This window comes from Apodemus sylvaticus, chromosome 19 (genome assembly GCF_947179515.1).
Source record: "Apodemus sylvaticus chromosome 19, mApoSyl1.1, whole genome shotgun sequence".
Taxonomy (NCBI): domain Eukaryota; kingdom Metazoa; phylum Chordata; class Mammalia; order Rodentia; family Muridae; genus Apodemus; species Apodemus sylvaticus.
This window is the reverse complement of record NC_067490.1, coordinates 60,678,490-60,750,578: the sequence shown is the minus strand read 5'-3', so window position 1 is coordinate 60,750,578 and position 72,089 is coordinate 60,678,490. Positions and strand designations below refer to the sequence as shown.

At 37.5% G+C, this 72,089-nt stretch overlaps 3 protein-coding genes and 2 pseudogenes across 3 annotated transcripts; 1 reads left to right on the top strand and 4 right to left on the bottom strand.

The window, feature by feature from the left end:
* Positions 1–11,276: 11,276 nt before the first annotated feature.
* On the bottom strand, positions 11,277–12,212 carry LOC127669870 (olfactory receptor 2B11-like). Its single transcript, XM_052164090.1, has one exon. The coding sequence runs from the start codon at positions 12,210–12,212 to the stop codon at positions 11,277–11,279; it is 936 nt and encodes a 311-aa protein (XP_052020050.1).
* A 4,755-nt stretch (positions 12,213–16,967) lies between these two features.
* Positions 16,968–17,727, top strand: LOC127669741 (60S ribosomal protein L7a-like; annotated as a pseudogene).
* A 12,827-nt stretch (positions 17,728–30,554) lies between these two features.
* On the bottom strand, positions 30,555–31,514 carry LOC127669876 (olfactory receptor 2B11-like). Its single transcript, XM_052164096.1, has one exon. The coding sequence runs from the start codon at positions 31,512–31,514 to the stop codon at positions 30,555–30,557; it is 960 nt and encodes a 319-aa protein (XP_052020056.1).
* A 30,369-nt stretch (positions 31,515–61,883) lies between these two features.
* On the bottom strand, positions 61,884–62,957 carry LOC127669585 (src kinase-associated phosphoprotein 2-like; annotated as a pseudogene).
* Positions 62,958–66,910: 3,953 nt separating this feature from the next.
* Positions 66,911–67,870, bottom strand: LOC127669844 (olfactory receptor 2B11-like). Its single transcript, XM_052164061.1, has one exon. It carries the CDS (start codon positions 67,868–67,870, stop codon positions 66,911–66,913), a length of 960 nt encoding a protein of 319 aa, XP_052020021.1.
* Positions 67,871–72,089: the final 4,219 nt, after the last annotated feature.

Sequence of the window (72,089 nt, the reverse complement as noted above, 5' to 3'; positions counted from 1 at the left end):
TATTAAATAAAGTTTAGGTAAACTATTTAAACAGCCCTGTTATCCCAAAGGAAATAGAAGAGGTAAATAGAAGCATCCCAAACTGTCCCTTCCCCCACAGCATTTAGCTGGACTTCTCGGCCCATCCTATTCAAGCTGCGACATTCCTGGCCGGCAGCCTCCACCCTTCCCCTGGTGTTATCTCTGGCCCTTGTTCTGTTGGGAACAATACAGCCGCTTTCACCTTAACAACCAAGGCTGCCTCAGAGCAGTCTCACCTGGAGACCAGCAGAAACCTGCATGACTGGAAGCAGGCAACCCGCTGAGAAGAAGAACCAAGGAATTCGCGGCCATTTGGGGGGCAGGGTGGTTTTCTAAAGACTATATATATTGGCTAAATAATAGTAAAGTCAGTCTCTATCTGCAACTGTCGTATTGACTCATTTCTCTTTCGTCCCCTTCCCATTTATCCCCAGAATTCTCTTCCAGGTATCCAGTTCACATGTGGCTGCGGGCTGCTACACCAAACAAACAAACAAACAAAATCCCTCAAGGCCAGATGGTTTTTAGTGCAACATTCCACCGTACTTTCAAAGAGGAGCTAATAGCAATACTTGTCAAACTATTCTACAAAGTACAAACAGAAGAAACACTGCTAAACTCATTCTCTGAGACCACAGTCACCCTGATACCTAAACCCCACAAAAACTCAACCAAAAAAGAATTTTAGACCAATCTACCTTATGAACACTGATGAAAAAATACTCACAAACAGAATCTAGAAGCACATCAAAGACACCATCTAACATGACCAAGTAGACTTCAGCCCAGTGATTCAGGGATGGTTCAATATATGAAAATCCATCAATATAACCCATCATGTAAAACACTGAAAGAAAAAAATCAAATTATCATCTCATTGGATGTTGAATAAACTTTTGATCAAGCCCAACATCCTTCATGTTAAAAGTCTTGGAGAGATCAGGGATACATAGTGTATACCTAAGCATAATAAAAGCAATATACAGCAAGCCAATAGTCAACATCAATTTATATGGAGAAAAACTTACAGTAATTCCACTAAAATCAGAGACAAGAAAAGGCTGTTCTCTCTCTCTCCCTCTCTCTCTCTCTCTCTGCCTCTCTCTCTCTCTCTCTCTCTCTCTCTCTCTCTCTCTCTCTCTCTCTCTCTCTCTCTTCATATAATATAGTACTTGAAGTTCTAGCTAGAGCAATAAAACAAGAAAAAAGATAAAAGGGTTACAAATTGAGAAGGAAGAAGTCAAAGTCTCACTATTTGAGGATATGATAGTATACATAAGTGACCACAAAAAATTCTACCAGAGAACTCGTACAGCTGATAAGTACCTTTAGCAAAGTGGCTGGATACAAAATTAACTAAAAAAGAATCAATGGCTCTCCTTCATATTATCAATAAATAGACTGAGGAAGAAATCAGGGAAAGAACACCTTAACAATAGCAACAAATAAAATAAAATATCTTGCTGTTACTCTAACCAAGCATGTCAAAGAACTTTGTGACAAGAACTTGAAGCCTATGAAGAAAGAGATTGAGGAAGATATGAGAATATAGAAAAGATTCATTTTATAGAAAATATAGACTATATAAAGATCTTTCATACTCATAGGTTGTTAGGATTAACATAGTGAGAAATGGCCATTTTACCAAAAGTAATCTACAGATTAAGTGGAATTTTCATCCAAATTCCAACATAATTCTGTACAGACCTTGAGAAAGCAATTCTCAACTTCATATGAAAAAACAAAAAATCCAGAATAGACAAAAAATATCATGAATTATTTAAGATCTTTTAGAGGTATCCAAATTCCTGTTCTCAAGGTGTACTACAGAGCAATAAAAACTGCACAGTACTGGTATAGGCACAGATAGACTGATCAATGGAATTGAATGAAAGACCCTGTAATATGCTAACACACTGTTGGACCCTTAAATTTTGACTAAGGGAAAACCATACAATGGAATAACGAAAGGATCTTCAACAAATGATACTGGTCTAATTGGATATCTGCATCTAGAAGAATGCAAAACTCAAGTCGTAGTAGATCAAAGATCTCAACATAAAACCAGATATTGATGAAATAATGACTCAGAGAATAGACTGACTAGGACTCAAGTGGGATCACAAAGATGAGGGAGCTCTGTATGGGACTGATCTAGGTCCTCTGCATATTTATTATGGTTGTGTTGCTCAGGATTCTTGTAGAATTCCTATTAGTGGGAATAGGATCTGTCCCTGACTTTTTTCTCTGACTTTGGAACCCTTTTCCTCTTACTGCCTTGCCTTGTCTAGCCTTGATGTAAGAATATGTGTTTGGTCCTATTGCAGGTTTTTATGCCACATTTGGGTGTTATCCTTGGAAGACCTTCTCTTTTCTGAGGGAAAGTGAGGGGGTGGTGAATCTGGGAGAAAGGAAAGGAAGAAGAGATGGAGTGAAAGCTGCAGTCATGATGAGAGAATAACCAGAAGTAGAAAAAAACAAACCCCCCAAAACCTCTGCAGACTCACATGAATATACACCCACATATCCGCCCTACCTCCCATACCAAAAAACCCAATTCTGATCAATTTTGAGGTTTTTTTTTTTTAAGTGGAGAGATAGTTAATCTCATTCTATTTCACTGACCTACACATCTAGTTTTGTGCCAATAGCATGTTTTTCTTTTTAACTTTTATTTATTTATTGGATTTTTTAAAATCTACATTTCAAATGTTATCCCTTTTTCCAGTCCCCTGCCTCAGAAACCCCTATCCCATTCCCTCTCCCCCTGCTTCTATGAGGGTGTTCCTCCACCCACACACCCACTCCCACCTCCCTGCCCTTGAATTCCTCCACACTGGGGCATCTATCTAGCCTTCATAAAAAACAAGGACCTCTCCTCCCATTGATGCATGACGAGGCCATCCTCAGCTACATATGCAGCTGGAGCCACAGGTCCCTCCATGTGTACTTCTTGGTTGGTGACTTAATCCCTCAGAGCTCTGGGGGGGTCTAGTTGGTTGATATTGTTCTTCCTATGAGGTTGCAAACTCTTTCAGCTCCTTCAGTTCTTCCTTTAACTCCTCCATTGGGGACCCTACTCTCGGTCGGTCCAATGGTTGTCTTCGAGCATCCACTGCTGTATTTGTAAGGCTCTGGCAGAGCCTCTCAGGAGACAGCTATATCAGGCTCCTTTCAGCAAGCACTTCTTGGCATCCAAAATAGTGTCTGGGTTTGGTGACTATATATGGGATGGATCCCCAGGTGGGGAAGTCTCTGAATAGCCTTTAGTCTCTGCTCTACTTTGTCTCCGTATTTGCTCCCATGAATATTTTGTTCACCTTTCTAAGAAGGGCTGAAGCACCTACACTCTGGTCTTCCGTCTTCTTGAACTTCATGTAATCTGTGAGTTTTATCTTGGGTATGCCAAGCTTTGGGGCTAATATCTACTTATCAATGACTGCATACTGTGTGTGTTCTTTTGTGATTGGGTTACCTCACTCAGGATATTTCCTAGGTCCATCCATTTGCCAAAGAATTTCATGAATTCATTGTTTTTAGTAGCTGAGTAGTACTCCATTTTGTAATGTACCACATTTTCTGTATCCATTGCTCTGCTATGAATTTGCTGAGTTTTCCAGTTAGCACCACTTTCATTGTGTCCCATAAGTTTGGGTATGATTTTCATTAAATTCCAGGAAGTCTTTAATTTCTTTCTTTACTTCTTCCCTGACCAAGTTATCATTGAATAGAGAGTTGTCCAGTTTCCACATGTATATCGGCTTTCTATTATTTGTGCTGTTGTTGAAGACCAGCCTTAGGCCATGGTGATCTAATAGGATGCATGGAATTATTTCAATCTTCTTGTATCGATTAAGAGCTGTTTTGTGTGTGACCAATTATATGGTCAATTTTGGAGAAAAAGGTATATTCTTTTGTTTTAGGGTGAAATGTTTTATAGATATCTGTTAAATCCATTTGGTTCATAACCTCTATTAGTTTTACTCTGTCTCTGTTTAGTTTTTGTTTCAATGATCTGTCCATTGGTGAGAGTGGGGTGTTGAAGTCTCACACTCTTATTGAGGGGCATTCAATGAGTGCTTTGAGCTTTAGTAAAGTTTCTTTTATGAATGGGTGCTCTTGCATTTTCTTTGACTGTTGTGTCAATGTTTTCTATGGTATCTTTTGCACCTGAGAGTCTTTTATCTCTTGTATTCTGTTGGTGATGCTTGCATCTATGATTCCTGATCTCTTTCCTAGGTTTTCTATCTTCAGGGTTGTCTTCCTTTGTGATTTCTTTGTTGTTTCTATTTCCATTTTTAGATCTAGGAAGGTTTTGTTCAATTCCTTCACCTGTTTGGTTGTGTTTTACTGTAATTCTTTAAGGGATTTTTGTGTTTCCTCTTTAAGGGCTTCTACCTGTTTACCTGTGTTCTCCTGTGTTTCTTTATGTGAGTTATTTATGTCCTTAAAATCGTCTATTATCATCATCATAAGAAGTGATTTTAAATTTGAATCTTGTTTTTCTGGTGTGATTGTGCATTCAGGACTTGCTATGGTGGGAGAACTGTGTTCCGATGATGCCAAGTAACCTTGGTTTCTGTTGCTTATGTTCTTATGTTTGCCTCTTGCCATCTGGTTATCTCTCTGACACTAGTTGTTTCAGAACTCCTCATAATCCAGTTCCCTCTGGGATCCTGTGATTCTGGGATCCTGTGATTCTGAGATTCTTGGTGTATCAGAGCTCCTAGGAGTCAAAATGCTTCTAGGATCCTGAAATTCTGTTGTGACCAAGCTCTTGAGATCCTGTGATCCTGGACATGTTAGAGAACCTGAGAGTTGAGTTCTTCAGGGTGTTGTGGGAATGGGTGCTGGGCTAATGCCCAAGGTGTGCTCAGGGTACAGGCTCAGACTGGAAGGAACCTGTGCCACTGTCTGGGTGGGGGTTCCTGTGTTGCTGGATCCTACAGGTCCCAGTTACTCCTGGTGTTGGGGCAGATGTTGTAGCCTCCTCACCTATGATCCTGGGCATGTTAGACAATCTGAGAATCAAGCTTCTTCTGGATGTTGTGGGACTGGATACAGAGCTAGCACCCAAGGTCTCCTCAGGGTACTGGCTCAGACTGGAAAAACTAATGACTTACTTTTAACTCATAAATTAATTCATCTTTCAATCCTCATTAGAGAAGCTTATATAGTGTGCTTCTTAGGGACTCACAAGTAGTCAATGTACAAAGAATAAGAGACTGCAGAATATTCAACCATATATAGGACATGTATATTGTATACTTCCTCCTAAGGATTAGGGAACATTGTAGAAAATGTTAGTGGAAATATTTTAAGAGCTAGAGGTGGTAGATAATGAAAAGAAAGCAGTGTATTCTGGATATAGAAGAAATATACATATAAGAACTCATAGTCATGACAGCATACACAAGACCTGAGTAAACCTAAGTCAGACAAAATCCCAGTATTGAGAGTGAAGACAGGAACAAAGTTTTATCCATAGCCAAGGAGCTACTGGTAATTGGTAAATGCTGGGAGAAGGGGAAAAAATCAGGCTTCTTTAAAACTATTGCTTCTGGAAATCCAACAATGTTCTAGTAAAAGAGTACACAGCAAGAATATATGGGCAGCACAAAATGGACTTAATGGATCTTAATGGATTTATTTTATTTTATTATTTTCAAAGAGGACATAAAGCTGGGTGGGAAAGGAAAGGGTTGGATCTGATAAGAGTTAGGGAATGGAAACAATAAAAGCACATTTTACAAAATCTCAAAGAACTAATATACAAAGTTTGTAAAATAATTTACCTTAACATTTGACAAGGTTTAGGGCTGAGAAAAATGACTCAAAGGTTAAGAGTCATTCACAAAACTGGCTGCTTTTGTGAATCTGTGTTCAATTGTCACTTCCTATATAGCAGCAAACATCTGTAACTCCAATTCCAGAGTATCTGCTACCCTCTTCTAGACTCAGTGAGAACTGAACACACATGGTATACCTGCAGGAAAACTACCCATACATATAACATGAATAAAGAAAATCTCAAAAAAAGATGAAAAATTTAACAATATTTGGACAAGTTGTTGCAAAATAAACTTTAAGATATAGCACACATACAGTCACATGTAGACACAAGTACAAAGAGTATAAACATAGAGATAAGAGAAACATTCAGTGATGTTGTCATCATGTTTTACTCATGAAGGTATCAAGTTTGGTATATGGATTTATTACATATATATTAATTCTAAGTTTTATAATTTTAAAATTATTTCTCACAAAATTTGTACAGAAAGCGTGTACACTTGTTCTGAACGATTTATGGAAATCATTCTGCCCTTTACTACTTGTATATGTTGTTGGTCCACTGTGTCTATGGGTTCCAGATCTGTGGATTCAGCTGGACTGAAAGTATCTTGAAATTATCACACCTGTAATGACTCTGCAGAGACTAATTCCATTTATTTTTTCATCAAAGTACAATATAACTATTATTTACTTTGTATTGTGTATTATAAGTTATTTGGAGGTTGTCTTCTTTGGGCTTAGTTGCTGTGAAGAGACACCATGGCCAAGGCAACTCTTACAAAGTAAAACATTTAATTGGGGCTGGCTTACAGTTTCAGAGGTTTAATCCATTATCATCATTGTGGGAAGCATGGCAGTAAGCAGGTGATGCTGGAGAAGGAGCTGAGAGTTATACATTTTAGTCCGAAGGCAGCAGAAGAAGACTGCTTCACTGGGCATTTCTTCACAGTGATACACTTCCTCCATCAAGGCTACACTTCCTAATAGCGCCATTCTCATGGGCCAAGCATTTAAACACATGAGTCTGTGGGGGACCCTTCCTTTTTTCTTTCTTTCGTTCTTTCGTTCTTTCTTTCTTTCTTTCTTTCTTTCTTTCTTTCTTTCTTTCTTTCTTTCCTTCCTTCCTTCCTTCCTTCCTCTCCCCTCCCTCCCTCCCTTCCTTCCTCCTTTTCTTTCTTTCTTTCTTTCTTTCTTTCTTTCTTTCTTTCTTTCTTTCTTTCTTTCTTTCTTTTTCTTTCTTTCTTTCTCTCTCTCTTTCTTTCTTTCTTTTTTCCTTCCTTCCTTCCTTTTTTATTAATCATTTCATTTGTTTACATCTCAAATAATATCCCACTTCCTGGTTACCCCTCCACAGCACCCCTATCCCACATCCACCCTCTTTCCCCTCCCCTTTTCCTCCATGAAGGTGCTCCCTCACTCACCCTCTTCCAACCCATCACTCCAGCATCTCTCTATGCTGGGGCATCAAACCTCCATAGGACCAATGACCTCCCCTACCATTGATGATAAGCAAGGCCATCCATCCTCTGCTACATATATATCTGGAGTCATGGATCCCTCCATGTATACTCCTTGGTTGGTGGTCTAGTTTTTCTTCCTCTGAGGTTGCAACTCCCATCAGCTCCTCCAGTTTTTCTGCTAGCTCCCCCATAGGGTCCCTGAGCTCAGTCTGATGGACCCAAGCATCTATATCTGCATTGTTCAGTTGCTGGCCTGACTTCCCAAGGAGCAGACACACTAGGTTCTTGCCAGCAAGTACCTCTTGACCACACCAATAGTGTAAGGTTTGGTGTCTGCAGATAGGATGGATCCCCAGGTAGGGCACTCCTATGGAGATCATTTCTATTCAAACTACTAGAGAAGTTATTTAAAGAATCTAGGGTACAGTGCCAACAAGAGTGGTGCCACTTTAATTTTAGGACTAAGAAGACAGAAGCTGATGGATCTCTGTGAGTTGGAGGTCAAACTGATGTATATATTGAGTTCCTAGCCAGATACTCTACACATGAAAACCTATATCAATCAATCAATAAATAGACAAATAAATAAATAAATAAATAAATAAATAAATAAATAAATAATTGAGGATGATAAATATGTTACATGTAATTAACATAATATTATGCTAATAATTAACATACATTAATAACCCACATGATTAAAACACACCTATATTACACGCAATTTCTTTGGAGCTTGCTATAACAAACTTGAATAGTCATAGGTTTATTACCTATGGGTTTTTTTCATGGGGAACAAATGTGCTAAGTTTCAGGACTTTATAGGGCTCTACAGACTATGTATTTATGCTTAAAGTAACAGCGACATAAAGACCTACTGAAAATAAAGATAACTCAAGAATTATAAACAAAAATGACAGCTTAAATACTGCTAGAATTTGTGAAGTTGGAAGACTTTTGAAACATTATGTTTGTGGTAGATGACTCCATGTTTCCTTTGATTTCTTTCTTCAGAGACTTGAAATTCTTTTCATACTGATCTTTCACTTGCTTGGTTAGAGTCATTCCAAGATATTTTATATTATTTGTGACTATTGTGAAGGGTGTTGTTTCCCTAATTTCTTTCTCAATCCATTTATCGTTTGAGTAGAGGACGACTGCAAATTTGTTTGAGTTAATTTTATATCCAGCCACTTTGCTGAAGTCATTTACCAGCTGTAGGAGTTCTCTGGTAGAATTTTTGGAGTCACTTAAGTATACTATTATATCATCCACAAATAGAGTGTTTGAACAAGAATGATATTCCAGTTTAAGTTAAGGCTAGGGGTTCAGCACTAGAGTACTTATGAAAGGTTTAATGACCTTAAGGCCCCAGATGGACTGAGAAGATCTGGACAGGAAATTTGACTTCCCTAATTATCTGTGGGATATTGAGTTCTGAATACTTCTAAGAGGATGAACATATGTTTTTGAATAGTATCTACCACTCTGAGGCTGCAGGAGAACTTAACTACACCCCCAAAAGTCTCCTGTTCAGTCCTGTAAAAACATGAAGCATTCAATGCCATGTGCACAGTTTCCACTTCACAGAGAGGTGGTGGTCCTTCAGTTTTTCTAATTAAAGAACAGTTATGTGTTTGGAGATGCCTGTCTGCTTTCTGTTCTTCCTAGTTGACTAGATCAATCTATTTCAAACTGCTGAGCCTGAAATATATTACAGGTGGTTTGAGAGGGTGAGAGACTGAGGGAGAGAGAGAAAAGGAGAAGAGAAAGAGAAGAATAGGTAGATGGAGGGAGGAAAGGAGAGAGAGATAGAGACAGAAAGTCAGAGAGAGCAATCAGAAAATTATTGCTTACTTTCATGATATTGGGCCACTATTGTACCAGTAGGGATGTATTGGCAAGCAGGAGTTTTGCAGATGGACAGGATTTAGAATTACTTCTTCTAGTACTATCAAAGTTACTCAGTAGGGATGAAGCTTCCAGGTCTATAGTAGTTTGATTTCCTCATTTTCTATGACTCAAGTATGTGATGTCTTCAGCAATAGGGTTTATCATCAAGACTAAACAAGAACAATGGCAAAAGTCTACAATATCTGAGAATTTATGGGAACTCACTTGCCAACAACTCCAATGGAGGTAATCTATTCCTGACACTGAGCTTTTTATTTGTTAGCTTGTGGTGTTTTACCAGGACATTGTTGCCCTCTTATAGGATAACTATATTTAAAACACACCTCCACCCCACCCCCCATCTACACCCCCCACATTCATATATGAAAATTATGTACATATTTTGAAATAAATATATAAAAAAGGACTGTTCTTCTGCCAGCAATTATCAGTTGCCAATAGCTCCTTAACTAGTGGTGGGACTTCAATGATTTCAAGAAATTCTTTGATGTTTGATTTTTTCCTCATTGTGCATTTATACTATTTACATTAAACTATTTTGTCCTGTGTGCAATTGAATTTACTTTGTAAAGTTTGATCAGAATTTACAGTAGGTTTCAAAACAACTTTCCTTGTTGTCGATCAATCACCAGTATTTTATGCTAAATATAGCAAGAATATAAATTTAAAACCACCTTAATAACATCTTTGAATATCATGTACTATGGAAACCTTATGATTTGAGACATGTAATGCAGTGCTATCTTTCATCATTTGAAAATTTCCACACTTATGGTAAAGTATACTCAACACATAGGAATTTTGGATGATTATATTAATATGTGTATATCATAAAATAATTTATTCAAGACAGTCATTATATCCATTATTACATAATTTTTCAGTGAGAACATTCAAGATCTACTCTCTTAGATGTTTTCTAAGTACTAATTTTAATAATTATTTTGTACAACAGGTTTTATATGCTTACATTTCCAATGAATTGAAATTTTGTAATATTTTAGTAAAATACCCTCATTTGCCTTTAGGTCTCCAACCCTGAGTCCTATCCTCACTGATTCTTCTGATTATTCCTTTGACCACAACTGTGTGGCTACCTAATATAAAAGTCACAAGAAAAGAGGGTTAAAGAGATGGCTTAGCAGTTAAAAGCACTCACAAGTCTTCCATAGGACCCAAGTTCAGTTCCCAGCACCCAAGTCTTTATGGTGAAAAAGTTGGCTACACCAGGTCCAAGAAATCTGACACTTCTTGCATTTTTGCTAGTGTTTAGTTCTTTATTGTATACCCTATTTACTTACCCATAAATTAATCTAATACCACATAGCTATATAACCCATCAACTTATTATAATGAAGTGTAACTGATTTCATGATAAAAATTAAACTCTCAGTGTTAGTCCTAGAACTGTTTTAGATAATTAAACTGTTAGCTCTGTAGATTTTGAACATCCTTACATGAAATTGCATATCTATTAAAAACTCCTATTATAGAAAAATTAAACAACTTCTATTTTAAACCAAAATCCAAATTACAAATTACTAACTCTTTGGGGGTCTTAAAACACATTCCATATAGCATCCACATAAATAAAGTCAATGCCTTATAAAATAGTTTATTAAAAGCTGTTACTGTACCACTAGCCTTCCCACAAGTAATTATGAAAACTTAAAGACAGTAAAGATTTATGTCACAAATGACAAGTTCAAAAGCCAGTGACAAATGTTTACTATGTGGATTTCATGCTAATTAGCTTAAAACAATGTAAGTGGATTATAAATTAAATTATTGTTTTATCATATAATAAAGTAACTATTTGTAGATGTATTAAAACCAATACAAATATTTTAACAATTTTTCTAAACAAAACATCCATATGTGTTGACCAAGATTAACCATTGCCTAGTATGGTTAATCAAGTAACAAGACAGGATTTGCAAGAACATGTTAAAAAAAAAGACAGCTGAGGTTTTTTGTTGTTGTTGTTGTTTTAAGACAGGGAATATAAAAAAAAAAAAAGACAGGGACTGAGTTATCAGAAAAGCTGATAATTTGTTAACTATTTTGTGTAATGCCCATAAGGTTTCACTTTGAAATAAAAATGTTTCTGAAAAGGTTACCTAATGCCCCCTTTACATCCTTATTCCTCAGAGTATAGATAAATGGGTTCAGTGTAGGAGTTACTACTCCATAGAAGAGAGCCATGAACTTGGGTTGGTCTTTTGTAATAGAAGAGGGAGGCTGAAGATACATGCTAATGCCTGGACCATAGAACAAGAGAACTACAATGAGATGAGAGGAACATGTCCCAAAGGCCTTTTTCCTTCCCTCTGAAGATTTGATTTTAAAGACAGCATGTCCAATACAAGCATAGGAAGCAAGAATTAAACACAGAGGAACAGCTAAAAGAAAAATACAAACCACAGAGAGAGCAAGCTCATTAGTCTCTTTTTCACCACAAGCAGTTTTTATCAGAACTGGAATCTCACACACCAAATGATCCATTTTATTGTGGCCGCATAGAGGCAATTGCAGTGTCACAGTGGCCTCTGTAACAGCATAGGAAATTCCAGTAAGCCACACAGTGGACACTAACAGGAGGCAGGTACGTCGATTCATTATGAGGGTGTAGTGCAGTGGTTTGCAGATGGCCACATATCGGTCAAAGGACATAAGAGCCAGGAGGACACACTCTGTACCCCCCATTGTGTGGAAGAAATAAAGCTGAACTACACACCTCATGTAGCTGATGGTCTTTGTGGAGCCCCCAAGGTTGGTTAGCATCTGAGGCACAATGCTTGTGGTGTAGCACATGTCCAGAAAGGAGAGGTTGCTGAGGAAGAAGTACATGGGGCTGTGGAGACAGGTGTCTAATATGGACACCAGAATGATGACAATGTTTCCAATCATGGCTGTGGGGTATGTTACCAGAAGAATAATAAAGAGAGGAAGTTCCAGCCAAGGACAGTCTCCAAAGCCAAGTAGAATAAACTCTTCTGGATGACTTTTATTAATCAACATCTTTCTTTGTAATCTGACTCTCCTATAGTACAGAAGTATCAAGAAAATTAGTATTATAGCAAAGCCTCATGATTCATTGGTCATGGCTATAGAAACCAGGGTTGGAATTCTGCATTTGGAATTTCATGAGAGATGCTTTGTAGATAACTTAGTCCATATAGAGTTTTGTGTCAAAGCAAGATGATCTGGGTATTTTCTTCAGTACCCAGGTGAAAACATTTCTATAATCCCAATTCTAGTTAAGAAAAGTCTGGTTATTATTTTTTTGAGCTTGCTGGCTTGTTATTATAGCTGAATTGATGAACTCCAGGTTTCGTGGGAGGCACAGCCTCCAAACATGAAGTAGAAATCAAATGTAGAAAAAAAATTTGACATGGACACTGGGTTTTATATGCATAATATACCCACAGCACAGAAACATGTATGCATATCCATTTATACACATACACACTCCTGGAAGCACACAAATAAAATAATCTGGCAAGTGGTGATTTAACTTCTATTTATGATACTAAACTTTAACGGGGCTTTCTAATTATCTGACAGTACATGTGAACATAAAGGTGAGTAACTAATTTTTTTAATTTGATATATTTTTTATTTGCATTTCAAATGATTTCCCCTTTTCTAGCCCCCCACTCCCCGAAAGTCCCATAAGCCCCCTTCCCTTCCCCTGTTCTCCCACCCACCCCTTCCCACTTCCCTGTTCTGGTTTTGCCCTATACTGCTTCACTGAGTCTTTCCAGAACAAGGGGCCACTCCTCCGTTCTTCTTGTACCTCATTTGATGTGTGGATTATATTTTGGGTACTCCAGTTTTCTAGGTTAATATCCACTTATTAGTGAGTGCATACCATGATTGATCTTTTGAGACTGGGTTACCTCACTTAGTATGGAGTAACTAATTTTAACAGCAGTGCTGAAGGCATTGCTGAAACATCATAGATACATTTTCAGGAATCAGTCAGAGAAATTGGTAGAAAGAGTTCTGAGTTCTGAACTCTGTCTGAAAGGTTGGTCTGTCCAGTCTTATCTTCTGAGGTGAATCATTAAATTGTCTATATGAGTAATAAGTACATTTGAGATCTAAACACATCCCTTTATATACTTGAGATTGAGCAATGTAGTTTAAACACCCTTTTCCTTCATGTTTGTACAGTTATAAACAGCCCATGTTTATAAGCCAAATGAGTTAAGCCTCAGTTACAATGTTGTTCATGTTTTGGTATTTATGAACTTTGTTGTATAACTATTAATGCATGTTTGGCATTTAATAATTTATGATAAATTATAATAAACTTATTCATAGCATTTCTTATCATGGAGGTATTTCTTTATCAATTGAGCTTAATGCTTTATTTAGTTCAAAAATTTGCTGTACTATCGGGAGCATATTGATTTTTTGTTATTTGTATTATTTTTGTGAATATATTTTTCAACATCAACAATCTTTTCTTTCAGCAGATGTCTTAATTTAGGTAGAATCACATTCAAATCTCAGTTATTTTGTATTTCCTAGATCTTCATAGGTAAAGTAAATGCTGATACAACAAAATTATGGAACAGAATAAAACAATGTTTGAAAACTAAAAATTGTTTATTTACACATTTTATTTATTTATGCTTCATAAAATTCATCTCTGAAAAAATGAATATTCAAATGTGATTTTCAGATAACAGTCTACTCAACAAGTTGGAGTTACTCCTCTTGCTATTTAGCATCTTTACAGCAGACTATTTTCTTATAGTTAAAGCAGATCTCAGTCTCTTTTTTTTCATTGAAAGTTTACAGCAACCTTGTGATGGTCTATAAGGACCCAAGCAGAATAAGATATGAATTATGTTATTTGATTACACATCAAATAACAGATCATCAGATGCATACATTATAAAATGGGGGGTGGAAGTCCTATATGTTAAGGTAATAATTCCAACAACTTTTATCATTAACGTAAATTTTAAAAATTAAATATAGGTACGGGTGTTTTGTCTGCATATATGCCTATGAATCACATATGTGTCTGGTGCCCACAGAGGCCAGAAGAAGGCAACAAGTCCATGGAACTGGAATTAATGTTGATTGCAAACCTCTGTGTGAATGCTGGTAATAGAATTTGGTTCCTCTACAAGGCAATATTCTTAACTACTGAGCCATCTATCCAGTCTCATGAACAACTTCTTAATGAGTTCTTTGTGATAAGCACTCTAACAAGCTTTCCCCACTCTGAAAAATCCTTTAGCACCTGTTCCCAAATAAGATAATCTTATTTCTGTATTTTAAGATTCTTTTAAGTGTTTGTTTTGTTATTTTCCTAATAGCTATGGATAATCTAGGTAGCAATAATTTATCAGTGCCTAATATATAGTAACAAAACAGCTGATTAAAAGTTAGTACTTCTGGAATCCACAGAAAGTACCTGAAATTGAGGGCATGATGCCCATTGAGGCAGCATAGTTTCTGAAATGACTTTATTAAGATAAGCACTCCTAATTTTTTGATGATAAGTTAGGTTAAATTCTTATTTCAGGAGAATATGTTGTAGAATAAATATGAATAAGAATATTGTATCTATTATTCTGATTATAACATAATTATTTCCAAAATCATAACTTATGGAGCTCACTGAATACTGTTTACTTAGCATTACTACAGTTTTCAAACATGAGTAATCCAATAGTTTTGTTTTTTAAATGAGCAATTTTAGACTTACTCTTTAAAATTTTTTCACAATTAATTTTATCTAACTCATATCAATTTGCACTCCACCTTCCCCTTTCCATATCTCCTGAGACAAATGTGACTTACCTTCCTATGTATTCATTATTATTCTCTGTCTTCAGTTTTTTGGACAATGTTAGTTATTTTTATGATATATCATGGCACACTTATTGAATTCAATGATTTAATATTATTTTTGCTTTTTTAATTTTTCTGTCATAAAATATATACTGACCATGTCATCCCTTTCTCCCTTCCTCCCAGTCCCACTAGACACCTCATGCTCCTATATTTCCTTTCAGAAAAGAACAAGCCTCCAAGTGATATCAGTTATCACAGCATAACAAAATGCAATAGGACTAGACACAGACTCTCATATCAAGGCTGGACAATGCAACCCAGTAGGGGGAAAAGGGTCCCACGAGCATGAAAAGAGTTAGGAACACTCAACTCTCATTATTAGAAGTCCAACAAAAAATGGATGGAGCTAGAAAACAATTATCCTACGCAAGCCAACACAGATGCAGAAAGATAAGCATGATATATACTCACTTATAAGTGGATATTAGCTGTTAAGTAAAGGACAGTCACTTTTGCAATCCAAAGATAAAGTGGTTTAAGCGGGGAAGCATATATTTCCATGGAAAGGAGAAAATAGATTAGATTTTGAGAGTGGATTGGAGGCAGGTGGGAATGGAAAAAAGGAGAGAGACTTGATTTTTTTACTTAATGATTTATCACAATTTCAACTCACAAAGGTATAGTCATCCAGAAGTGTTTAAAATCATTGCTGAATTTCAGACTAAGTTCCTATTGACCTGCTGTCCATATGTCAGTTCATATTTTCATATAAGTATATTATATTTACATTCAGTTTGAAAACATACATTGTTTTATTAATATTTATAGTACTTTTGGTTTCATTGGTTATAAGAATTGTACTTATTTTGAAAACATCCTTTATTAAAGAGTATTTTTATAATAGACATATATAAAGCATTGGATAAAACATTTGAGCAAGATTAGTCATATTTTAAGTCTTTAAAAGATGAAATGACTAAAGCAATAATACTTCACTCAGGTAATCAACATCTGAAGAATATAGTGCTTCTAAGTTTGGTTTCAGTGATAGACTGAGAAAAATGAGTTAAAAATTAAAGTCTAGTTGTTCTAGTGATTCTAGTATGAAATAGATACAGGCAGATCTTATGAATGGCTGTCTGAAACAATGCTGTTTTTCCTATGTACTAATTAAATACTGCAGCCCACACTTTGCAACCTTCCTAGGACTGCATGTCTGTCAATGTGTCTCATCACTTACCTTATTTTGATAAACCCCCGTTATTTGATTAAAGAGCAATTATAAAGTAAGATATTTGAAGTTTTTCTTTTCAAGAATACAGAGATATTCTAGTATGAAAAGATTTTCTTCAGAACTCTCAGGGTTTTGTTTAGACAAATGAGCCAAGTGGAGGAAAAACTCAAGTTAGGAAGACAATAGAAAATACGAAGACTTTTGAGTTATCATTTTCTTTGCTATTCCCTAGAGTCCTGTGCATTGTTTTCACAGACAACTCATTTATTCTTCTCCAGAGTGATTAGACAGAGAAAGTTCCCTGGGAAAGAGCTCTCCAAAGACATGCTTCTCATGTACAGTTATCTTCTGTGCTGAGGCTAGAAGACAAACTCTGCTGCATTTGAAAAAAAACAAAAAACAAAACCATTGATTACATTTCCTAACACACAGAACACCCACTAACATGTACACGATTAAAGATGACCTTGTTTGAATCAGTTATTCTGAGAAACTTAAGTGAGAATTTTTTATATTACTTTATTTATGGGAATCAAATAAAATTTAAGATTTTAGTTATCCCCAATATACTAATAAAGAGTAATTAAAACCATGAGAATAATAAAAATAACATGCAATTAATTCAGAACCCATTATAAATAATCTAGAATACTAAGAAAACTTCTAATTCTTTAGTATTTTATGACAATTAAAAGGCAATGATGAGCTCTCTACCAGCCAAGCAAGATGCCTAAAGGAAAGAAGGCCAAGGGGAAGAAGGTGGCCCTGGCCCCCACCATCGTCAAGAAACAGGAGGCCAAAAAGGGAGTCAATCCTTTGTTTGAGAAAATGCCCAAGAACTTTGGCATTGGATAGGACATCCAGTCCAAAAGAGATCTAACACGCTTCATCAACTGGTCCTGCTACATCAGGCTGAAGCGGCAAAGAGCCATCCTCTATAAGTGGCTCAAAGTACCTCCTACCATTAACCAGTTCACCCAGGCCCTGGACAGGCAAACAGCTACTCAGCTGCCTAAGCTTGCCCACAAGTACAGGCCAGAGACAAAGCAAGAGAAGAAGCAAAGGCTACTGGCCTGTGCTGAGAAGAAAGCTGCTGCCAAAGGGGACGTCCCAACTAAGAGATCACCTGTCCTCTGAGCAGGAGTCAATACAGTCACCACCTTGGTGAAGAACAAGAAGGCTCAGCTGGTGGTGATTGCCCATGATGTAGACCCCATTGAGTTGGTGGTTTTTCCTGCCTTCCCTGTGTTGAAAGATGGGGGTGCCCTATTGCATCATCAAGGGAAAGCCCAGGCTGGGGTGCCTGGTCCACAGGAAGACATGCACCACTGTCACCTTCACACAGGTTAACTTGGAAGCCAAGGGTGCTCTGGCTAAACTGGTGGAAACTGGGGAGGCAAAGTCCTGGGTCCTAAGTCTGTGGATCACATTTCCAAGCTAGAAAAGGCAAAGGCTAAAGAACTCACCACTAAATTGGGTTAAATGTATACTAAGTTTTCTGTACATAAGTATAATTACAAAATTATCTGTAAACAAAAAAAGACAATGATGGGGGTTAGGGTTAGGAGGAAGAAGAAAGCAATCACTGGACGGGGTGTGGAGGGGACCTGGGTGGTAGAAGGAGGGGAAGAGAGGAACATGATTAGGTATTGGGTGGGAGAGGGGGAGGGAGGACAGTACTGAAGCCCTGAGGGCCAGCAGAAAGAATGGTAATGGGTACCTCGGGAGATAAGAGATGGGGGGGGGGACTCCCCTAGAATATACCAGAGACCTGGGAGGAGAGACTCTCAGGACTCAAAGGAAGGGACCTTCAATGAAATGCCCTACAGTGGGGAGAGGGAACTTGTAGAGTCCACCTCCAGTAGAAAGACAAGGTATCAAGTGGATTGATGGAGTTGCCATCCCACAGTCAATAACTCTGACCCAGAATTGTTCTTGTCGGAAAGAACTACGGGTAAAAACTGAAGAAGAATCTGAGGGAAATGAGGTCCAGAAACAGGACCAAATTGGGATCCAGCTCAAGGGAAGATCAGAAGGCCAGACACTATTACTGATACTATGGTATGCTTACAAACAGGAGCCTAGCATGACTGCCCACCAAAAGGCTCAACAAGAAGCAGAAAGAGGAAATAGACAATTTTAACGTGTTTTTCTATATATTTCTTGAATTTTATCAGAAATATTTTCCATGTAAATCTTTAATTTTATCTGAAAATGTTTATAATTCCACTTTCAATCAGCTTAGAATTTTTTATGCCTACCATCTTATCTGTATAATTTTCCATGATAATCTCCAATTGTAACATGTTTTCCTATATGTTTCTTCAATTTTATCAGAAATATTTTCCATGTAAATATTCAACTTTATCAGAAAATATTTATCATTCCACTTTCCATCAACTTAGGAATACTTTTATGCTTACCATTATTATATCCTAGAACCCTGTTTGAAGATGAGGCTAGCTTTAAACTTCACCAAGATCCATTTGCCTCTACCTCCCAAATGCTAGGATTAAAAGCATGTGTCACCATGCCTGGCCACTTTCAAGATTTTTATGCTTTTTTGTAAATTGTATTTTCAAATGATTGACTATTTGTATTTCTTTTTTTTTTAATTTTCTATATTTTTGTTTACATTCCAAATACTTTCCCCTTTCCTGGTTCCCCCCTCCCCATATGTCCCATAAGCCCTCTTCTCTCCACCCATTCTCTAATCACCCCCTCCCTTTTCTCTGTCCTGGTACTCCCCTACAATGCTGGATCAAGCCTTTCCATGATCAGGGCCCTTTCCTTCCTTCTTCATGGGAATCATTTGATATGTTAATTGTGTCTTGAGTATTCAGAGCTTCTGGGCTAATTAATATACACTGATCAGTGATTGCATTCCATGTGTATTCTTTTGTGATTGGGTTACCTCACTTAGGATGATATTTTCCAGTTCCAACCATTTGCCTAAAAATTTCATGAATTCATTGTTTTTAATTGCTGAGTAGTATTCCACTGTGTAAATAAACCACATTTTCTGTATCCATTCCTCCATTGAGGGACATCTGGGTTCTTTCCAGCTTCTGGCTATTATAAATAAGGCTGCTATGAACATAATGGAGCATGTGTCTTTATTGCATGCCGGGGAATCCTCTGGGTATATGCCCAGGAGATGTATAGCAGGGTCCTCGGGAAGTGTCATGTCCAGTTTTCTGAGGAACCACCAGACTGATTTCCAAAGTGGTTGTACCAGCTTGCAATCCCACCAGCAGTGGAGGAGTGTTCCTCTTTCTCTGCATCCTCGCCAACACCTGCTATCTACTGAGTTTTTAACCTTAGCCATTCTGACTGGTGTGAGGTGAAATCTCAGGGTTGTTTTGATTTGCATTTCCCTAATGATTAATGATGTTGAACATTTCTTAAGGTGCTTCTTAGCCATTTGAAGTTCTTCTGGTGAAAATTTCTTTGTTTAGATCTGTACCCCATTTTTAATAGGGTTATTTGGTTCCCTGGGGTCTAGCTTCTTGAGTTCTTTGTATATATTGGATATTAGCACCCTGTCGGATGTAGGGTTGGTGAAGATCCTTTCCCAATTTGTTGGTTGACGTTTTGTCCTTTTGACAGTGTTCTTTGTCTTACAGAAACTTTGTAATTTTATGAGGTCCCATTTGTCAATTCTTGATCTTAGAGCATAAGCTATTGGTGTTCTGTTCAGGAACTTTGCCCCTGTGCCCATGTCCTCAAGTGTCTTCCCCAGTTTCTTTTCTATTCGTTTCAGTGTCAGGTTTTATGCGGAGATTATTGATTAACTTGGAGTTGAGCTTAGTACAAGGAGATAAGAATGGATCAATTCACAATCTTCTGCATGCTGACCTCCAATTGAACTAGCACCATTTGTTGAAAAGGCTATTTTTCCCCCACTGAATGTTTTCAGCTCCTTTGTTGAAGATCAAGTGACCATAGGTGTGTGGGTTCATTGTTGGGTCTTCAATCCTATTCCATTGATCCACTTGCCTGTCATTATACAAATACCATGCAGTTTTTAACACTATTACTCTGTAGTAATGTTTGAGGTCTGGGACACTCATTCCCCCAGAAGTTCTTTTACTGTTGAGAATAGTTTTAGCTAGTCTGTTTGTTTGTTTGTTTGTTTGTTTTTTTGGTTTTTTTGTTATTCCAGATCAATTTGAGAATTGCTCTTTCTAACTCTATGAAGAACTGAGTTGGGATTTTGATGGGGATTGCACTGAATCTGTAGATTGCTTTTGGCAAGATGGCCATTTTAACTATATTAATCTTGCCAATCCATGAGCATGGAAGAGTTTTCCATTATTTGAGGTCTTCTTCGATTTCTTTCTTTAGAGATCTGAAGTTCTTGTCATATAGATCTTTCGCTTGTTTGGTTAGAATCACACCAAGATACTTTATGTTGTTTGTGGCTATTGTGAAGGATGTCATTTCCCTAATTTCTTTCTCCGTCTGCTTATCCTTTGAGTATAGGAAGGTTACTCATTTGCTAGAGTTGATTTTCTAACCAGCCACTTTACTAAAGTTGTTTATCAGCTGTAGGATTTCTGTAGTGCAGTTTTTTGGGTCACTTAAGTAGACTGTTATTTGGAAAAAGTGATATTTTGACTTCTTCCTTTCCAATTTGTATCCCTTTGACCTCCTTATGTTGACTAATTTCTCTAGCCAGGACTTCAAGAACTATATTGAAACGATATGGTGAGAGGGGGCAGCTTTGTCCAGTCCCTGATTTTAGTGGGATTGTTTCAAGTTTCTCTCCATTTAGTTTGATGTTGGCTACTGGTTTGCTGTATATTGCTTTAACTATGTTTAGGTATGGGCCTTGAATTCCTGTTCTTTCCAAGACTTTTAGCATGAAAGGATGCTGAATTTTGTCAAATGCTTTTTCAGCATCTAATGAAATGACCATGTGGTTTTCTTCTTTGAGTTTATTTAGTGGATAGCATTGATGGATTTCTATATATTGAACCATCCCTGCATCCCTGGGATGAAGCCTACATGATCTTGGTGGATGATCATTTGATGTGTTCTTGTATTCGGTTGGTAAGAATTTTTTTGAGTATTTTTGCATCAATATTTATAAGGGAAATTGGCCTGAAGTTCTCTTTCTTTGTTGGATCTTTGTGTGGTTTTGGTATCAGTGTAATTGTGGCTTCTTAGAACGAGTTGGGTAGAGTTCCTTCTGTTTCTATTTTGTGGAATAGTTTGAAGAGTATTGGTGTTAAGTCTTCTTTGAAGGGCTGATAGAATTCTGCACTAAGGCCATCTGGTCATCTCCTTCTTTTGGTTGGAAGGCTTTCTATGACCCCTTGTATTTCTTTAGGGGTTATGGGACTGTTTAGATGATCTATTTGATGCTGATTTAATTTTGGTGTTTGGTATCTGTCTAGGAAATTGTCCATTTCCTCCAGATTCTCAAGTTGTGTTGAGTATATGCATTTGTAGTAGGATCTGATGATTTTTTTTAATTTCTTCAGTTTCTGTTGTTATATCTTACTTTTTCATTTCTAATTTTTAATTTGGATACTGTCTCTGTGCCCTTTGGTTAGTCTGGCTAAGGGTTTATCTATCTTGTTGATTTTTTTTCAAAGAACCAGCTCCTGGTTTTGTTGATTCTTTGTATAGTTCTCTTTGTTTCTACTTGATTGATTTCATCCCTGAGTTTGATGATTTCCTGTATTCTTCTCCTCCTGGGAGATTTACCTTCTTTTTGTTCCAGGGCTTTCAGTTGTGCTGTTAAGTTGCTAGTGTATTCTCTCTCCATTTTCTTTTTGGAGGCACTCAGTGCTATGAGTTTTCCTCTTAGCGCTGCTTTCATTGTTTCCCATAGATTTGGGTATGTTGTGTCTTCATTTTCATTAAATTCTAAAAAATTCTTTGATTTCTTTCTTTATTTCTTCCTTGACCAAGGCATCATTGAGTAGAGTATTGTTCAGTTTCCTTGTGTATGTGGGATTTCGGTCGTTTTTGTTGCTATTGAAGACCACTTTTACTCCGTAGTGATCTGATAGGAGGCATGGGTTTAGTTCGATCTTCTTATATTTGTTGAGGTCTGTCTTGTGACCAATTAGATGATCGATTTTGGAGAAGGTGCTATGAGGTGCTGAGAAAAAGGTATATTCTTTTGCTTTAGGATGAAATGTTCTATATATATCTGTTAAATCCAACTGGTCCAAAGCTTCAATTATTTTCACTGTGTTCCTATTTAGTTTCTGTTTTCCTGATTTGTCCATTGAGGAGAGTGGAGTGTTGAAGTCACCCACAATTATTGTGTTAGGTGCAATGTGAGCTTTGAGGTTTAGTAAAGTTTCTTTTACAAATGAGGGTGCCTTTGTATTTGGAGCATAGATGTTCAGAATTGAGAGTTCTTCTTGGTATATTTTTCCTTTAACCAGCAAGAAGTGTCATTTTGTGTCTCTTTTGATGACTTTAGGTTGAAAGTCAGTTTGATCTGATATTAGAGTGGCTACTCTGGCTTGTTTCCTGAGACCATTCGATTGTAAAATTGTCTTCCAGCCTTTTACTCTAAAGTAGTGATTGTCTTTGACACTGAGGTGTGTTTCCTGTATGCAGCAAAATTTAGGGTCCTATTTACATATCCAGTCCAATAATCTGTGTCTTTTTATTGGGAGAATTGAGTCCATTGATGTTAAGAGATATTAAAGAATAGTGATTATTACTTCCTGTCATTTTTGATGTTATTTTTTATATGTGATTGTTCAGGGTGTAGTTTCCTTCCTTGTATTGGTGTTTTCCTCCTATTATCCTTTGTAGGGCTGGGTTTGTGGAAAGATATTGTGTAAATTTGGTTTTGTCACAGAATATCTTGGTTTCTCCATCTATGGTGATTGAGAGTTTTGCTGGGTATAGTAGTTTTGGCTGGCATTTGTGTTCTCTTAGAGTCTGCATGAGAGCTGCCCAGGATCTTCTAGCTTTCATGGTCTCCGGTGAGAAGTCTGGTGTAATTCTGATAGGTCTTCCTGTATAAGTTACATGGCCTTTTTCTCTTACTGCCTTTAATATTTTTTGTTTAGTACATTTGGGGTTTTGATTATTATGTGATTGGAGGTATTTCTGTTCTGGTCCAATCTGTTTGTAGTTCGGTAGGCTTTTTGTATCTTCATGGACATCTCTCTCTTTAGGTTAGGGAAGTTTTCTTCCATAATTTTGTTGAAGATATTTGCTGGCCCTTTAAACTGTACATCTTCACTTTCATCTATGCCTATAATCCTTAGGTTTGGCCTGCTCATTGTGTCCTGGATTTCCTAGATATTTTGGATTACAAGCTTTTTGCATTTTGCAGTTTCTTTGACTGTTGAGTCCATGGTTTCTTTGGTATCTTCGGCATCTGAGATTCTTTCCTCTATCCCTTGTATTCTCTTGTTGATATTTGCATCTATGTCCCCTGATTTCTTCCCAAGGTTTTCTATCTCCAAAGTTGTCTCCCTTTGTGATTTCTTAGTTGTTTCTACTTCTGTTTTTAGATCCTGGATTGTTTTGCTCAGGTACTTCACTTGCTTGTTTGTGTTTTCCTGTAATTCTTCAAGAGATTTTTATGTTTTCTCTTTCTTGACTTCTGCCTGTTGACCCAAGTTCTCCTATATTTCTTTAAGTGATTTGTGCATTTCCTCCTTATTGGCTTCTATCTTTTGACCCATATTCTCCTGAATTTCTTTAAATGATTTTTGTGTTTCCCTTGTAAGGGCTTCTAACTTTTGATCTGTTTTCTCCTGGATTTCTTTAAGAGATTTATGTCCTTCATGTGTTCCTCTAACAGCATTATGACCAGTGATTTTAAATCCAAATCCTGTTTTTTTCTGATGTGTTGGGTGTCCAGGACTTGCTGTTCTTGGAGAATTGGGTTCAGATGCTGCCATATCGCCTTGATTTCTGTTGGTGATGTTTCTACGATTGACTTTTGTCCTCTGGTTCTCTCTGGTGTTAGTTGGTCCTGTTGTCAGTGGTTGGTTCTTGAACCTCCTGTGAGCCCATAAGGCTATTTCTGCACCACTGGCTGACTGGGTTTTCCCTGGCAGAGATTGCTGATGTGCTGCCCTGCTCTTGTGTGCTGTTGGAGCCCTGCTGTGTCTTGCCCGAAACAATGTTATACTTGGGTTGTCTCAGTGAACCTGGTGTTCCCTGTCTGCTCTGTCATGGAGCAAAGATGGAGGTGGGGAGTCTGTCCAAGTGCTGATCACCATGTAGGGCACAGAACCCATGACTGGCTGGCACAGAGACGAACCACTGATCTGCCCAGGTCCTGGGTACAGGCACACCCTTGGTGGTTTGTGTCTCCAGAGGTCTTAAACACAGGATATCTCAGTACCTGGTGCTGCCCCTCTGCTCCATCAGGGAGAGGAATTGATCCATTCTTATTATCTACTTGTACTAAGCTCAAGTCCAAGTGTATCATGGACCTCCACGTAAAACCAGACACACTGAAACTAATAGAAAAGAAACTGGGGAAAACCCTTGGGCACATGGGCACAGGGGAAATTTTCCTCAACAGAACACCAATAGGTTATGCTCTAAGATCAAGAATTGACAAATGGGATCTCATAAAACTACAAAGTTTCTGTAAGGCAAAGGACACTGCCAAAATGACAAAATGGTAGTCAACAAATTGGGAAAAGATCTTTATCAACCCTACATCTGACATGGGGCTAATATCCATGATATGCAAAGAACTCAAGAAGTAGACCCCAGAGAGCCAAATAACCCTATTAAAAATGGGGCACAGAGCTAAACAAAGAATTTTCACCTGAGGAATATTGAATGGCTGAGAAACACCTAAAGAAATGTTCAACATCCTTAGTCATCAGGGAAATGCAAATCAAAACAACCCTAAGATTTCACCTCACACCAGTCAGAATAGCAAAGATCAAAAACTCAAGAGAAAACAGGTACTGGCGAGGATGTGGAGAAACAGGAACATTCCTCCACTGCTGGTGGGGTTGCAAGCTGGTACAACCACTCTGGAAATCAGTCTGGCAGTTCCTCAGAAAACTGAGCATGATACTACCAGAGGACCCTGTTATACCACTCCTGGGTATATACCCAGAGGATTCCCCAGTGTGTAATAAGGATACATGCTCCACTATGTTCATAGCAGCCCTATTTATAATAGCCAGAAGCTGGAACGTACCGAGATGTCCCTCAATGGAGGAATGGATACAATAAATGTGGTGTACACTATGAAATACTACTCAGCTATTAAAAACCATGAACTCATGAAATTCTTAGGCAAGTGAGTCGAACTGGAGAATGTCATCCTGAGTGAGGTGATCCAATCACAAAAGAACACATATGGTATGCACTCACTGATAATCGGATATTAGTTCAGAAATTTGGAATACCCAAGACACATTTCACATATCAAATGATGCCCAAGAAGGAAGGAAGGAGAGGCCCCTTGTCCTAGAAATGATCATTGCAGCAGTTTAGGGGAATACCAGGACAAGGAAGTGGGAAGGGTTTGACTGGGCAACAGGGCGAAGGAAGAGGGCTTATGGAACTTTTGGGGGAAAGGGAAAAATCATTTGAAATGTAAATAAAGAACATATCGAATAGAAATAATTGAAAAAATAAAAGGGTTGCAGAGTTAGCTGTGCAACTGGAGAGTTTACAGGTGGAGATGGAAGCACTTGAGAGGCCAGGGACATTGGAAAAGATGGAATAAAACACCTTTGCACCAGCAACTGAGCAAGAGAATGGGAGTTTCCAACAGAAGAAAAGAAGGAACAAAACTGGTCAGGAGGGAGGTTGGGTCAAAGAAAATCAGAAAAATGTGATTTTCTGATTGAAAATCAGAACAGTGAAATGAGGACAGTGTGATTAAACAACCTGTTTAAAAAAAAAGAGAACCAGTTGCACCACCAGAATTGAAGAAGAGGAGGCCTGGCATTGTGGGTTCATCATTAGCTTTTCCAGTAGTCATACAGCATATGCCTGCTAATGATATGGAACAAAGTTATGACAAAATAAAGGGTGTACAATAGAAATTACAGATTTAAGGCAGTTTAAAGGGGTCATGATTTCATGTGGGATGCACTTGCCGTATCTGAAACAAATTTTAAGTAACTGGGCTACTCAAAATAGAATTATTCCCCCAAACTGTAAGGGATTGGTAAGATATACGCCAACTGCAATGGATTTGGTGGAGGCAATAAGCCACAAATATTGAACAGTAAAGTTGATTGAAGGGAATGAATATAAGAAAAGTCCAGTTGCTAGGAGAATGGTGATACTCTGTTATATAAGAACAGATTCAATTTGTAGATGTTATTGTAAAGTAATGCCACTTAGTGGCTTTAAGAACTTGGGGCAAAGTTAAGGAGGCCAGAAAAACAGTCCACCTTATTTACAAATATTATATAAGGCTCTGGCAAAGCCTTTACTGCTTTTTTTTTTTTTTTTTTTTTTTTTTTAGCAAAGGTTAGTCTCAGCTATGAACAAAGCCAAATCAGATCCTCACACAAGGCAAGCGTTGATAGGGAACTGGATTCATTCCCTTTGATCAACTTCACTGTTCAATATTTGTGGCTTATATTTAAATTGGGTGTTTGAAAATTCAAATACTGAATGTAAAAAGATATTAGATCATTAAAGCAACAGGTAGCAAATATGGATGAGTGAATAAGGGATATGATGAATATTGGTTCTAACATGTACCCTGTTAATATAATAGTTTAAGCTATATGGGTTTACCAGCCCTTGAAGTTTTGGGGGCTGATATTCTCCATGATGGCATTGGGAGCAGAGATATTGAACAGGATGTTCAGAAGCCCTTTAAGTGCATATGGTACATGACCACACAGAGATTACTTGTCAGGAGGCAGATCAATTTTATTAGGGTGGTAAAAGGCTTATAAAGTTCTGAGGGACTTCCAGGATGGGCAAAGAACAGTGGCAGAGAGTTTAGGATGCCTGGAATACCTTATTAGCATGGGGAAGCATCTCAGGACTCTCAGGTGCTGGTTGAATAGGATTTTAGAGGAAGGAAATTGATCCTATAAACTAGTTGAGGATATATGACATTCCTCAGGTAGAAGCAAGTGTGGGGAATTAGAATACCCCAGACAAAGTGAGAGAAGGAGAAACTCTGTTAATGAAGGGAGTTCCTCCATTTTTTGAATAGCCTCATACAGCTATTCAGGTAATGATAGACTTTGACCTTAATTAGCAGAGTTTTCCTACAAAGCTATAGTTAGAGATATTTGATATCAAAATGTCCAGTGCTTTAATTGCAGGAAATATGGTCACTTGCAACGGGATTGTGACCAAGCCACCAAAGGTCTCAGATCTCAAAATGCCTGGTGCTTTAATTGTGGGAAATGTGATATTGGCAACAAAAATGTGAACAAGTCATTTGTAAGGGCAATGATTTTTCTAAATAAAAACCAGAAAAAAGGTCTAGGCTTCTAGGGTTGTATGGGTGATGTGGCAGGGTTGCCACTGGGCCAAGGAGTATAGGTCCAAAAGAAACATTCACGGTCAACTTTTCCTGTTAGGAAATGGCCTTTGGGGCCTGGCTCAGGGTCCTGCAGCAAAAATTATGAGCTATTGCAGCCAAGGAGTAACATGCAGACCAAAAATCCTTCACTCAGCTTTGGACATTTAATGCACACTACTGCAGCAGCAGAGTTCTTGACTTGGCTGCAGGTAAACATTTCTCTCATTCAATTGCCACAAATTTGATATAAAATAACTCCTGTCCTCAGGTACTGTAAGGATGATTTTGGAAGGAGTGGATTGTCTTTGCAAGGATGTATTGTGCACCCAGGAATTATAGATGAAGATTTCAAATGAGAAATTAAAATTATAACCTATGTAAAAAGAGAGCTGCAATTTAATGCAGGTGATATGTTTTCTCAGTTGTTACTGTTTCCTTACATCAAGTGCAAAACCACTCATGTAGAAAGAATAGGAGTCTTGGAAGTACTGGAAAACGTGTGTTCTGACAAACCATTGTTAATGATCAGAGGCCAAAATTAAAATTGCAAGTAAATGGTTGAAATAGAAGATTTGGTGGATATGGGAGCTGATGTACCTATCGTATCACAAAAAGCATGGAGTTCAGAATGGCCAGTTTAAAAGGTTTGTGTACAGATTCTAGATATTGAAAAGTTATCTTAGATAAAACCATGTGATGGGCTTTATTTATAATATCCAGAAGCTGGAAAGAATCTAGATGTCCTTCAACAGAGGGATGGATACAGAAAATGTGGTATATATATATATATACAGTGGAGTACTATTCAGCTATTAAAAATGATGAAATCCTGAAATTCTTAGGCAAATGGATAGAGCTAGGAAATATCATCCTGAGTGAGGTAACCCAGCCACAACAGAACATACATGTTATGCACTCACTGATAAGTGGATATTAGCCCAAAAGCTCAGAATACCCAAGATACAATTTGCAGACCACATGAAGCTCAAAAAGATGGAAGATCAAAGTGTGGGTGCTTCAGTTCTTCAGAGAAGGGGAACAGAATACTCACAGGAGCAAATATGGAGATAAAGTATAGAGCAGAGACTGAAGGAAAGGCCCATCCAGAGACTCTCCCATTTGGAGATTTATCCAATATACAATCACCAAAACCCCACACTATTGTGGAGGCCAAGAAATGCTTGCTGAAAGAAGCTTGCTATGGCTGTCTCCTGAGAAGCCCTGCCAGAGCCTTACAAATACAAAGGTGGATGCTTCCAGTCAACCATTGGACTGAGCTTGGGGACCCCAATGGAGGAGTTAGAGAAAGGACTGAAGGAACTAAAGGGGTTTCCAACCTCATATGTAGAATAACAATATCAAGCAACCAGACCTCCAGAACTCCCAGGGACTAAGCCATCAACCAAAGAGCACACATGGCTCCAGCTGCATATGTAGCAGAGGATTTTCTTGTCACACATCAATGGGAGGAGAGGTCCTTTGTTCTATGAAGGCTCAATAGATGCTCCAGTGTAGGAGAATTCAAGGGTGGAGAGCCGGGAGTGGGTTGGGTGGAGGAACCCCCTCGTAGAAGCCAGGGGAGGGAGGATGGGATAGGGGGTTTCTGGGAGAGGGGGGTAAACCGTGAAATGGGATAACATTTGAAATGTAAACAAAGAAAATATCCAATAAAAAGGAAAAAACAAGAAAAACATTTCTGATTTAATCATAAAAGTTAGAATAAAACTATATTAATTATCAGGAACAGACTTGGCATTAAGCTCATCCTGATACAATGGCTTTATGGGTAATCCTTGAAGGTTCGTGAAGAATTTAAGCATCTAAGTCAAGGAAACTGACACGTCTTGCATTTTTCTGTAATATTTAGTTCTTTATTATGTACCTTATTTAATTATTTATAAATTAATCCAATACCACATAATTTTATAAGCCATCAATTTATTATAATGAAGCAGATTTCAAGATAAGAGATAAATTCTCAGTGTTATTCTCAGAACTGTCTTAGATATTTTAACTAATAGTTATGAGTATTTTGAACATCCTTATGTGACATTTACATATTTATAAAACTCCATATTGTAGAAGAAAATAACCAGATTGTAATTCAATCCAAATTATAAATTATTAACTCTTTCATGCCTAAAATAAATTTCATCTAGCTACAAGTATATGTATATAAATGTCTCCAGGTTGCCAAAATATAAACAGCATGTGTGTGTGTGTGTGTGTGTGTGTGTGTGTGTATGCTATTTAACTGAACAAGATAATTAAAATAAATGTTTAAGAAAATATTTTCATCTTTATCACATCATTTTGGTATTTAATGAAAATTCCTCAGTTTCTCATATAGAATACATAAATGCATTTTTATATTTAAGAAAAATTAACAAGGCATTAAATAAATCCACACAAATAAAGTTTATAAATTTACAGAAAAGTTTATTAAAAGAAGTTGTGCTTGACAGTGTATAGCCAACCTTCCCACAAGATTTGGAAAAACTTGAAGATTTATTTCAACTGTGATAAATTAAAAAGTGAATGATGAATGTTTACTATGTGGTGTTCATGCAATTGGGTTGGCACAATGTAACTGTATTATAAACTAAATGATTGTTTTAGCACTTAAAGTAAGGATTTCTGGATGTACAAAAACAAAGTATTTTAACATTTTTTTCTAAGCAGAACATCTATATTGGTTAAAACTATCCAAGATTACTCATTGCCTAGCATGATTAAAGGAAACATAAGTAACAAGACATGTTTTAAAAAAAATATGTAAGATAAAAAGGAAAGATGAATGTACAGGGAATGAGTTATAAGAAAAGCCTTTAATTTGTTAACTATTTTATATAGCATGTACAAGCATTCCCTTTGACATAAAAATGTTCCTAAATAGGTTACCTAATGCCCCCTTTACATCCTTATTCCTCAGGGTATAGATAAATGGGTTCAGTGTAGGAGTTACTACTCCATAAAAGAGAGCCATGAACTTGGGTTGGTCTTTTGTAATAGAGGAGGGAGGCTGAAGATACATGCTAATGGCTGGACCATAGAACAAGAGAACTACAATGAGATGAGAGGAACATGTCCCAAAGGCCTTTTTCCTTCCCTCTGAAGATTTGATTTTAAAGACAGCATGTCCAATACAAGCATAGGAGGCAAGAATTAAACACAGAGGGACAGCTAAAAGAAAAATGCAAACCACAGAGAGAGCAAGCTCATTAGTCTCTTTTTCACCACAAGCAGTTTTTATCAGAACTGGAATCTCACACACCAAATGATCCAGTTTATTGTGGCTGCATAGAGGCAATTGCAGTGTCACAGTGGCCTCTGAGACAGCATAGGAGATTCCAGTCAGCCACACAGTGGACACTAACAGGAGGCAGGTACGTCGATTCATTATGAGGGTGTAGTGCAGTGGTTTGCAGATGGCCACATATCGGTCAAAGGACATAAGAGCCAGGAGGACACACTCTGTACCCCCCATTATGTGGAAGAAATAAAGCTGAACTACACACCTCATGTAGCTGATGGTCTTTGTGGAGCCCCCAAGGTTGGTTAGCATCTGAGGCACAATGCTTGTGGTATAGCACATGTCCAGAAAGGAGAGGTTGGTGAGGAAGAAATACATGGGGCTGTGGAGACAGGGGTCTAATATGGACACAAGAATGATGGCAATGTTTCCAATCATGGCTGTGGGGTATGTAACCAGAAGAATAATAAAGAGAGGAAGTTCCAGCCAAGGACGGTCTGCAAAACCAAGTAGAACAAACTCTTCTGGGTGACTTTTATTGGTCAATGACATTCTCTGCAATCCGATTCTCCTATAGTAAAGAAGTATCAAGAAAATTAGTGTTATAGGAATAGCAAAGCCTCATGATTCATTGGTTATAACTATAGAAACCAGGGTTGGGATTCCATGTTTGAAATGTCATGTGAAATGCTTAGGAGACACCTCAGTTCATATAGAGCTCAGTGCCAAAGCAAGAAGACCTGGGTTTAAGTCTTTAGTAATCAGGTAAAAATACTGGCAAGGACGCTCGTGGATCGGCAGGAATAATATAGTTAAAATAGCCATCTTGCCAAAAGCAATCTACAGATTCAATGCAATCCCCATCAAAATCCCAACTCAGTTCTTCACAGAGTTAGAAAAAGCAAATCTAAAATTCATCTGGAGTAACAAAAAACCCAGGATAGCTAAAACTATTCTCGACAACAAAGAAATTCTGGGGGAATCAGTATCCCTGACTTCAAGCAATACTACAGAGCAATAGTGTTGAAAACTGCATGGTATTGGCACTGTGACAGACAAGTGGACCAATGGAATAGAATTGAAGATCCAGAAATGAATACACACCTATGGTCACTTGATCTTCGACAAAGCAGCCGAAAACATCCAGTGGAAAAAAGATAGCCTTTTCAACAAATGGTGCTGGTTCAATTGGAGGTCAGCATGCAGAAGAATGCAAATTGATCCATTCTTATCTCCATGTACTAAACTTCACTCCAAGTGGATCAAGGACCTCCATGTAAAACCAGACACACTGAAACTAATAGAAAAGAAACTGGGGAAGACCCTTGAGGACATGGGAACAGGGGAAAAGTTCCTGAACAGATCACCATTAGCTTATGCTCTAAGATCAAGAATTGACAAATGGGACCTCCTAAAATTACAAAGTTTCTGTAAGGCAAAGGACACTGTTAAAAGGACAAAACAGCAACCATCAAATTGGGAAAGGATATTCACCAACCCTAGATCTGATAGAGGGCTAATATCCAATATATACAAATAACTCAAGAAGTTAGACCCCGGGGAACCAAATAACCCTATTAAAAATGGGGCACAGATCTAAACAAAGAATTTTCACCTGAAGAAATTCAGATGGCCAAAAGGCACCTTAAGAAGTGCTCAACATCATTAGTCATTAGGGAAATGCACATCAAAACAACCCTGAGATTTCACCTCACACCAGTCAGAATGGCTAAGGTCAAAAACTCAGGAGACAGCAGGTGTTGGCGAGGATGTGGAGAAAGAGGAACACTCCTCCACTGCTGGTGGGGCTGTAAGATGGTACAACCACTTTGGAAATCAGTCTGGTGGTTCCTCAGAAAACTGGACATGACAGTTCCGGAGGACCCTGCTATACCTCTCCTGGGCATATACCCAAAGGATTCCCCAGCATGCAATAAAGACACATGCTCCATTATGTTCATAGCAGCCTTACTTATAATAGCCAGAAGCTGGAAAGAACCCAGATGCCCCTCAAAGGAGGAATGGATACAGAAAATGTGGTATATTTACACAATGGAATACTACCCAGAAATTAGAAACAATGAATTCACAAAATTTTTAGGCAAATGGTTTGATCTGGAAAATATGATCCTAAGTGAGGTAACCCAGTCACAAAAGAATACACATGGAATGCAATCTCTGATAAGTGGATATTAATTAGTCCAGAAGCCCTGAATACCCAAGGCACAATTTGCATAACAAATGAATCCCATGAAGAAGTATGGAGAAGGTCCTGATCCTGGAAAGGATTGATCTAGCGTTGGAGGGGAATATAAGGACAGAGAAAAAGGAGAGAGGTGATTGGAGAATGGATGGAGAGAGGACGGTTTATGGGACATATGGGGGTGGGGGGATCCAGGAAAGGGGAAATCATTTGGAATGTAAACAAAGAATATACAAAATAAAAATATTTAAAAAAAAGAAAAAGAAAAAGAAAAAAATATTGGCAAGGGAAACAAAAATCTATAATTTTATAATCTCAGCTCTAGTTAAAATAAAATTGGTTATTTTTCTGGAGCCTGCTGATGAAGTAGTGTAGCTGAGTTTGCAGTCTCCATGTTCTGTTGGAGGTATAGTCTCCAAACATAAAGTAGAAATCAAATGTAGAAAAAATTCGGCACAGACTCTGGATTTTATATGCATGACACACCCACACAATAGAAACATATATGCATACCCCATTCATACATACAAATATTCTTCCGTGCACACAAAATAATGTGACAATTGGGGATTTTGCTTCTACATCTGATATAAAATTTGAAAGGAATTTCAAATTATCTGAGTGAACATGTAGCATAATGTTTAAGAGCTAATTTTAAGAGCTGTCATAAGGCATTACTGAAACATCTTAGAAACATTTCCAGGAATCTGTCAGTAAAGTTGGAAGAGCTCTGAAACCTTAGTATGGAAAATTGGTTGGTCCATTTCTATATTCTGGGCCAAAATAGCAAATCTTCTGCATGTGTAATAAATAAATTTGCGTTATATACAAACCTCCTTTATGTACTTGAGTTTGAGCAAGTATTTAGTATACTGTTGACATTTTGTCTTCATATTTGAACAGTTATAAACAGTCCTTTATTTACAAGCCAAATAAGTTAAGCCTCAATTACAGTGTTGTTCTTTTGTGACATGGATGAGCTTTATCATATAACTATTTAGTAGAAGTTTTGACATTCAATAATTTGTGATAAGTTATTATTAACTCATTCATCTTCTTGATGTAATATTTGTCAAGTGAGGTCGATTTTCTCTTTTCCTTTAAAAATTGGGTAAGCAATCAGAGACATATTGATTTCTTTGTTATTCACATTGATATTATAAGTATATTTGACCTCCAAGTATCTTTTGTCAACAGATAGTAATTTAGACATTCACATCCTAGTAATTTTTTATTTCTTGGATGTATGCTAGTACTTCATAGCTATAGTCAATGCTGATACAATAAAATGAAGGAACTGAGTCAAACAATGTTTTGAAAGCTATAAAGGTTTATGAATACATTTTATTTATGAGTGTTTTATACAATTTCATCTTTGATATAAAATGAATATCCAAATGTGATATTAAGAAAATATTCCATTGCCCAAATCTGAGCTACTTCTCTAGCCAATCAGCAGTTTCATAGCAGACTATATTCTTGCAGTTAGAAGCAGATTGATTGAAACCTCAGGTCCATCTTATGAGGTTTCAAAAGAGCCACTGAGACTAAGATGTGAATCATGTTTTATGACTACACATTTTTATAGATGCATAAATAAAAAAATAGAAAACAAAAAATTCTATATTCTAGAAAAGTAATAATTCTAACAACTTATTTTTAACCTAATTTTTAAACCTTATCTTTCTAGTTTGATCGTTTTGCTTCCATATACACCTGTGTACCACATATGTGTCTGGTATCCACAGAGGCTAAAAAATGGCAAAAGATACCCAGAACTGAAATTAATGATGAATATGAGACTCCATGTGAATGCTGGGGATAGAACCCAGTTCCTTTAGAGGAGGAGTAAATACTATTAACTGCTGAGCCATCTATCTAATTCCTCAAACAACTTCTTAATGATTGTGTATGTGTGATAAGCTCTCTAGCAAACTTTTCTCACCTTTGAAATATTTTAGCACTTCTTCCCAAATAAGAGAATCTTATTTCTGTATTTTAAGAAACATAAATTCCTCTTTCTCCCCTTCTCCCAGTTACACAATCACACACACACACACACACACACACACACACACACACACACACACACTCCCCATTTACTCCATGTCCGCTACTCCTGTGTTTCTCTTCAGAAAAGAACAAGCCTCCTGGTAATATCCATGACAACTGCATAACAAGGTGCAGTAAGACTAGGCACAAGCCCTCATATCAAGGCTAGATAAAGCAACCCAGTAAGGAAGAAAGAGTCCTATAGGGAGGCAAAGTGTCAGAGACACTCCGTTCCCACTCTTAGGACCCCAACCAAAAATGGATGGAGGTAGAAAAAAATCATTCCAAGCAAGACAACCCAGACCCAGAAAGACAAACATGATATGTACTCACTTATAAGTGGATATTAACCGTTAAGTAAAGAATAATAACATTTATAATCCACAGATGCAGAGAAGTCAGATAAAGAGGAGTGGTCTAAGGGGATGCATGTTATTCCCTGGGAATGGGAAATGGAATAGGTTTTGTAGGAGGATTGGAATGGAAAAAAAGGAGAGAGGCTTCAATTTTCTTATTCAGTGATGTAACACAATTTCAACTTACAGGAATATATCCAACCAGGATTGTTTAAAATCACTGCTCAAAAATAGGCTGAGTTTCTGTCAACATGCTGTCCATATCTCAACCTACATTTTCATACCAACATATTGTATTCATATGATAAGGCACATCATTTTGTTTATATTTACAGTACTCTGGCCTGTGTAGGTTGTAAATCTGCCTTTATTTTTAAACATCCTTCGCTAAAAAATATTTTTACCATAGACTAAAGCTTTAGATGAACTACATGAACAAGATTAATCCTATTTTAAAGATGTTTTTTATACAATCAAATGCCTAAACATTAATATTTCTCTTGATTAATCAACATCTGAGAAATAAATTGCTTATAGAATCTTAAGTGCTTTTTTTGGTTTCAGTGAGAGAATGAGAAAGAAATGAGTTACAGCTTAAAGTCTAGTTGTTCCTAAAGCCACGGAAATAGATTAGCCAAGGTTTATGAAAGAATTTTTGAAATGAAGCTGTTTTTCCTGTGCACTAATTAGATTCTTCAGCCCACATTTTCCACCTTACTAGGATTGCATGTCTATCAATACAGGTGTCTCATCACTTACCTTATTTTGATAAACCCCCTTTATTTGATTAAAAGTTGTGATAAGGGAAGATAGTTTAGTTTTTCCTTTTCAGAGGACAGAGAGATTCTAGTATGAAGGTGACAGTTTAAGATTTGCTTCAGAACTCTCAGGTTTTTAGTTCACACAAAGAATCTAAAAGGAGAAAAAGCTCAAGTTAGGAAAATAGTAATAGAGAATATCAAGAAGGCTTTTATGTTATCATGTTTCTTTGCTATTCCCAAGAGTCCCGTGTGCTTTTTTTTCACAGACATCTTATTTACCCTTGTCTTCTGTGACTAGACAAAGTTCCCTGGAAAGAGTTCTCTGAGGATTTGCTTAGTTAGTTACCTGCTGTGCTGAGGATAGAAGACAATCGTTGCTGCAATGGGAAGCATTTGAAATAAATTAATTCCATTTCCCAATACACTTGACACCCACTAAAAAAACACAGTTAAACATGAGCTTGTTTGAATCATTTATCCTGGGGAATTTAAATGAGAATTGCTTGGTATGTTACCTTCTTCAAAAATATATTAGATTTTAATTATGCATAGAATGAGAAAGAAAGGTAATTAAAACCATGAGAATAAAAAAAATATGCAATGAATTCATATGCACTATAAATCTACTAATACCAAGAAAAATTCTAAGTGTGTAGTATTTTATCACAATTAAAAGGCAATGGTAAGAAAACAATCTGCTTCCAACTTCATGAATAATAACTACTGATTATTCTTATATCTTTATTAAAATTGATTATTTTATTTACTTACATTTCAAATGTTATTCTGCTTCCTAGTTTACCATCCACAACCCCTCTATCCCTCTCCCAGTCCCTCCAGCCTCTATGAGGGTGCTCCCCTACCTGCCTACCCACTCTTGTCTCAGTGTCCTAGCATTACTCTACCCTGGGTCATTGAGGCTCCACAGGACCAAGGGGCTCCCCTCCCAGTGATGCCAGATAAGGCAGTCCCCTGCTACTTATTCAGCTGGAGCGATGGGTCACTCCAGAAGTACTCTTAGGTTGGTAGTTTAATCCCTGGGAGCTCTGGGGGTCTGTTTGGTTGGTACTGTTGCAAACCCTTTGGGCTCCTTTACTCCTTGCCCTACCTCCTCCATAGGGGTCTCCCATACTCAGTCTGGGTCAGTGCCTTCTTCAGCATCATCACAGTTACTTCCTCTTTCAGCAAATGATAGTAAATACAGAGATGCCAATCATTATGCAGAGAATGAAAAATCTTAGAATATTCAGCTCTAAATGCGATGTCTCCATAAAAATCTCTGATTCATAGTTCAGGGAACCCCTTGTGCAATGAGCCTTCATGGGTACAAAGGCCTTTCCTCTCATTGATGTCCGAAGAGGCTATCCTCTGCTACCCATTTGGCTGGAACCATTGGTCTCTCCATGTGTACTCTTTGGTTGGTGGTTAAGTCCCTGGGAGCATTCGGGGTACTGGTTGGTTTATATTGTTGTTGTCCGATGGGGCTGTAAACCCCTTCAGCTCCTCAGATTCTTTCTTTAGCTCCTCCGTTGGGGACCTTGTGCTCAGTTTAATGGTTGGCTGAGAGAATACCCCGCTGTAGTTGTGAGGCACTGGCAGGGCCTCTCAGGAAACAGCTATATCAGGCTCTTGTCAGCAAGCACTTCTTGGCATCCATAATAGAGTCTGTGTTTGGTATTTGGGATGGATCTCCAGGTGGAACAATTTCTGGATGGCCTTTCCTACAGTATCTGCTCTACACCTTTTCTCTGTATTTCCTCATATGGATATGTTAAGAAGGACCAAAGTATCCACACTTTGCTTTACCTTCTTAAGCTTTATGTGGTCTGTGAATTGTATATTGGGAATTCCAAGCTTTTGGGCTAATATTCACTTATCAGGGAGTGCATACCATGTGTGTTCTTTTGTGATTGGGTTGCCTCACTCGGAATGATATTTTCAAGTTCTATCCATTTGCATACGAATTTCATGAATTCATTGGTTTTTTGTTGTTGTTTTGCTTTTTGTTTTTTATTTTCTACATACTTTGTTTACATTCAAAATGATTTTTTCTACATTCTCAGTTTACATTCAAAATGATTTCCCCTTTGCCGGTTCTCCCCTCCCCATAAGTCCCATAAGCCCTCTTCCCTTCACCCTTTCCCCAATGAACTCCCTCCCACTTCTTAGTCCTGGTAATCTCCTACATTGCTGCATCAAGCCTTTGCAGGAACAGGGCCCTCTTCTTCCTTCTTCTTGGGAATCATTTGATATGTTAATCGTGTCTTGGGTATTCAGAGCTTCTGGGCTAATATCCACTTATCAGTGACTGCATTCCATGTGTGTTCTTTTTTGATTGGGTCACCTCACTTAGGTTGAGAAGCACCTTAAGAAATATTCAACATCATTAGTCATTAGGGAAATGTAAATCAAAACAACCCTGAGATTTCACCTTACACCAGTCAGAATGGCTAAGATTAAAAACCCAGGAGACAGCAGGTGTTGGTGAGGATGTGGAGAAAGAAGAACACTCCTCCACTGCTGGTGGGTTTGCAAGGTGGTACAACCACTCTGGAAATCAGTCTGGCGGTTCCTCAGAAAACTGGGCATGACACTTCCAGAGAACCCTGTTATACCACTCCTGGGCATATACCCAGAGGATTCCTCGGCATCCTCTGTTCATAGCAGCCTTATTTATAATAGCCAGAAGCTGGAAAGAACCCAGATGTCCCTCAGTGGAGGGATACAGAAAATGTGGTATATTACACAATGGACTACTACTCAGCAATTAAAAACAATGAATTTATGAAATTTTTAGGCAAATGGTTGAAACTGGAAAATATCATCCTAAGTGAGGTGATGCAACCACAAATTCATTGTTTTTAATAACTGAGTAGTACTCCATTGTGTAAAAGTACCATGTTTTCTGTCTCTATTCCTTTGTTGAGGGACATCTGGGTTCTTTCCAGTTTCTGGCTACTGTAAATAAGGCTGCTATGAACATAATGGAGTATGGGTCCTTATTACATGTTGAAGCATCTTCTTGGTATATGCCCAGGAGTGGTAAAGCTGGGTCCTCCACTACTTTGTCTAATTTTCTGATATACCACAAACTGCTTTCCAGAGTGATTTTACCAGCTTGCAATCCCACCAGCAATGGAGAAGTGCTCTTTTTCCCCACACCCTCCCCAGCATCTGCTGTCACCTGAGTTTTTGATCTTAGTCATTCTGACTAGTGTGAGGTGGAATCTCCAGATTGTTTTGATTTGCATTTCCCTAATGACTAAGGGTGTTGAATATTCTTTAGTTGCTTCTCAGCCATTTGGTATTTCTCAGTTGAGAGTTCTTTTTTTTTATTGATATATTTTTTATTTACATTTCAAATGATTTCCCCTTTTCTGGGTCCCCACTCCACGCAAGTCCCATAAGCCCTCTTCCCTCCCCCTGTTCCTCCATCTACTCCTTCCTGCTTCCCTGTTCTAGAATTCCCCTATACTCTTGCACTGATTAATGATGTTGAACATTTCTTAAGGTGTTTCTCAGCCCTCCGAAGTTCTTCATGTGAAAATTCTTTGTTTAGCTCCGTACCCCACTTTTTAATGGGGTTATTTGGTTCTCTGGGTTCTACCTTCTTGAGTTATTTGTATATATTAGATATTAGACCTCTATCGGATTTAGGGTTGGTGAAGATCCTTTCCTAATCTGTTGGTTGATGTTTTGTCCTTTTGAGAGTGTCCTTTGCCTTACAGAAACTTTGTAGTTTTATGAGGTCCCATTTGTCAATTCTTGATCTTAGAGCGTCAGCTATTGGTGTTCTATTCAGGAACTTTTCCCCTGTGCCCAGGTCCTCAAGGGTCTTCCCCAGTTTCTTTTCTATTAGTTTCAGTGTGTCAGGTTTAATGTGGAGGTCCTTGATCCATTTGGAGTTGAGCATAATACAAGGAGATAAGAATGGATCGATTCGCATTCTTCTGCATACTGACCTCCAATTGAACCAGCACCATTTGTTGAAAAGACTATCTTTTTTCCACTGGATGCGTTCAGCTCCTTTGTCAAAGACCAAGTGTCCATAGGTGTGTTGGTTCATTTCTGGGTCTTCAATCCTATTTCATTGATCCGCTTGCCTGACATTGTACCAGTACCATGCAGTTTTTATCACTATTGCTCTGTAGTAAAGTTTAAAGTCTGGGATACTGAATCCCCCTGAAGTTCTTTTACTGTTGAGAATAGTTTTAGCTATCCTGGGTTTTTTGTTATTCCAAATGAATTTGAGAATTGCTCTTTCTAGCTCTATGAAGAACTGGGTTGGTATTTTTAAGAGGATAGCACTGAATCTGTAGATTGCCTTTGGCAAGATGGCCATTTTAACTATATTAATCTTGCCAATCCACGAGCATGGAAGATTTTTCCATTTTCTGAGATCTTCTTCGATTTCCTTCTTCAGAGATCTGAAGTTCTTGTCATATAGGTTTTTCACTTGTTTGGTTAGTGTCACCCCAAGATACTTTATGCTGTTTGTCGCCATTGTGAAAGGAGTCATTTCCCTAATTTCTTTCTCAGTCTGCTTGTCCTTTGAGTATATAAAGGCTACTGATTTGCTTGCATTGATTTTGAAGCCAGCCACTTTGCTGAAGTTGTTTATCAGCTGTAGGAGTTCAGTTCTCTAGTAGAGTTTTTAGGGTCACTTAATTATACTATCATATCAGTAGAAGTCATACTATCATATCATTTGCAAATAGTGATAGTTTGACTTCTTCCCTTCCAATTTGTATCCCTTTGACTTCCTTATGTTGTCTAATTGCTCTAGCTAGGACTTCAAGAACTATATTGAAAAGATATGGAGAGAGGGGGCAGCCTTGTCTAGTCCCTGATTTTAGTGGGATTGCTTCAAGTTTCTCTCCATTTAGTTTGATGTTAGCTACCGCTTCACTGTATATTGCTTTTACTATGTTTAGATATGGGCCTTGAATTCCTGTCCTTTCCAAGACTTTTAGCATGAAAGGATGCTGAATTTTGTCAAATGCTTTTTCAGCATCTAATGAAATGATCATGTGGTTTTTTCTTTGAGTTTGTTTATGTAGTGGATAGCATTTATGGATTTCCTTATATTGAACCATCCCTGCATCCCTGGGATGAAGCCAACTTGATCATGGTGGATGATCGTTTTTATGTGTTCTTGGATTCGGTGGGCAAGAATTTTATTGAGTATTTTTGCATCGATATTCATAAGGGAAATTGGCCTGAAATTCTCTTTCTTAGTTGGATCTTTGTGTGGTTTTGGTATCAGCCTAATAGTGGCTTTGAAGAAGGAGTTGGGTAGTGTTCCTTTTGTTTCTATTTGGTGGAAAAGTTTGAAGAGTATTGGTGTTAAGTCTTCTTTGAAGGTATGATAGAATTCTGCACTGAAACCATCTGGTCCTGTGCTTTTTTTTGGTCAGATGCCTATCTATGACCCCTTCTATTTCTTTAAGGGTTATGGGTCTGTTTAGATGGCCTATTTGATCCTGGTTTAATTTTGGTAATTGGTATCTGTCTAAGAAAATGTCCATTTCCTCCATATTCTGCAGTTGTATTGAGTACAGGCTTTTGTAGTAGGATCTGGTGATTTTTTGAATTTCCTCGGTTTCTCTTGTAATATTTCCGTTTTCATTCCTAATTTTGTTAATTTGGATACTTTCTCTGTGCCCTTTGGTTAGTCTGGCTAAGGGTTTATCTATCTTGTTGATTTTTTTCAAAGAACCAGCTTTTGGTTTTGTTGATTTTTTGTATGGTTCTCTTGGTTTCTACTTGATTGATTTCAGCCCTGAGTTTGATGATTTCCTGTCTTCTTCTCCTCCTGGGTGAATTAGCTTCATTTTGTTCCAGGGCTTCCAGTTGTTCCGTTAATCTTCTAGTGTATGCTCTCTTGAATTTCTTTTTGGAGGCACTCAAAGCTATGAGTTTTCCTCTTAGCACTGCTTTCATTGTGTCCCATAGGTTTGTGTATGTTGTGCCTTCATTTTCATTAAATTCTAAGAAATCTTTGATTTCTTTATTTCTTCCTTGACCAAGGTATTGTTGAATAGAGTATTGTTCAGTTTCTATGTGTATGTGGACTTTCTGTTGTTTTTATTGTTATTAAAGACCACTTTTACTCCATAATGATCTGATAGGAGGCATGGGATTATTTCAGTCTTCTTATATTTGTTGAGGTCTGTCTTGTGACCAACTATATGATCGATTTTGGAGAAGGTACCATGAGGTGCTAAGAAAAAGGTATATTCTTTTGCTTTGGGATGAAAAGTTCTATATATATCTGTTAACTCCAATTAGTCCAAAGCTTCAATTAGTTTCACTGTCTCCCTGTTTAGTTTCTGTTTTCCTGATCGGTCCATTGGTGAGAGTGGAGTGTTGAAGTCACCCACAATTATTGTGTTAGGTGTAATGTGTACTTTGAGCTTTAGTAAAGTTTCTTTTATGAATGAGGGCACCCTTGTATTTGGGGCATAGATGTTCAGGATTGAGAGTTCTTCTTGTTGGATTTTTCCTTTGACCAGCACGAAGTGACCTTCCATGTCTCTTTTGATGACATTAGGTTGAAAGTCAATTTTATCTGATATTAGAATGGCAACTCTGGCTTGTTTCCTGGGACCATTTGCTTGTAGAATTGTCTTCCAGCCTTTTACTTTAAGGTAGTTTTTGTCTTTGACACTGAGGTGTGTTTCCTATATGCAGCAAAATGTAGGGTCCTGTTTATGTAACCAGTGTGTTAGTCTATGTCTTTTTACTGGGGAATTGAGTCCATTGATGTTAAAAGATATTAAGGAGTAGTGGTTATTGCTTCCTATCATTTTTGATTTTAATTTTATATGTGTGTGGTTATTTTCTTTGGGTTTGATGAAAGAAGCTTAATATCCTGCTTTTTCCAGAATATAGTTTGCCTTGTTGTAATGGTGTTTTCCCCCCTATTATCCTTTGTAGGGCTGGGTTTGTGGATAGATATTGGGTAAACTTGGTTTTGTCATGGGATATCTTGGTTTCTCCATCTATAGTAATTGAGAGTTTTGCTGGGTATAGTAGTTTCGGCTGGCATTTGTGTTCTCTTAGAGTCTGCATGAGCTCTGCCCAGGATCTTCTTGCTTTCATGGTCTCTGGTGAGAAATCTGGTGTAATTCTGATAAGTCTTCCTTTATATGTTACTTGCCCTTTTTCTCTGACTGCCCTAAGTATTCTTTCTTTGTTTAGTACATTTGAGGTTTTGATTATTATGTGACAGGAGGTATTTCTGTTCTGGTCCAGTCTGTTTGGAGTTCTGTAGGCTTCTTGTATATTCATGGGCATCTCTCTCTGTAGGTTAGGGAAGTTTTCTTCCATAATTTTGTTGAAGATATTTGCTTGCTCTTTAAGTTGCAAATCTTCACTCTCATCTATGCCTATAATCCTTAAATTTGGCTTTCTCATTGTGTCCTGGATTTCCTGGATCTTTTGGGTTACAAGCTTTTTGCATTTTGCATTTTCTTTAACTGTTGAGTCCATGGTTTCTATGGTATCTTCGGCATCTGAGATTCTGTCTTCTATCTCTTGTATTCTGTTGTTGATATTTGCATCTATGGTCCCTGATTTCTTCCCAAGGTTTTCTATCTCCAAAGTTGTCTCCCGTTGTGCTTTCTTAGTTGTTTCTAATTCTGTTTTTAGATCCTGGAAGTTTTTGCTCAGTTCCATCATTTGCTTGTTTGTGTTTTCCTCTAATTCTTTAAGGGATTTTTGTGTTTCCTCTTTCATGACTTCTGCCTGTTGATCAAAGTTCTGTATTTCTTTAAGTGATTTTTGCATTTCCTCTTTATTGGCTTTTGTATTTTCCTGAATTTCTTTCAATGATTTTTGTGTTTCCCTTGTAAGGGCTTCTAATTTTTGATCCATTTTCTCCTGAATTTCTTTAAGTATGTCCTTCATGTGTTCCTGTACCAGCATCATGACCAGTGATTTTAAATCCAAATCTTGTTTTTCTGGTGTGTTGGGGGTATCCAGGACTTGCTATTGTTGGAGAATTGGGTTCAGATGCTGTCATAATGCCTTGGTTTCTGTTAGTAACGTTCCTACATTTGCCTTTAGCCATCTAATTCTCCCAGGTGTTAGATGGTCTTATTGACACTGGCTGGTGCTTCAACCTACTGTGAATCTTTAAGGTTATTTCTGCAACACTGACTATTGTTTCCTCTGGCACAGATTACTGATATGCTGCCTTCCTCTTTTGTGCCTTTGGAGCCCTGCTCAGTCTTGCCTCAAGCAATGTTATACTTAGGTTGTCAAGGTCAACCAGGTGTTCTCTGTCTGCTCTATTATGGAGAAAAGATGGTCTGGTGGGGGTCACTCCCTCTGTTGATTCTCACCTAGGACACAGGTCCTGTGACAGACCTGCTTGCAGATGAATCGCCTATGAGCTCAGTTCCTGAGTGCAGACAGATCCCTGGAGATTTGCACCCCCAGAGATCTAAAGCTTAGGGTGATCCAGGCAGGCAGCGAATATGGCCACAGGGAACCTCTTCCTCTGCTGCTCTCTGGGCAGACCACAGGCCCCACGCCAGGCGGGCTGACAGACAAATCGCCTATGTGCTCAGTTCCTGAGTGCAGGCAGACCCTTGGCAGTTTGCACCACCAGAGATCTAAAGCTCAGGGTGATACAGTACCTAGTGATCCTTTTCTGTCCTGGCATGCAGAGAATATGGCCGCTGGGCTTCCCTCCGAGAATTCTTTGTTTATCTCTGTACCCCATTTTTAATAGGGTTATTCGGTTCTCTGGAGTCTAAGTTCTTGAGTTTTTTTGTATATATTGGATATTAGCCCTCTATTGGATGAAGGATTGGTAAAGATCTTTTCCCAATCTGTTCGTTGCTGTTTTGTCCTATTGACAGAGACCTTTGCTTTACAGAAGCTTTGCAATTTTGTGAGGTCCCATTTGTCAATTCTTGCTCTTAGAGCATAAGCTATTGGTGTTCTATTCAGGAATTTTCCTCCTGTGCCCATGTGCTCGAGGGTCTTCGCCACTTTTCCATTGGTTTTAGAGTATCTGGCTTTATGTGGAGGTCCTTGATCCACTTGGACTTGAGCTTTGTACAAGGGCATAAAAATGGATCGATTTGCATTCTTCTACATGCTAGCTGCCAGTAGAATCAGTACCATTTGTTGAAAATTATGTCTTTTTTCCACTGGATGATTTTAGCTCCTTTGTCAAAGATCACGTGTCCATAGATGTGTGGGTTCATTTCTGGGTCTTCAACTGTACTAATACCATGCAGTTTTTATCATGATTGCTCTATATTACAGCTTGAGGTCAGGGATGGTGATTCCCCAGAAAGTCTTTTTTTGTTGAGAATAGTTTTCGATATCCTGAGTTTTTTGTCATTCCAAATGAATTTAGAAATTGTTCTTTTTAGCTCTATGAAAAATTGATTTGGAATTTGGGTAGGGATTTCATTGAATCTGTAGATTTCTTTTGTCAAGATGACCAGTTAAACCAGTCAATCTATGAGCATGGGAGATCTTTCCATCTTCTGAGATCTTCTTTGATTTCTTTCTTAAGAGACTTGAAGTTCTTGTCAAACAGATCTTTCACTTGTTTAGTTAGAGTTACACCAAGGTATTTTATATTATTTGTGACTATTGTGAAGGGTGTTGTTTCTCTAATTTCTTTCTCAGTGTGTTTTTCCTTTGAGTAGAGGAAGGCTACTGATTTGTTTGAGTTAATTTTATATCCAGCCACTTTGCTGAAGTTGTTTATCATGTTTTGGAATTCTCTGGTGGAATTTTTGGGGTCACATTATTATATTATCGTATCTGCACATAATGATATTCTTACTTCTTCCTATCCAATTTTTATCCCTTTGACCTCCTTTTGTTGTCTAATTGCTCTAGCTAGGACTTTGAGTACTATATTGAACAGGTACAGAGAGAGTGGAGGGCCTTGTCTAGTCCTTGATTTCAGAGGGGTTGCTTTGAGTTTCTTTCCATTTAATTTGAGGTTGGCTACTGGTTTGCTGTATATTGCTTTTACTATGTTTAGATATGAGCCTTGAATTCTGATCTTTCAAAGACGTTTATCGTGAAGGGGTGTTCCATTTTGTTCAATGATTTTTCAGCATCTAATGAGATGATCATGTGGTCTTTTTTCTTTTAGTTTGTTTATGTATTGGATTATGTCTCTTCCCCCACAACATTAAGCTGGCTGGCAACCCCCAGTCTCCCGAAGGGTTACCTCCGGCCTATTCAAGCTGAGGCATTCCTGGCCTACAGCCTCCACCCTTCCGGCCTATTCAAGATAACAATACAGCCGATTTCACCTCAGTGCAGCTCCACCTGGAGACCAACAGAAAACTGCATGACTAAGCAGACAACCCGCCGAGAAGAAAATCCATGAACTCTCGGCCATTTGGGGGTCAGGGTGGTTTTTCCTAAGATTATAAATATTGGCTTATTGATAGTAAAGTCGGTCTCTATGGGCAACTGTCCTCTTGACTCATTTCTCCTTCGCCCCCTTCCCGTTAACCTCAGAATTTTCTTCCAGGTAACCCAGTTCGTATGTGGCCACTGGCGGACTACATATTATGTTGATGGATTTCCTTATATTGAACCATCCCTGCATCCCAAGTCTACTTGATCATGATGGATGATCGTTTTGATGTGTTCTTGGATTTGGTTTACAAGAATTTTATTGAGTATATTTCCATCGATATTCATAAGTGATATTGGTCTGACATTCTCCTTCTTTGTAGAATCTTTGTGTGGGTTAGGTATCTGAGTAATTGTGGCTTCCTAGAACAAATTCGGTAGTGTTTCTTATGTTTCTATTTTGTGGAATAGTTTGAAGAGTATTGGTGTTACTCCTTCTTCGAAAGTCTGATAGAATCCTCCACTAAACCCATCTGGTCCTGGGCTTTTCTTGGTTGGGAGACTATTGATGACTGCTTCCATTTCATTAGGGGCTATTGATATATTTAGATGGTTTATCAGATTCTGATCTAACTTTGGTACCTGGTATCTGTCTAGGAAATTGTCTAGTTCATCCAGATTTTTCAGTTTTTCTGAATAAAGGCTTTTGTAGTAGGATCTGATGATTTTTTTTTTTTATTTCCTTGGTTTCTGTTATTATGCCTCCCTTTTCCTTTCTGATTTTGTTTATTTGGGTACTGTCTCTGTGCCCCCTGGTTAGTCTGTCTAAATGTTTATCTATTTTCTCAAATAACCAGCTCATGGTTTGGTTGATTCTTTGTATAGTTCTCTTTGTTTCTACTTGGTTGATTTCAACCCTGATTTTAATTATTTCCTGCCATCTACTCCTCTTGGGTTTTGATTCAGATGTGCTGTCAAGCTGCTGGTGTATGCTCTCTCTGGTTTCTTTTGGAGGCACTCAGAGCTATGAGTTTTCCTCTTAGGACTGCTTTCCTTGTCTCCCATAGGTTTGCGTAGGCTCTGGCTTCATTCTCATTAAATTATAAAAAGTCTTTAATTGTATCTTTATTTCTTCCTTGACCAAGTTATCATTAAGTAGAGTGTTGTTTAGCTTCCATGTGTATGTGGGCTTCCTATTGTTTTTTATGTGATTGAAGATCAACTTTAATCTATGATGATCTGATGGGATGCATTGGATTATTTCAATCTTCTTGTATTTGTTGAGGCCTGCTTTGTGATGTATTATATGGTCAATTTTGGAGAAGGTACCATGAGTTGCTCAGAAAAAGGTATATTCTTTTGTTTTAGATTAAAATGTTCTATAGATAACCTGTTAAATCTATTTGGTTCATAGCTTCTGTTAGTTTCACTGTTTCTCTGTTAAGATTCTGTTTTCTATGATTTGTCCATTGATGAGAGCTGGGTGTTGAAGTCTCCCACTACTATTGTGTGAGGTACAATGTGTGCTTTGAGCTTTAGCAAAGTTTCTTTTATGAATGTGAGTGCCCTTGCATTTGGAACATAGATTTTCTGGATTGAGAGTTCCTCTTGTTATATTTTTCCTCTGATGAGTATGAAGTGTCTTTCCTTATCCTTTTTGATGACTTTAGGTTAAAAGTCAATTTTATTCGATATTAGAATGGCTACCACAGATTGTTTCTTGGGGTCATTTGCTTGGAAAATTGTATTCCAGCCTTTTACTTTGAGGTAGTGTTTGTTTTTGTCACTGAGGTGGGTTTCTTGTATGCAGCAAAATGTTGGGTTCTGTTTAAGTATCCAGTCCATTAGCCTATGTCTTTTTATTGGGAATTGAGTCCATTGATATTAAGAGATATTAAGGAAAAGTAATTGTTGCTTCCTGGTATTATTCTTGTTGAAGGTGGAGTTATGTTTATATGACTGTCTTCTTATTGGGTTGTTAATGGATAATTACTTTCCCGCTTTATCTAGGGTGTAGTTTCCCTCCTCAAGTTGGAGTTTTCCATTTATTATCTTTGAAGGGCTGGATTTGTGGAAAGATATTGTGTAAATTTGGTTTTTTCATGTATTATCTTCATTTCACCATCTATGGTAACTGAAAGTTTTGCTGGGTATAGTAACCTGGGCTGGCATTTGTGTTCTCTTAGGGTCTGTATGACATCTGCCCAGGATCTTCCAGCTTTCATAGTCTCTGGTAAAAAGTCTTGTGTAATTCTGGTAGGTCTGCCTTTATATGTTACTCAAGCTTTTTCCCTTACTGCTTTTAGTATTCATTCTTTGATTTGTGCATTTAATATTTTGATGATTATGTAAATTTCTTTTCTTGGCCAATCTATTTGGAGTTCTGTAGGTTTCTTTTATGTCCATGAGTATCTCTTTCTTTAGGTTAGGGAAGTTTTCTTCTGTAATTTTGTTGAAAATATTTACGGGCCATTTAAGTTGGGAGTCTTCCTTCTCTTCTATCCCTATTATTCTTAGGTTTGGTCCTCTCATTTTGTCCTGGATTTCCTGGATGTTTGGGGTCAGAAGCTTTTCACATTTTGCATTTTCTTTCACTGTTTTGTATTCTATAGTGACTTCTGCAGCTGAGATTCTCTTTGCCATTTCTTGCATTCTGTTGGCGATGCTTGCATCTATGACTCCTAATTTCTTTCCTAGGTTTTCTATTTCTAGGGCTGTCTCCGTTTGTGATTTATTTATTGTCTCAGCTTTCATTTTTGGATCCTGGATGGTTTTGGTCAATTCCTGCATCTGTTTGGGTGTGTATTCAATGTAATTCTTTAAGGGATTTTTTGTGTTTCCTCTTTAAGGGCTTCTACCTGTTTACATGTGTTCTCCTGTATTTCTTTAAGTGAGTTATTTATGTCCTTATTAAAGTCCCCTATTGGCATCATGAGATGCAATTTTAAATGTGTATTGAGCATTTTGTAGCTGTGTTGCTATCCTAGTTCACAAAAAGCCTTTCCTCATTTAAAACGATGGCCAGTTCAGACTCCTTATCCTCCATTAATAGAAGTTTTTGCAAAGGTAACCCTCATAGGTTCCAGGAAGTTTCCTTTGCCATAGGTTTCCAGCATGCCCTTTAAACACTGCCTATTCTGGTCATCTTTCCTTGTACTTTTCTTTGTCCTTCCCTCACCCATTTGATCCCTCCCATTCCCATCCCTACCCACCACAAGTCCACCCACAAAGTGCATTTTATTTCTCTTTCCACTAAGAGCCAAGCACATTTCCCCACCCCCAAACCTGTCTTGTTACATAGAATTTCTGAATCTGTGGATTATATGCTGATTATTTTTAATTTAACAGTTAATATCCACTTTAAGTGAGTATTTATTGTATTTGTCTTTCTGGGTCTGTGTTCTCTCACTTAGGACAAATCTTTTTCTCGTTTTAACTCATTGTCTACATATATTATTTTTTCTAATTCCTGAATAATCCTTCATTTTGTAAATATACCATATTTTCTTTATCCATTCCTGGGTTGAGAAACACATAGGTTGTTTTCAGTTTTTGTCTATTATGAATAAAGCCTCTCTGAACAAGTTTGAACCTGTCTTGGTGACTGAATGGAACATCTTTTGGTATATATGCCTAAGACTAGTATACATGGATCTTGAAGTATGCAAATTCCCAATTTTCTGAGAAATTGCCTTGTTGACTTCCATATCCATGAGTTTTGCATTACCATCAGCAATGGAGGAGTATTCCTTTTGCTTGACAATCTTCATCAGTATGAAGTGTCATTTGTGTGTCATAGTCCTGAAAGAAGCTCTTCCATTTAATGAGGTCCCATTTATTAATTGTTAATTTTAGTGCCTGAGCTATTGGTGTTCTTTCCAGAAATTTGTGTGTTGTACCAATGCATTTAGGGTTATTCCCTAGTTTCTCTATTCTTGCGTTCAGTGTGTCCTGTTTTATGTTGAGGTCTTTCATACACTTGGACTTTAGTTTCATGCAGGGTGCTAAATATGAGTTCATTTGCAGTCTTCTCCATGCTTATGTTCAGTTAGACTAGCACTATTTGTTAAAGGTGCTTTCTTTTTTCCATTGTGTATTTCTGGCTTCTTTATAAAATATTACAAACGTTAATAAAAATAAATAAATCAGGCATCCATCGATGTGTGAATTTATGTTTGATCTTCAATTTAATATGACTGATGAGAATGTCTTCTTACATGACAACATGGTGCACTTTTTATTTTAATATCTTTGTAGTACATCTTGGTATCAGACACAGTGACACCTCTGGATGTTCTTTCATTGTTCAGGATTATTTTTCCTATCTTGAGCTTTTATGTTTTGCCACATGAAATAGAGTATTGCCCTTTCAAGGTCTCTAAATAATTGTTTTGAAATTTTGTAGTGACAATTTGGAATTTTGGTTTCTTTAAAAAAGAGAAATATTATAAGAATTTTTTTGTTTTGTATTGTTTTGTTGTTTTTTTGTCAATCCCGGTCATAGGCATAGGGATTTGGGGGTGCTTCAGACTCAGCAACACATCAGACAGTGATTTGCCTAGTACTCTAGCAAAGGCATGGTTTTGCCAGCTGTAGATTGTTTTTGTGATTGTGTGAGGTTTGGAATTCTCTGAAATTTTTTGAGGGTCTATAAATACTAGGGCTCCAAAAGGTAAGTGTGGGATATTGTTTGTCATTTAGGGTGCTTTTTTTTTGTTTTTTTTTTTGTTTGTTTGTTTGTTTTTTTTTACTAGCTATGATCAAAGAAGAAACAAATGAGAAATTAGAGTCAGGATTTTTCCTAATAATTCTCTCCCATATATTCCTAGTTACTCTCTTTTCTAGTGTTAGGGATAAAATCATGAGTGATAAAAGGTAGTGATAAGAAGAACCAACAAAATAGCAAAACTAGAAAGAAGTGGTGCATGAAACATGAGGATAAAAGTGGGGAACTTGATCTCAAAAACCATAGAGAAAATGGCAGGGATTGGAAGAATGGATTCTTTTTCAAGTTGCCAGTAGAAAATGTATTGTGGCTGTAACACCTGGGATACTCCAGGCTTTGCTCAAAGAGGAGAATTTCTATTTTTTCTTTCTTTTCCCCCCTATATTTTGTTATGAAAAATGTTGTAGAATGGCTGAGCAGTTGGAAAAATTGCAGGTAGAAATGGGGGTGCTTAAGAAACAAACAAAATGGCTGAAATGGGAAAACTAAAGTGGTCACTCTACTCTCTTCTGAAAGGGTTACAGAGTCGGCTGTGCAACTTGATCGTTTCCAGGTGGAGATAGAAGTACTTGAGAGGCAAGGAGCACTGGGAAAGGTGGAACAAAATGTGTCAGCAGCAGCAACTGGGCAAGAGAATGGGGGTTTGCCACAGGAGGAAAGAAGGAACAAAACTGGTCAGGAGGGAGGTTGGGTTAGAGAAAAGCATAAAAATTGGAAACACAGAGTGATAAACATCTGTTTCAAGAAAAGGGGTTAATTTTGAATCAGTGTCCCACCAGAATTAGAGGAGGGGAAGCCTGGTGTTGTGAGATCATCATCAGCTTTTCTAGTAGTCATATAACATATGCCTGGTAATGGTGTGGAATAAAATTATGACAAGACAAGGGAGTGTCCTATAGAAATAATAGATCTAAGGCAGTTTAAAGAAGTCATGGTCTCATTTGGGTTGCACTAGCCTTATCTGAAATAAATTCTAAATAACTGGACTACTCAAAATAGAATTATTTCCCAAGACTGGGGATACTATTGGCTGGTCCCCATTTGCAATATGTAATAAGGTGGAGGGAACAAGCCACAAATATTGAACAGTAAAGTAGATTGAAGGGAATGAATCTATCTAAGAAAAGACCAGTTGCTAGGTGAATGGTGGTACTCTGGTAAATAGAACAGATTCAATTTGTAGATGCTACCATAGAATAATTTCACTTAGGGACTATAAGATCTTGGGGCAAAGTTGAGGAAGCCAGGAAAATAGTCCACCTCATTTACAAAGATTATATAAGGCTTTAGAGAAGTCGTTACTAAAATTTTACAAAGATTAGCCTCAGCTGTGAACAAAGCCAAATTAGATCCTCACACAAGTCAAGTGTTGTTAGAGACCTTGGTGTTTGAAAATTCAAATCCCAAAAGACAAAAGTTGTTAGATCATTATAGCTGCAGGCATGTCAGTGGATGTGTGAAGAAGGGATATGACCAATATTGGTTCTAACATGTACCATGCTAATGTAATAGGTTAAGCTTTGTGGGTTTCCTTGCTTTTGGAGTTTGGTGTGTGATATACTATATGAGGGCACGGGGAGTAGAGATGTAGAGCAGGAGATTCAGAAGTCCAATAAGTACATATAGTGAATGACCACATAGAGATACCTTGTCAGTAGGTGCATCAATTTTATTGAGGATAATTAAAGGCTTATAAAGTTTTGGGGGACTGAAGACAGGGACATCTAGGAAGGGCAAAAGTCATTACTTTGGGGTTTCAGCTATGTGGCATACCTCATTTGCATAGGGAAGCTAATTTCTTGAATCAGGTGCTGGCTGAATAGGTTTTTAGAGAAGGAAGAAAATCCTATAAACTAGTTGAGGCTATATGACATTCCTCAGGTAGAGGTGAGTATGGGGCCTTAGAATATCCCAGACAAGGTCAGTGAAGGAGAAACTCTATTAAGGAACTGAGTTCTCAATTATGTGAAGAGCCCCAGAAAGCTATCCAGGAAATGATAGACTTTGACTTTAATTAACAGAGTTTCCCCTCAAAGCTATATTTAAAAGTATCTGATGTCAAAATGTCTAGTGCTTTAATTGCAGAAAATATAGTAATTTGCAACAGGACTGTAACCAACCCACCAAAGGTCTCAGATCACAAAATACCTGGTGCTTTAACTGTGGAAAATGTGATTATTGGCAACAAAATTGTGAACAAACCATTTGTAAGGGCAATGGTTTTTCTAATACAAACCAAAATGAAGGCCTAGGTTTCCAGGGTTGTACAGGTGATGAGGCAGGGTTGCCAGTTGGCAAATGGATGAAAGTCCAAAAGAAGACATTTAAGGTAAACTCTTCTGTCAGGAAATGGTCTTGGGTGCCTGGCTCAGGGCAATGCAGCAAAAATTATGAGCTATTGCTGCCAAGGAGTTACGTGCAAACCAAAAAGCCTCCATTTGGCATTCGTGATTTAATATATGTTACTGCAAGCAGCAGAACTCTTGACTTGGCCACAGGTAAACACCTCTTTCAATTGCCAAAAATGCAATATCTGATTGTTAAAAAAAATATCTGATTGTTTATGATCTTTTGCCCTCCAGTACTAGAAAGATGATCCTGGAAGGAGTGGATTGACTTTGCAAGGATGCATTGTGCACCCAGGAAGTATAGGTGAAGATTTCAGAGGAGAAATTAAAATTATAACCTATGTAAAAAGAGAGTTGCAATTTAATGCAGGTGATATGTTTTCTCAATTTTTACCGTTTTCTTACCTCAAGGGTAAAATTACTTATGAATAGAGAATATGATGCTTGGAAGTAATGGAAACTGTGTGTTCTGACAAACCATTGTTAATGATCAGAGGCCAAAATTAAAATTGCAAGTAAATGGTATTGAAATAGAAGATTTGGTGGATATGGGAGCTGATCTGTCAGCAAATTTAAGAGCAGTGAATAGAGTAATCCAACCAGTGGGTCTCTTACAGCCTAGAATTTCTTTACCTTCTTCATTACTTAAGGAATGGCCTATGATCATAATTTTATTACTCTTCATTTGCATTAGCAAGATAAGGAAAGGTTTGCTTTCACAGAACCTACTCACAGTAATGCTCAATCCATAAAAAGATATCAGTGAGGCATTTTAGAGTGGGAGTATATTCTGGCAGTTGTTTGAAATGAAGCAGATTTAACGCCTTACACAAAGCTGTCATGCTTACTGTATACAAAGTTTTATATTCTTAAACAAATGGTATTATCTTTATTTGCTAGATTTTCTTAGTCATTTTGGAGGACTTTCACAGTTGCTGCTAGTATTTTGATAGTGTTCCACCAGTATTTAGTTTTTACATCATTATAGTGTATAGTTTCTGATCTCACTAGACAATCCTAATTCCACTACATTTTTTTTGGCTCCAACATTACACTTAGCTTGACTAGCCTACCTTTAACATATGCTTGTTGGAGGTCACCAATGTTACTTGTACAATGCTGTCACCATATTACATCCATATGGATTTTGGCGTATATCACATTACATTCAATCAGCTGTGATTATGCTCAGAAATAATATAGCAACTAGATGCAGTGTGAATCTTTTCCATTAACAGTAAGTCAGTGGCTTAAATGTGATTATGGTCCTGCAAAGTGACACTTTGTAAAATATCTAAATATTTTTTGGTGTTGTAACTGAATCATTTTTTTTTTTTAATTTATAAAGCCAGAAATGAACCCACACACCTATGGCCACTTGATCCTCGACAAAGGAGCTGAAAACATCCAATGGAAAAAAGATAGCCTTTTCAACAAATGGTGCTGGTTCAACTGGAGGTCAGCATGCAGAAGAATGGGAATTGATCCATCCTTGTCTCCTTGTACTAAGCTCAAATCCAAATGGATCAGGACCTCCACATAAAGCCAGATACTCTGAAGCTAATAGAAAAGAAACTGGGGAAGACCCTTGAGGACATCGGTACAGGGAGAAAGTTTCTGAACAGAACACCAATAGCATATGCTCTAAGATCAAGAATTGACAAATGGGACCTCATAAAATTACAAAGTTTCTGTAAGGCAAAGGACACCATCAAAAGGACAGATCGGCAAGCAACAAATTGGGAAAAGATCTTCACCAATCCTATATCAGATAGAGGGCTAATATCCAATATATATAAAGAACTCAAGAAGTTAGACTCCAGAAAACCAAACAACCCTATTAAAAAATGGGGTACAGAGTTAAACAAAGAATTCTCACCTGAAGAATTTCAGATGGTGGAGAAACATCTTAAAAAATGCTCAACTTCATTAGTCATTAGGGAAATGCAAATCAAAACAACCCTGAGATTTCACCTTACACCAGTCAGAATGGCTAAGATTAAAAATTCAGGAGATAGCAGGTGTTGGCGAGGATGTGGAGAAAGAGGAACACTCCTCCACTGCTGGTGGGGTTGCAAATTGATACAACCACTCAGGAAATCAGTCTGGCGGTTCCTCCGAAAACTGGGCACCTCACTTCCAGAAGATCCTGCTATACCACTCCTGGGCATATACCCAGAGGATTCCCCACCATGTAATAAGGATACATGCTCTACTATGTTCATAGCAGCCCTATTCATAATTGCCAGATGCTGGAAAGAACCCAGGTATCCCTCAACAGAAGAGTGGATGCAAAAAATGTGGTATATCTACACAATGGAGTACTATTCAGCCATTAGAAACAATGAATTCATGAAATTTTTAGGCAAATGGATGGAGCTAGAGAACATCATACTAAGTGAGGTAACCCAGACTCAAAAGGTGAATCATGGTATGCACTCACTAATAAGTGGATATTAACCTAGAAAACTGGAATACCCAAAACATAATCCACACATCAAATGAGGTACAATAAGAACGGAGGAGTGGCCCCTTGTTCTGGAAAGACTCAGTGAAGCAGTATAGAACAAAATCAGAACAGGGAAGTGGGAAGGGTTCGGTGGGAAAACAGGGAGAGGGAAGGGGACTGATGGGACTTTCGGGGAGTGGGGGTCCAGAAAAGGGGAAATCATTTGAAAAGTAAATAAATATATCAATAAATTTAAAAAAAGTTGGAAGTGACGAAATGCTGTTCTTTTTCATTGTCAACAGTGGTTTGTCATTTCTTATATGTTACTAATGCTTATGGAACTCTCCCAAAATAATATTATTAGAAAGGAAAAAAAAAGATATCAGTGGAACATTCTGCCACTGGGAATGTTAAACAGTCCAAATTTGTGTGAGTATTTTGTGCAATAACCACTACATATAATTTACATGGTATTTCCTCAATCCATTATTTGTCATTACATGGATGATATTTTGTGGACAGATTCTGACACAGATATTTTAGAAAAAAAATGTTTAAGGAAACACAAAGAATTTTTCCATGCTGAGGGCTACAGATTGCTCCTGAAAAATGACAGGGATAAGGATTTATGAACTGTTTGGGTTTTAAAATAAGTCAACAAAAAATTCAACCACTAAAGCAACAGATCATAAGAGACCAGTTGCAAAGTCTTCATGATTACTATTTTCAAAAATTAATGGGAGATATTAATTTCCAATGACCCGTGATTAATTACTCAAGAGTTAAGTACTTTGTTTCAAATGCTGCAAGGAGTTTCAGACTTAGGCAATCTAGGGCCACTAACTATTAATGGCTTTTTATTTGGTGTCTTACTCAGCTAGTGCCCAAATAATTGAGATTGGACCATTATATTTATTTAACATACTTTAAAGGGATAACAATTGAGCAGTATTTCTCAATTTTAATACTCTTAAACAATGTGGCTACCTCCCAGTCCAAATTCCCAAGATACTTGCTTTTTTTAAAAATTAGATATATTCTTTATTTACATTTCAAATGTCCCATTTATTGCTTCCCCCCCACTCCACCCTGAAGATACTTGCTTTTTATGGCTTTCTGTTCTCCTGTATTCTCTCCCATTGGCTAAATCCCCATTTCCTCTCTCCTTCAGCTTCTCTTCTGGGTGGCAGGAAGTCCAGCCCCATTCTCTTTCCCTGCTCAGTCATTGGGTATTAAACTTTCTTTATTGACACATCAGGAAACAATTAAGTAGCTGGTTTTTACACAAGATTGAGAGTGGAGAATCTCTGAATAAGTACTGCATCCAGATATATGTGTACACAAAATCAAGGTTTAAATTGTCACACCGTTCACAATAACATCATGTTTACAGCTAAAACTATGAGTAGAGAAATAGTAAACTTTAGTAAAAAAGAGACTGCAAGATGCATATGTAGATCACATACATCCCAAACTTAATTGTATTTTGCTTATTTTGCCTTAAACTTGTTCTCTTCTTGGTAAGAAATATAGTGTTATGGTATGGATTTTCTTAGTACAGAAAGTAAAAAAATTAAAGATTTACATAGAAAAAAGTTTCTGATTTCACCATAAAAGTTGGAATAAAATTACATCAATTGGTAGGAACAGACCTGGAAGAAAAGGTACTAAATATAATAGTTTATCCTGAGATAATGCGACTATGGGTAATCCATGAAGATTGGCCAAGAATTAAAGCATTCAGGTCAAGAAAGTGATGATATAGCTTATATTTTCACTCATATTTAGTTCTTTCGTATGCACCATTATGAGCCCTGTGACATTTGGAATATTTTAATATGCATAACAAATTTTTAATAAATAGTCCAAATGTACATTATTTGAGAAATAAATTAAACACTTTGAATAATAGGTACAAGGAGAAGACCAACTTCTACTTTGTCTACCTATTTCATGGTCCTTCCCTTAAAGGAATTCACTGATATCTTAGTGACTCCTTTTTCACTGCACATGTGTTGTGTGTTCTGTGCTCCTTTCCTCTAGCACTCAATCCCCTGGATTTTTAATATATCTGTATCACACAATGTTAATTCCAGAACAAGCATAATCTGCCTTCTTGTTGAGCATTGATGGAGGAGACCTTCAGAGAAATAGTGGACAGTGAATTTACAGCTGGTTTGGTTTGTTGCCCAAGCAAAAACTGTGGTAGCAAATGTTCACAGATTCTGCAGTAGTGGTTATGCCCATGCATTACTTTCTACAAGCTTCTATAGTTATTCTCATTTCCCCAGAATACATTGGATTGCACACACTTCCCTTTGTTACTTCAGTCTGAGTCTTACTGTCCTCTCTCTCTCCTTTACTCCCTCCTTCTATCTCTCCCCTTTACCCTTCTTTCCTTCCCTCTGTGTATGTTGCATGTGTGTACATATATGTGTGCCAGTATGAACTTGAGTCTCTTTTTATCTGTCTTTTTACCTTGACACATGATCTGTCTTATGATCCTAGGGTTCATTGCCACACAGGACCCTGACATATACATTTGCACACACAAAGATTTAAGGACAACAATCCCCCCCAACACACACACACCCTGATCCTCCTATTGTCAACTGACTCCTGGCACTGAAATATCAAGCCTAGGAAACCACATCCAATTTTTATATGGACAATGCAGATTCAATGTAGGTCCTTTGCTTTCACAGCAAGTACTCTTCCCCAACAAGCAATGTTCCCAGGACCAAATTAAAGTTTATTATGAAAAGAAGTATACCACTAAGTAAAGATGATCTCTTAAAATATACTAAAATTGGAGAAACAAGACAAACATTAATTTATTGCAAAGGCTAAATAGAAATCCATATATCCACACAGTATAGTTAGTACATTTGGACTGTGGGTTTTAATCTAGCCTACAATTAATTGTTACATGTTATTTTACTACTTTATTTTCACTCTATATGTGTGGACATATGTATGTTCTTATGAATCAAATTATGAGGCATAGTCTACTTCTTGCTATAAAGAATAATAAAGAATTTTAATATACTGCTACAGTTTTAAAATAAAATAAGTTATGAAATCAGAACTTTTGAATACAATTCAATAATAAAATAATATTATATTGCTTAAACATGCCCAAATACTCAGAGAAATCCTCAGACATATTTCTTAGAAAATTTATCAGCTTAATATTTATAACTTTACTTTCTTATGCACAATGTCTAGTGTGGGTTACATTTTTACACAAAATACAATATTTAGTTAGTTATAAATATGTTTTAAATATGTACCTTGTTGTTGTAGATTTGGTTTATTGCTTATATTATGTTAGTTGGGTTCCCAAAATTATACAAGACTCCCACACATAAGAAGCAGAGGGTCCCTGCTCCCAATGCGTTATTATTAGTAAATAAAGTTGCTGGCAGACAATGGTTGAGCAAGGAGACAGAGGCAGAACTTTGGTATTTGTGGGCAAGGGGACCAAGAGAAGAAGCAGCAATAAGATGCAGGTTTGAGAACTGAAGAAGACATAGTACCAATCATGTAAAAATTTGGGGAAGAATAACCCCAGATGACTCCCACCCCTGCATTGAGTCTAGGGTAGCAAAGATGGAATACATATTTTAGTAAGTGGTAATGAAGGAGTATGGGAGGTATTAACAACGTGGAAGTTTGGGAGTGGCCCAGACATTGAGCTGTTTAAGGAATATTTAAATATAAGGCCGTGTGTGTGTGTGTGTGTGTGTGTGTGTGTGTGTGTGTATGGTTTTCATTTGTGAATCCAGCACATTGGGGCAGGTAGCAAGGAATTTTGCCTTGGATGATGCTGGGGAGATTAGAACAGATTGATCATCTACAGCAAGAGCTAGTAAACAAAATGTCTTCAGATTATAGCCAAGTGTAAACAATAAGAATCATAATTAAAATTTCTTGCTTTCTATTTTGTTAAATTACTTAGATCATTTGGTTATTATTTCAAAGGTCTTTAGGATGACATTGAAGTCATCATTTTAACTCATTGTTCTTAAGACTGAATTACATTGATGTACCACATGCCTTCCTTCTTCACTCTTTTAACAAAGGCTGTGTCTTCTGGGTTATCACAGAGGTTGTAGTAAAGTAATTGTACATGATCTTTCTGGCATTCAATTTAATATTCTGCCAAGACAATTAAAGTAACTGATATTATTTCATTCCATATAGATTTTATGGTATCACAATTTTAATAATATTTTTCTGAAATATATTAAAATTTGATCCAGCATTGCTATGGAGCAATTTAATTAAGTCATAGGAGTGTTTACATGACCATAAACTTTCCTATGTCCAGATTTGTAAGATGATTCCCACTACAAAATCTATTTCATGGTTAATTTTAGACATATCCTGCTGACTTAGAATAAGGTATTGGTGATGATGTTGCTGTTTTCTTATGCAGAAACTATAACATAGCTATTTCTCTGGAGTTTGTAATAAAATCAGGAGAAATTTGAATACTTTATCATCTTGCTCAAAATTTGCCTTAGATAAAAGCTTTGCCTGATTTATAGGAAAGTACAGATTTATTTACTCTAAAATCTTGTAAGATACAACAGTCTTAGCCAGTTTAGAAGCAGGCAGTTCAACTTGGGTGGGAGGTAGTTGTAGTTGTCAATGTGTGCCGGTGTGTGTGTGGAGGTTGTGTGTCTGCATCACATATAAGTTCCTGTAGAGCCCAAAGGAGGGTATCAGATCTTTAAGAATTATATTTATAGGCAGTTGTGTGTCTACCAGATGTGGCCATTTCAGTGTCTTGTTTCCCTTCCAGAGTCTGGGATTTATCATAAAATGTTTGATGAGACTCTGTGAAGTTTTGATGGTTGATTAGCTGCTTGGGTCATTAGTTGGATTTTGTTTCAGTATCTTGAGTCTATCCATGAAGCCATTAAATATGAAAGTTGATAGCCTCTCTAAATGCTATGTGAAACCTCTTATTTTCATAGCATCCCTAATGTAAATGCTTCTCAAAGTATGTTTTCTATACTAATACTATCATGATTATTATCATAATCACCACCCTAACCTTGCTACAGTTTATAATTCTTGAACTTCAGTTATATGGAATCAGAATCTCTGTGACTGATTTGCCAATGTATGTTTTTATAAGAAATTTGAGAACCACGGATGGGTTGCTTAATTTATCATACCATTTACATTTTCTTTCTTCCTTTCTTTCTTTCTTTCTTTCTTTCTTTCTTTCTTTCTTTCTTTCTTTCTTTCTTTCTTTCTTTCTTTCTTTTTAAGAAGTCCTTATTATTGACTCAAAATGTACAAAGTCTATGAAATTATATGCAGCACTCTAAAAATAACTTATACTTAGGGACTAAGAGAAACAGCAACCCTCACTGGCAGCTTCAATGACTAAGATTCACGTACAATCACAATGAATTTTCCCATACAAACCAAATGGGTAAATTAAAACTAATTATTATTTGAAAAACAACAGGTCTTATCTCTACTGCTGTATCTAATGTAACCCATCACTACTTGATTAATCTGACATCAGAGTGCTTTAGTGAGTGACTACATAGACTGACAGCTGAGGCAGGAATTCACCCAAAGGAGGGTGGCTCTGGGCAGGCATTCAGGCGTACCGAGTTCCAAGGCACTTGCAGACGGACATAAGACTTCTCCAGCATCTCAAATATCATATATTTCCATTAGGTAGGCTTTAGGCACCAAGCCAATGGCTCCCCTCATCTCTCCTACCCACCAGCCATATCTATTGTATTCCATGCTAAGAATGTAAATCACATCGCCACACTTAAAGGACAACTCATCAGAAAGAGCTCCAGTACAGTCCCACAAACCCTGGTAAAATTAGCATAATCAGTACTTTTATCTCCTGAGGGGTGATGCATGCTGTCCCACCTCCCCTTTCCTTGCTCGGCTGTCTTCAGTGAAGCAGTGTCCTCTTCCTCCTCTGGAAGTTCCTCATAAATTTCAACATCTATTGGTTGGTTCTTTTGTGGGCTGCTGACCGGATCAGGATGATCAACGTCATCATATAATTCTCTTCTTTCGTCATCATCCTCAGGAATAACATCGGATCCCATGTCTTGTAAGATAAATTTCAGCTGCTGGACCCATTCCTCAGCATCTTTGGGAGAGGCTGTTGGGATACGTTTGGGATACGTTTATCAGGAGCACAGATTTCAAAACAGCAATCTTTCCATCCTTCCTAAGGGTGTTGTTCATTTTGTTGTCATAGCCATCTATTGCAAATTCACCTTTCTGCTGTTTGTCTTTATCACTCCTGTAATAGTAGAATACTGTTTTGCTGAGAGCACACCACTGCTTCTGCCATTCAAACCCCAGAAAGCTGTGATCTTTTCTGCATTTTTCCAGGTAGCCAGCCTTTATGACAAAAGGAAGGTCCTGGGCTGCAATCGGAGGAACTTGATTTCCATCTGAGGGGCCATCATCATCTTTATCATAGTGCTCTGAGGCTAAGGAAATAATGTCTGAAGGCTCAGCAAAAGGATCATCATATTTATCCCCCTCCTCAGCATCACCTTTGTCTTGAAATTCCTGAAGATAGACAGACTTTACATCTTTTATCTTCTTAATGAGAGATTCTCTCTTTTCCTTGGCTTTCTTGGATAAATTTTCCCCTTTCAGTGTGTCTGCCACAAATGTTTCAACATCTGCCAACAGGTTCCTAATTTCTTCAGGGAGAGGGCCAGGAAAGGAGGTACTGCTGGGGTTGGGCATAGTAGTGGCTTGGACCTAGACTCGCAATAGTGAGTCTTGAGTAAGCACCGAGGGGCTCCGCCTCCAGACATGGCCTGGCTGAGATTGCCAACAAGAAAGTCACTGGCTCTCCAGCCTGAGGTCTCTGGACAGACCACAGGGCCCGGGCCCGCCCAGTCCCGGATAATAGGGCAGGGCTCACATTTACATTTTCTTAAAGACTTCTAGAACAAATGATAAATGCCAGCCAACTTTATTCCCATACTCCTGTGCTTTACAAAGGTTGAATGTACAACAGAAACCCATGTTTCTTGTTACACTTTTATTTCTGAAAAGAAAGTCAGCTCCCTGGAATTGGTATAAGACATACCCAGACACCAAATTCTCAGCACATATTTATTACAATGGAGAGGCAAGTGTGTGTGTGGAAGGGCTGTAAAAGTAGCAGCAGAAGCAAGCAAGAGAAGCAAGAATACAAGAGAAGCAAGAGTGTATGTTTCTGTAGGAGTGGTTTTGTTTTGTTTTCTTGTTTTGTTGTTGTTTTGTTTTTTCTTTTATTTTTTTAATTTTTTATTGGATATTTGCTTTATTTACATTTCAAATGTTATCCCCCTTCCTCATATTCCCTCTGAAAACCCCCATCCCATCCCCCTTCCCTGCTCACCAACCCACTCATTCCCACTTTCCTGTCCTGGCATTCCCAAAAGCTCAGAGTACCCAAGATAGAATTTACAGACCATACAAAGTTCAAAAAGGAAGACCAAAGTGTGGATACTTTGGTCCTTATTAGAAAGGACAACCTGGGGATCCATCCCATATACAAAACACTGTTGCGGATGCCAACAAGTGCTAGCTTATAGGAGTCTGATACATCTGTCTCCTGAGAGGCTCTGCCAGTGCCTGACAAATATAGAAGTTGATGCTCACAACATGAGCACAATGGAGGAGTTAGAGGAAGGACCCAAGGAGCTAAAGAGTTTTATAGTCCCATAAGAGGAACAACAATATGAACAAACCAGTACCCCCAGAGCTCCCAGGAACTAAACCACAAACCAAAGAGTACACATGGAGGGACCCATGGTTCCAGCTACATATGTAGCAGATGATTGCCTTGTCAGACATCCGTGAGAGGAGAGGCCATTGGTCCTGTGAAGGCTTGATGCCCCAGTGTAGGAGTGGGCTTTGAAGGGCAAAGCAGGACAGATTTTTCCTATGGTAAATTGGTAAAACCTGATTGGACATATTAGTCAAATAATAAATTTTGATTGTTAGACCTTAGTGTTTTGTCTCAGAAATGATTCACTGGCCAAATAAGGAAATATGCATTGTGAACTAGTTTGGGAAATGCAATAAATTTAGTAGGGGGAGGGAAAGAGGTAAAAGGGCAAAACCTGTCTTCTATGTTTGCCATGTTTAGGTCTGTGAGAGTTCTTTCAACTTTGTCATCTAATGTCATGAGTAAGACAGATTATGGTGGTTCATGACAGGAGTTATCTTGATTATTCAGCAATGCAGAGTACTTGGTAATCTGGCTTATGTATAAATTATTTTCAGACTATTCTTCTAAAGCACATATTTCTACATAGTTTTCCCTAGCAATCACATTTTATTTAGGTTCTACTAAAAGTAGGAATTTAGATAAAAATGTAGGTGAATTTAACTAACTTTGGCAGTGATATCAATGTCAAATATAAGAGGAAAATTAAAAGAATGAGGTAGTATTTCAGAAATACAATATAGATTTTTGATAAGTTTTCTGGAGTGAGTATATATTTTCTTGGGACTGTCCTGGAAAATGACATGTATAACTGAAGGAGAACTGGCTACAACATTAATCTACTTGTTACCATCCTCAGTTGGAAATTTCCTGAGGTCAATATGTCTTTGTGTTTTTGAGAAACTTGCTGATATGTAAAATTGTTTCTCGGAATTTAAGACATGGGGACAGAAAGAGAAATATATACTAGGTCCTTAATGATGACTGCTCTCAGTTCATCAGCAATGTATGAGAAAGGGGAACCTGATCTGTTATTGGGAGAGGTAAAAGGACTGAAGCTCTGAGGTCCATCAGAAAGAATGGAAACAGGCAAACTCAGGAGATAGGAGGTTGAGGGAACCCTTCAGAATGCACCAGAGACCTGGTAGGTGAGAGACTCTCAGGACTCAAAGGGAGGGACCTTAGATGAAATGCCCAACAGTAGGGAGAGGGAACTTATAGAGGCCACCTCCAGCAGGAAGACAGGGCATCAAATGAGGGAGAGGGTATACAATCCACAGTCACAACTCTGACCCATAATTGTTCCTGTCTAAAAGAATTAAAGAGATGGAAATGGAGAGGAGCCTGAGGAAAATAAGGTCCAGTAACAGACCCAAACTGAGGTCCAGCTCAAGGGGAGGTCCTAAGGCCTGACATTATTACTGAGGCTATGGAGTGATCACAAAATGGAACCTAGCATGACCACACTCCAGAAGACCCAACAAGCAGCTGAAAAAGTCAGATGCAGATATTTGTATCTAACCAATGGACAGAAGCAGCTGACACCTGTGGTTGAATTAGGGAAGACTGAAAGAAGCTGAGAAGGGTGACCATGTGGGAGGACCAGCAGTCTCAATTAATCTGGACCCCTGAGATCTCTCAAACACTGGAACACCAAACAGGCAGCATACACCAGCTGATATGAGGCCCCCAAACACACATACAGTTGAGGACTGCTTGGGTCTGTGTTCATTCAGAGACGATGCACCTAACCCTCAAGAAACTGGAAGGTCCCAGGGAGTTTAGAGGGATGGGGACATCCATGTGGAGGCAAGGAGTTGGGAGAAGGTTTGGGATATGAAACAATTGGAGGGTGGACAGGTCATGGGGAATAAAATATGGAGTGTAAAAAAATAAAGTACAATCATTCTTTAAAAAGAAGACATTCTATCTAGCTGCAAGTATATGCATATGTTTCCAGCCTGTCATTATATATTACTTTTTTTTAACTATTTAACTGATCAAAATATTTAAAATAAATGTTTCAGAAAATGTTTTCATCTTTTATTATACTCTTCTTGGTATTTAATGGTAAGTTCCTCAATCTCTCATATTTTGTGTGTCAACTTGACACAAGCTGGAGTTATCACAGAGAAAGGAGATTCCGTTGGGGAAGTGCCTCCATGAAATCCAGCTACAAGGCATTTTCTCAATTAGTGATCAAGGGAGGAGGGCCCCTTGTGGGTGGTACCACCTCTGGGCTGGTATTCGTGGGTTCTATAAGAGAGCAGGCTGAGCAAGCCAGGGGAAGCAAGCCAGTAAGTAACATCCCCTCATGGCCTCTGTATCAGCTCTTGCTTCCTGACCTGCTTGAGTTCCAGTCCTGATTTCCCTTGGTGATGGACAGCTGTATGGAAGTGTAAGCGGAATAAACCCTTTCCTCCCCAACTTGCTTCTTGGTCATGATGTTTGTGCAGGAATAGAAACCCTGACTAAGACATTCTCATATAGGATACATGCATAGTTGTGTTTGAGAAAATTAACAGGGCATTTAAAAAAACATCCACATAAGTCTATAATCTAAAAGAAAAGTTTATTAAAAGTAGTTCCTATTTAACAGTGTATAGCCAGCCTTCTCACAAGAATTGGAAAAATGTTAGGATTCATTTCACAAGTCACAAATTTAAAAAAATTATGAATGTTTACTATATAATTTTCATGCCAATTATCTTGAAACATAATTGTATTATAAACTAAATGACTGTTTCAGCACTTAATAAAGTAACTATTTGTAAATGAAACAACAGCATGGATTTCTACATTTTTTTCTAAGCAGAGCATTCATGTTGTTTAATACTATCCAAGATTGCTCATTGCCTAGCATGATTAAAGGAAACATAAGTAACAAGACATGTTCTAAAAAAATATGTAAGATAAAAAGGAAAGATGAATGTACAGGGAATGAGTTATAAGAAAAGCCTTTAATTTGTTAACTATTTTATATAGCATGTACAAGCATTCCCTTTGACATAAAAATGTTCCTAAATAGGTTACCTAATGCCCCCTTTACATCCTTATTCCTCAGGGTATAGATAAATGGGTTCAGTGTAGGAGTTACTACTCCATAAAAGAGAGCCATGAACTTGGGTTGGTCTTTTGTAATAGAGGAGGGAGGCTGAAGATACATGCTAATGGCTGGACCATAGAACAAGAGAACTACAACGAGATGAGAGGAACATGTCCCAAAGGCCTTTTTCCTTCCCTCTGAAGATTTGATTTTAAAGACAGCATGTCCAATACAAGCATAGGAGGCAAGAATTAAACACAGAGGGACAGCTAAAAGAAAAATGCAAACCACAGAGAGAACAAGCTCATTAGTCTCTTTTTCACCACAAGCAGTTTTTATCAGAACTGGAATCTCACACACCAAATGATCCATTTTATTGTGGCCACATAGAGGCAATTGCAGTGTCACAGTGGCCTCTGAGACAGCATAGGAAATTCCAGTCAGCCATACAGTGGACACTAACAGGAGGCAGTTACGTTGATTCATTATGAGGGTGTAGTGCAGTGGTCTGCAAATGGCCATATATCGGTCAAAGGACATAACAGCCAGGAGGACACACTCTGTACCCCCCATTGTGTGAAAGAAATAAAGCTGAACTACACACTTCATGTAGCTGATGGTCTTTGTGGAGCCCCCAAGGTTGGTTAGCATCTGAGGCACAATGCTTGTGGTGTAGCACATGTCCAGAAAGGAGAGGTTGCTGAGGAAGAAATACATAGGACTGTGAAGACGGGGGTCTAATGTGGACACCAGAATGATGGCAATGTTTCCAATCATGGCTGTGGGGTATGTTACCAGAAGAATAATAAAGAGAGGAAGTTCCAGCCAGGGACAGTCTGCAAAACCAAGTAGAACAAACTCTTCTGGGTGACTTTTATTGATCAACGACATTTTCTGCAATCTGACTCTCCTATAGTAAAGAAGTATCAAGAAAGTTAGTTTTATAGGAATAGCAAAGCCTTGTGATTCATTGGTTATGACTATGGAAACCAGGGTTGGCATTCCATATTTGAAATGTCATGGGTGATGGTTAGGAGACACCTCTGTCCATATAGAGCATTGTACCAAAGCAAGAGGACCTGCGTTTTACCTTCAGCACTTGGGTAAAAATGATGGCAAGTGATACACATTTCTATAATCCCATCTATACTTAAAAAAAAAACAACTGGTTATTTTTCTGGAGCTTGCTGACCAGCTAATGTATCTGAATTGATGAACTCCAAGTTTAGTGAGAGGCATAGTCTCCAAACAAAGTAGAGATCAAATATAGAAAAATTTGACATTGACTCTGGATTTTATATGCACAACACATCCACAGAATAGAAACATGGATACACACACATTCATACACAAATATAATCTTACATGCACACAAAATATTGTAGCAACTGGTGATTTAACTTCAATTTCTGATACAAAATTTGAAAGGGAATTTCAATTTATCTGACTATACTTATGGCATAAGGGTGAGGAACTAATTTAAGAGCAGTGATAAAGGCATTACTGAAACATCATAGAAATATTTCCAGGAATCAGTCAGAGAAGTTGCAAGAAAGAACTCTGAGATCTTAGTATGGAAGTTTGGCTAGTCCATTCATTTATTTATTCTTGGCTGAATTTTCAAATCTTCTGCATTTGTAATGAATACATTTGACATATATACAAACCTTCTTTATGTACTTGAGCTTGAGTACGTAGCTAAAACACTGTTGACATTTTTCTTCATATTTGTATAGTTAGCAACAACCCTCTATTCATAAACCAAATGAGTTAAGCCTCAATTACAGTGTTGTTCTTTTCTGTCATGTATGTGCTTTATTGAATAACTATTTAGTAGAAGTTTTGACATTCAACAATTTGTAATAAATTATTAATAACTCATTCATCATCATCATCAATATGATAAATAGATGTATTCATCAACTGAGTTCAAGGCTATCTTTCATTACAAAATTTTGGTCAACAAAGAAATATTGTTTTTCTTGTTAGTCACATTGATATTATAAGTATATTTTACCTCCAAGTATCTTTTGTCTACAGATATGTGAATTCAGACAGTGTGACATTCAAATACTACAAATTTTATATTTCCTGGTTGTATGCCAGTATTTCATAGTTATAGTAAATGCTGATATAATAAGATTAAGGAACAGAATAAAAATGTTTTGAAAGCTATAAAGGTTTACTTATATATTTTATTCATGAGTGTTTCATACAAACTCATATCTGACATAAAATGAATATTTAAATGTGATGTTAAGATAACACTCCATTGCCCAAATCTGAGTTACTTCTCTATTCAATCAGCAGCTTTATAGCAGACTATTTTCTAGCAAGTAGAAGCAGATCTCAGTCTTTTGGTCATTGAAACCTCAGGGCCATCTTGTGAGTTTCCAAAAGAGCCACTCAGACCAAGATATGAATCATGTTCTATGACTATACATTATGTAAGATGCATAAATTTAAAAAACCAGGAAAGAAAAAATCCTGTATGTTAGAAAATTAATAATTCCCACAACTTATTTTAAATACAATTTTTAAACCTTATCTTACTACTATGGGTGTTTTGCTTCCATATATGCATGTGTACCACATGTGTGTCTGGTGCCCACAGAGGCCAGAAAATGGCAAAGGATACCTAGAACTGAAATTAATGATGATTGTGAGCCTCCATGTGAATGCTGGGGATAGAACCCAGTTCCTCTAGAATGGCAGGCAATATTATTAATTGCTAGGCCATCTATCCAATCCCTCAAACAACTTCCTATTGAGTTATTTTTTTTTGTGTGTGTAATAAGTACTCTAACAAGATTTTCCCACTCTTAAAATCCTTTAACACTTGTTCCCAAAGAAGAAAATCTTATTTACGTATTTAAAGATATATAAACTCCTCTTCTTTCCCTCCTCCCAATTCCTCACACACACACTTTCACTTTCCCCTATGTCCACTCCTCCAATTTCCTTTCAAAAAAGAGCAAGCCTTCCAGTGATATCAATGACCACTGAGAACGAGATGCATTAAGACTAGGCACAAACCTTAACGTCTCCACCCAGTAGGAGAAACAGGGGTCCTACAGGCAGGCAAAGAGTCAGAGATACCCTACTCCTACTATTAGGAGTCCAACAAAAAGTGGATGGAGGTGGAAAAAAATCATCCCAAGAAAGGAAACCCAGACCCAAAAAGACAAACATGATATGTACTCACTTATAAGTGGATATTAACCGTTAAGTAAAGAATAATCACACTTAGCAATCCACAGATCCAAAGTTAAATAAAGAGGAGTGGTCTAAGGTGGGTACATGGATCTCCCTGGGAAGGGGAAATAGAATATATTTTGTGGGTGGACTGGAATGGTAGAAAGGAGAGAGGATTTTAATTTTCTTATTCAGTGATGTGCCACAATTTCAAAACACAGGGAATCAGTGTGTAAAATCACTGATCAAATGCAGGCTGTTTGTCTTGGCAGGCTGTCCATATGTCTGCTTGTATTTTCATATCAGCATATTATATTCACATTCAGTTTTATAAGACACACCATTTTGTTTATATTTACAGTTCTTTGGCTTTGTAGGTTGTAAAAAGCTGAATACCCTTCATTAAATAATATTTGTATCATAGACTAAAGCTTTAAATGAAACACATAAACAAGATTAATCTTGAATATGTTTTTTAAACGTGTTTTAAACATGTTTTTATAAGATCAAATGACTAAACATGAATACTTCACTCAGGTAATCAACATTTGAGAAATATAGTGATTACAGAAACTTAAGTGCTTCTAAGTTTGGTTTCAGTGATAGACTGAGAAAGAAATTAGTTGTTCTTAAAGCCATTAAAATAGATTTAGCCAAAACTTATGTCTTTTTTAAATGGAAGTTGTCTTTCCTATGCACTAATTAGATATTGTAGCCTACATTTTCCACCTTTCCTAGGAATGCATGCCTGTCAAACAGGTGTTTCTTCACTTACCTTATTTTGATAAACCCCCTTTGATTTAAAAATCGTTATAAAGGAAGATATTTGAGTTTTTCCTTTTCAGAGGACAGAGAGATTCTGGTATGAAAGTAAGAGTTTAGGATTTGCTTCAGAATGCTCAGGTTTTTAGTTCATACAAAGAAGCAAAAGGAGGGAAAGCTCTAGTTAGGAAGACATTAATAGAAAATATCAAGATGGCTTTTATGTCATCATGTTTCTTTGCTATTCTCGAGAGTCCTGTGCATTGTTTTCATAGACAACTCATTTACCCTTGTTCTTCGTGACTAGAGAGAGAAAATTCCCTGGGAAAGAGTTCTCTGAGGACATGCTTCTCATGTATAGTTAGTTACCTGCTGTGCTGAGGATAGAAGACAATCTTTGCTGCAGTAGGAAGCATTTGAAATAAATTGATTCCATTTCCTGACACTTTGAACACCCACTAAAAAGTACATAATTAAATACAAGTTAGTTTGAATCAGTTATCCTGAGGAACTTAAATGAGAATTGTTTTGTATGTTACTTTTTGCAAGGATATCATGTAATATTTTAAGACTGTAATTATCTCTAGTATAAGAAAGAAGGATAATTAAAACCACGAGAATAATAAAAATAATATGCAATGAATTCATAACCACTGTAAATACTCTACTAATACCAAGAAAAATTCTAAGTATTTAGTATTTTATCACAATTAAAAGGCAATAATATAAAAACAATCTCCTTGCTACTTACTGAATAATAAATACTGTATATTCTTCCATTCTGTTGTCACCATTTCCTCACATAGGCTATGCAACAGTTTTAGGATTCTGACTCCATGAATTCATGCATAATCAATGCATCTAACAACAATGATTATACTCACTCTGTCCTGGCCACAACATTATGAGGCCCATGGAACTTGGAATATTTCAATATGCATGACAAGCTTTTAATAATCCAAATGTACATTAATTTGAGAAGTAAATTAAACACTTTGAATAATAAGTACAAGGAGAAGTCCACGATCAACTTTGTCCATGGATTTCATGGTCCTCTTTTGAAGGAATTAACTGATATCTTAGTGATCTGTTTTTTATTGCACATGTGTTGGGTATTCTATGCTCCTTTCTGCTAGTACCCATCCACTGGTAT

Coding starts and splice junctions, on each gene's coding strand:
- LOC127669870 (XM_052164090.1), bottom strand. CDS start 12,212: ATGTTGATTAATAAAAGTCATCCAGAAGAGTTTATTCTACTTGGCTTT.
- LOC127669876 (XM_052164096.1), bottom strand. CDS start 31,514: ATGTCATTGACCAATAAAAGTCACCCAGAAGAGTTTGTTCTACTTGGT.
- LOC127669844 (XM_052164061.1), bottom strand. CDS start 67,870: ATGTCGTTGATCAATAAAAGTCACCCAGAAGAGTTTGTTCTACTTGGT.